Source organism: Agelaius phoeniceus, chromosome 10, assembly GCF_051311805.1.
Source record: "Agelaius phoeniceus isolate bAgePho1 chromosome 10, bAgePho1.hap1, whole genome shotgun sequence".
Taxonomy (NCBI): domain Eukaryota; kingdom Metazoa; phylum Chordata; class Aves; order Passeriformes; family Icteridae; genus Agelaius; species Agelaius phoeniceus.
Genome location: NC_135274.1, coordinates 7,146,117 through 7,216,804, shown reverse-complemented (window position 1 = coordinate 7,216,804; position 70,688 = coordinate 7,146,117). Strand labels below are relative to the sequence as shown.

The 70,688-nt window shown below is 49.9% G+C and overlaps 1 long non-coding RNA gene across 1 annotated transcript; it reads left to right on the top strand.

The window, feature by feature from the left end:
* The first annotated feature begins 15,094 nt into the window (after positions 1-15,094).
* LOC143694867 (uncharacterized) lies at positions 15,095-47,586 on the top strand. Its single transcript, XR_013183598.1, has 4 exons — positions 15,095-15,914; positions 18,341-18,458; positions 36,455-36,611; positions 43,079-47,586. It is a non-coding gene; the product is annotated as an uncharacterized LOC143694867 (long non-coding RNA).
* The last annotated feature ends 23,102 nt before the right edge of the window (positions 47,587-70,688 follow it).

Genomic DNA, 70,688 nt, shown 5'->3' with positions numbered 1-70,688 from the left:
GCTGAGGCCCTGGCACAGGTTGCCCAGAGAAGCTGTGGCTGCCTCTGGATCCCTGGAAGTGTCCAAGGCCAGGTTGGATGGGGCTTGGAGCAACCTGGGACAGTGGAAGGGGTCTCTGCCCATGTCAGGGGCTGGATGGGATGAGTGTAAGGTTCCTTCAGCCCAAGCCATTCTGGGATTCTATGTGTATGTGAACCAAAACTCTGCTCCTTTTCACCCCAAAGCACATTAAAGCTCTCACAAGTGCAGCCATCTGTGGCTAAAACAAGCTGAAATAGAGAGCTTGTGGATGTGATTAGAAACATTTCATCATACACTGCACCATCCTAGTCCTGACCTCCAGAACTGGAGAGGAGAGCCTTGGTCTGGTGCTGCCCGTGATGGGCTGAGCAATGGGATTCAGCCAGCACCAGCATCCAGCATCTGGAATGGCCTGCTTAGTCCTCAGGGATGCCATTTGTTCCTCTGTGCTTCCCTCCATTGTTTGAAGGTGGATAATCTCCCTGGTACAGTGGGTATTTGTTGTTGGACTTAGCCAAAGCTGCAGCAAAGCTCGGGGTGAAGGCAGGAGCAGCTGCTGAGTTGTTCCTCTGATGGATTCACTCAGCCCCCCCTGCTTTGTGCCCACTCACCTCTTTATTTTCCTCCCTCTCCCTTCCCTGCCATTCCTTTGCTGTCTTTATTCCCTTTCCTTTCACCTTCCCTGGCACCTGCCACCCCAATTGAGGAGCCACAATGGGAAGTTCCCCTTGCCCAAACACTGGGGACATTTGGTACTAGGTAGGAGAGAAGCAGCCAACAAAATGCAAGTTAGTTTTTATTCCAGGCTTTGATAGCCAGCCTGGATGACTGTCAGCTGGGACTTTTTGCTCCTGCTTCCCTTCCTTTAGGTGAAGGGGACAAATGAGGCTCTGGAGAGTACTCTTGGCCTGTCTGGATGTTGTAAGGAGTTCCTTGGAGCAATCCTATAAAAGCACATGGCTTGTGTGAATCCTGAGCCCCTCTCTGTGCAGGGCCTGAGCAACACAGGCAGCGAGGGAAGAGCAGCAACAGGAGCCTTCTGGGATGGGGAGCTGCATATTCACACTGATATTCACACCCCCTGCTCTCAGCTCTGCTCAGGTGAGCACATTAAATACAAACACAGGGGCCTGTCTGAGAGGTTTGAGCTCCTCAGGCTTTTGCAGGTGAGTGAAAGCTCCCCTCCCTCCCTGGCTCTCCATGGGAGCAGCTCCCTGCCAGGGCTGCAGCCAGCCCCACACTAACTGGGGCTGTCATCAACAGGGGCTCAGGCAGGGCTGGGGCTGCAGCCCACAGCTGCCCCTTCCCTTTTGTCCCCCTTCCCCTCCTACCTTTCCTTTTGCTTCTTTCCCCTCTGCTTGTTTTCCTTTTGGAAAGAAATGCTTTGTTTTGAGGCTATGAATGCAATCCTGCTTCCCTGAGCAGGAGAGGTGTCTCCCAGACTCCAGTGACTCTGGAGAGGCCATGGGCAGGGCTCTGCTGCTGGAGGGGACAGTGTGACACTGGAGCTGGGTACAGGGTGTAAGGGGAATGATCCTCAGCCTGGAGCATCTCCCCTCCACAGCCAGCCCTCCAGGAAAGGCTGGAAACCTGGTGCAATTCCCAAATCCTCCAGTCTCTGTCTCAGCATCCCTTCATGTAATCTTTGATTCCTCATTTGAATCTTTGATTCCTCACTTGAAGATGGTCTCTGGTGCTGTGCCCAAAACAGGGTGGGCTGCTTTTGACTGGCCACTTCTGTTGGTCCCCAGAGGCACCAAACCTGTGCATTGATCATTTGTGTCATTTTGGGAAGTTTTTGGCACCAGGCTGGGCTTTGCTGGTGCCTTGGAGTGGCCAGGACTGGTTATTCCTCTTTCAGACTCCCTTATCAACAGTGACCAAATGGAAATAAGTCCTCAGAGCATCCCCAGTTTTAGTAGCACTCCTGACATTCCCTGCTTCTCCTTATTCCAGGGCTGTAGTGATTGTTGAGGTGATGGGATTGTGTGTCCTGCCACAGAGCAGCCCCTTTCCAGACACCTCTGTCTCCAGGGTTTGTCTGGGACACAGGAAATATCCACTCCCTGATGGCCCTGAGGGGTTCAACTGGATAAAAACTCACTACAGATTCCAGATTTTGGGCTCCAACTCTCGTATCTCTACTGAGATACCCTCCACACCTTTTAGCTACCAAAGTCATTGGATTTATCCAGATTTTTGGAATGTACCACCCAGCCACATCAGTCAGCACTAGCTCAGCTCTCCAGATCACACAGCTCCAGCCCTGCCCAGAGAGAAGTTGTTCCCTGTTCCTAATGTCACCTGCCAGTTTATTCCCAGAGCTCCTGGGGACCAAGTGTGGCTCCCTGTGCATCCAGCCCAGCACAAAAGGTGGAGGGAGGAAGAGGAAAGAGGGATGACAAATGGAGAGATGGCTCTGAGCTGTGAGGAAGCCAGCAATTCCTTATTGATCAGCTCCAAAGGTGTTTGGAAGCAGCTCTTGGCCGGGGGGCTCTGCTCCAGGGCAGGTGCTGAGTGAGCACTTATGCCAGGAAAATGGGATTTTCTTAGGAAGGAGGACAGGGGCAGATCCTGGCCCAGCTTTGCTGTCTCTCAGGAAAAGGGGAGGATTTCACTCAGCCTGCTGCTGACAGCAGTGTTCTGACAGTGAGAGGGGGTGAGGGAAGCCTGAGCAGCAGCTCAGAGCTGTAAGGCTGAGCTTATTCTGGGCACTTAACCCCTCACTGCATCAAATTTACCGAGGGCTGGGCTGGGGCAAACTGGGACAGTGCTGCCCACTATTGGAAACCACCTCCCAGTCCCACAGGAATGCACAGAAAGGCTTTTCCCAGCCCAGGGCTGTTCCTTCCAGCCAGCAAAATTCATGGCTGGGGGGGTCAGGGAGCCAAATGCCACCAATGGGCTGCATAAAGGGCTGGCTGATTTTATGGCCAATAATAACATTTGTAGTTATACAAGCCATGCTAAGATAGGGCTAATCAATTCTCATGCTGCAGGTCAGCAGCTGATTGCTGCAGGGGTCAGCAAGGAATTATTTCCTTGCCATTTACAGCTTTATTTAATTGGCCAGATGCATTAAGGACCTTTTAATTATCTTTTTTCTCTTCTATCCTCTGAAGCACATGGAATTAAACAGTTCCAGGGACAAGGCTCTGCAGTGGTAGGGCACCACTGCCTTGTCTGGGAGGGCAAATCCTGATCCCTTTTAAGGCTGGGATTTTGCTGGAAGTTACCAGGGTGGGTTTTGTTCCAGGAGGGGATATTTCAGCAGTGCTTCCTGGTAACTCAGAGGAAAATTCATTTGGCTCTTCAAAGCCAATCCTGTGAGCAGGATCTGCTCTGAGTTTGAGTCCAGAGCAGGATGGGAATTTTCCACTGCTGTACTCGTTACACAGGCAAAGCAATTTCTGTAATTGTTGATTTTAGCTTCACTTTCAAAACCACAACAAAACCACTGGGAAAAATCCAAATTGAAGAGCTTTGTTTTGAGTTGAGTGGAATTCTTTGCTTTAAATGAAACCTGCAGTTAGGAGCCAATGCAGCACTGGAGGGTTTCTGCCAGGGCTGGTTTTGGGGAAAAGCCTGGAGATGCTCTGTGCCCTGGCACAGACTGTCCTCTTTGCAGGGATTTGTCCAGAGGCATCATTCCCTTTCATCAGCAAAGAGAACAGATTCCCTCCAGTGAAAAATGCCTTTTCCTCTTCACAGAGGACCTGCAAAAGAATTTTTCATTTTAGCTGCTTTCCACTGAAAAACTGTTTTTTTCCAGGGAGGATTTTTAAAAATTAATTTTCTCATTTGATTAAAAAAAAAAAAAGGCAGCAAATCTGGGCTGTTTAAAATATTCTCTTTAAATTAGAAGCCCCAGTTGCTGTGTGGGACTTTCAGTTGCCCTGGTTTGGATTGGAGCATCATAATTTTTGGATCAAATTTATTCCCCTTTTTTCTTGTTTGTTTGGGATATTTTTTACTGTGTTTTACAAATTGTAGGAATTGCTAACCTTTTGTCTTACTTTTGAGAGGGAAAGATATAAAAGCTCTCCCCAACTCCTGCAGGACAGCAATTCTATTTTAATTGTAGTCCCTGATTTAACTGGACACATTTATTAGGAAGGAAAGCTCTGATAGGGAAGAGGCTGGCACTGCCATGTGTGTCCAATCCTGCATTATTTACTGCAGCATCCCTGATTTTTAGCCACTTCTCTCTTTCTGCCTTCTGCAGGCTCTCTGCATATCCAGAAGAATTGTCCCTCTCAAGATGACTTGATGGTGGGAAAGGCAACCTCAAGCCAGCTGATGTGGAGTAGCCATGAGGTGCCTAATGAGGTGATTAGAATGATTAGGATAATGAGGCACTGATGTGAGATCCTGTGTTATCCCACTGGGACTTCCACCAAGGCACAGGAGACTGGAGGATGCAGCCAGGTAGGAAAGAGGAGCCCAGGCCGTGGTGCTGGGGAAGGAAGGTCCAGGGTTTGGGATCCTCTCAAGGCAGTGCTACCGTGTGCAGGCCATTGCTTTTGTTCTGGCTGCAGTGAGGGCAACTCAGTTTATTCCTGCTCCTTCCAATCCTGCCCTGAGAGCGAGGACCGGGGTCTTGTGGGGAGTCAGACCCTTCCTGCAAGCTGGATTAGGTGAGGAGTCTCCATCTCAAATCTGCAAGGTGGAAAAATCCATACCTAGGGCTGCAGAGTCCACACTGAGGGCAAACCCCACGTTTATTGCACTGTGTGTATGTCTGCCCAGGGTTTGACTTTGGCCAGGAAGGAGAGGGCTGCAGGCAGCTCGAGGGAGATGAGCTTGGCAGGCAGGAGAGCATTCCAAGGGCACCGTCCTGGCTGAAGGCAAGGCCCCGCTGCGCTGCTCCGCTCCGGCGCTTGCAGGGACACGTGTCCTTCTGTCCTGGCTGCTGTCCCCACCTGACGTCCCAGCACATCAGCACTCTCAGGCCCTTGTCACCTCTTATCTCCGAGGGTGGGGGCTGTTCCTTCCCCCCGTGCTCACAGCAGGGGTTGGATGTGGACGCAGAATTCCCAGGGAGTGGTGACACTCGCAAGGTCGAGCTGTCACCCTGAGGCTGGCAGAGCTGCTGGGCTGTGTCTCCATCCACAGCAGTCACACCTCTCCTTTTTACCTCTTCAGAGACAGCAATACATTAATTGAAGATTATTAATTAGATTAATTGTAAAACTTCCATGAATCGCTGCCTTCTAGTCTATAATCATTTGCCTTCCATGGCCAATTAGATGGGGCCAGTTAAGGTTTTATCCTTTTTCAATATCAAGAAATCATTATTTTCATTGCTCAAAAACACAGACTGGGCAGAGTTGGGTTCACCTGCTGCAACCTGGACTTACAAAAATGCCCCAGAAAAATGGTTAATGAATTCCTCCAGTTGTTCTCTGCTGAGCACAAGGGGCTTTAGGGCTGCATTCATTTGCTCTCAGGCCAAAATCTCCTGCAAAAAGCTTTGCTGAACCTGTGGGTGGAGGGACCTTGGCTGGGTTTCATCAGTACCCTCAACTCTGCCCTGATTTTGAATTGAATATTCAAGTCATAGCTGAGTTCAGTAGTGCTGGTTGAATAGAGGAAGGGAGAGAGAGAGGGAGATTCAAACTGTTCTCCCAAGTGGGGAAAAAAATATGAAACTTAAAAATGCAAGTCAGTTCTTCATTTTGATGCTGCATAACTGTCTGTGTGGCTGGGAGAAGCAAGAGGATTGTTATTGCAGACAAAATCTCTATTTCCTCTAATTGTTCCTGTAACTTGATTTACTTTGGAAATACTTGGTGGATGCTTTCCTTATTTACTGTCTCTCCTCACTGCTATCACTTTCCCTGCCTTGACTGATGAAGCACATTCATAATTTCTCTCCATTTGGTGTGGACTCAGGAGCAGTTTGTGCAGATAAGGAGCTTCTGGCAAAATGGTTAATATCAATCTAGAACTGAATGAGTGATTTATGGGGGAGAGGCCGTGTGAAAGCAAAGACACACCAGATGGATCTGGGATTTCAAGAGCATGGAGGAAAATCTGAGCATGGTGAAGTTCTTCTGTAGATAGGAAAAGGAAGATGTTGGGAGGTGGGAGAAGCCAGTGGGAACATTTCTTTTCTTGGTCTTTAGACCCTCAAGGCTCTGGTGAAATACGTCCAGGAGAATTTCCAAGTGGCTTAAGGGCCTCACTTGGCCATCCAGGCTTAACTAAGGTGGCATGTGGGGTACAGCATTACCCCCAGCACCCCAACAGACTCACATGCACGTGTTTGATCCATATCTGTTGGGATGGCAGGGAATGCAGACTGATTTCCATGGCATCCTGAGAGGATGCTGCACCTGGCTCTCCTCAGCCTCCCTTTTCCTGCCTTCCACACTTCTGTGGGTTTTCTGCACACCTCAGGCTCTTTAAGACTGGATTTCTCCTCCCACCTCCTGCTTCTGGAGCCAGGCACAAAGCCTTGCTGTCTTTCCACTCAGGTGTGTTCCTTGCTCAGCTGGTTCTTCTCTTCTTTCCCATCTATTTTCTTAGGGCTTCCCGTGGAGCTTGGACACCTGGGCTCAGCTACAGCTCAGAGCTCCTGTCTTCCCTGGCCCATGTGTGCAGAGGAAGAAAGGAGGCTGTAGCAGCTGCTTTAATTTCCTCAGGTCTCCCCTCAGCTGCTGCCTCACAGCTCCAAGGGCTCCCACCTCAATCCAAACTAACCAATTTTTGGCCACGACGCCAAATCCATTCCGGATCTTATTTCCCATGTGTTCTGTGCAATGTTTTGTCTCTGGACAATTTTTCCTTTTAATTTTGCAGTGAAAATTACCTAAGCTGGCTGAAAGAAGTGTTTCAGAGCTGACTTGTTGATTGCAAGCCAGAGCTGAGGCCTGCCTTATAGAGATGTTTTCTTTGGGAATAATCAGCCCGAAGCCGGTCTCGGAGGAGGGTCGCAGATGAGAGCTATCAGCAGAGGGGTTTATGGAACACAAGGCTTGCACTTCAATTTCAATGCAGATAAAATCTTCCATGTGAAGAGGATCCTTCCCTTGTCACTTCTGCAGAGAGAGATTTTATTAACACCAATTGCGTGGAAACAGGGGGCGGCCGCGGTGCCCCCACGGAGATAAAAAGACATTAATGCACTTAGGCTGTGACAGCAGAGAGCAGCTGGGTTTGGTTTATGTTCCTCTGGACCCCAGGGGCACTTCTGCATGAGCAGGGCGGGACTTTGGGGCCGAGTTCAATGGCTGATCCCTCCAGCAGAAATATCAGGTGGAAAGGCTGGGAAGGAGCAGGAGCAGTCCGGGATGCAGAGGGTGAGTGGCAAGGTCTCGAGTGGCCCCAGCTCTGTGGCAGTGTGGGTAAGGTGTAAGACCTCAGGATTGCTGGAAATGGGATGTTGAGTCTCAGGAGGGGCAGGTGATTGTGGGAAAATCCTGCCTGGATGCTGTGGTGGCTGGATGCTGGCATCCCAAACCCTTGTGGGGTTATTCCTCCCGCTCCAGTCACAGTCATGGGTTGTGTATCCTGATTTTCTCTTTCCAACAGAGTCATTTTCACCGTCTCATGTTACTCTTGGACCTGGAGCTGATCTTTAGCCTGACCCACACAATGGATATGGGAAGCTTTGGGAAAGGATTGTCCTTGATGTGGGACACACATCAGAGTCCTGCACCCATCGTAGTTTCTCTTACAGGATCCCTGAGCAGGAGAAGGGCTGTGGCCCCATTTCCAAGCCCCATGCCCTGGTCCTCCACAGGGTGTTGTTTTGCTGAGGCTTCCCTTTGCCAGCTCAATCCCAAACTCCCCTCATTCCATGGGGCTGGGTTTTAAAGTCCCACTGCATATACTGCTCCTGCCTGGCACAGCCAACTCTGGGGATGGATGGATGGATCTCCCACTCCTGGGCAGGAAATGGACAACACCCACTGACTGGCTGCCTGATGGATCAGCACATCTCCTTCAATCAAACAGACTATTCTGATGAGCCTGCAGCCAGTTCCCTGCGTTTTGGAGCTCCTGGATCCTGCCGATGGGGGTGGGAGTTGCTGCTGGAAAAGCTTTCTCCTTCTTGGTCATCTAATTTGGAGCTTTCCAATAAATAGGCTGCTCGACATTTTTTGATATAAAGGTCAACATCGTCTGGTAGACTCGAGGACTTTAAGATAAGTGGAGGAAATGGCATAGGGAGGCTGATTTGATAATGATCCTAATCCTGTGTCTGATCTCTGATAATGATGGTAACCCCATCAATGTATGCTCATGTCACTGCAAATGGGGCTCAGATCATTTTTGGCAGAACTGATTCCTCTTAGCACAGAGTGGCTTTGCTGGAGGCTTTAACTTGTGCAAGAGCTGCCACACAGAATGCAGAAAAGGAAGCTTAAATTGTTTTTAGGAAAAAAATCAATCAGAGCAAGTGTTTTTGGCTAAATAAGGTCTCAGTCTCCTGAGTCAGCTTTCCCAAAGCTGTTGGTGTTTGCTGATGAATTATTGTGGTCATGAGCACACAGCTGGCACACCAGCCAAAGTACAGCTATGGGTGGAGACTCATTTCAGAAAACACCTTTAAATTCCACAAATCCTTTTATTCAGGGCAGACCAGGACAAGGACTGCCCCCTTTTTGGTGCTACTGAGGAAGCTCTGTGCTTTGGGAAAGGTGAGAAGTGGTTTAGCACAGGGATTCCCTCCATCCTCCCAGGCTGTGGGATATTGAAACATCTTTCATGCTGTGTGTGTTGGAGATGTTTTGTGGCCATTGTGTGGTTTTTAGGAGTGCTGAAGGCAGAGCAGAAGGAAGTTTAGGAGGAAGTTCTGCCCCTGTAGACCCTGGCAGTGCTATGTCAGTGAGCTGTTGCACAGCACACACAGGGAATGATGTCCAGAGAGAAATACAGATCCACAGTGCACTTGGAATTCCTTGGAGGACTCTCACAGCAGAGCTCTGCAGCATCCAGGGATGTCTGGGGAGATCAGAGCTGCCAGGGCCTGGTTTCCACTGTGCCCTTTTGCTTTGCTGTCTCTTGTGAATGCTACTTAAAGTTTTCCCAAGTTAGGGATAAGTTAATTCCATGGTCCTCTTTTCCTGAAGGACCCCAATGCCTGGATCATGTTTTGCTCCCAGATTTCTGGTTTCTAATCTGATATATGGCACCAATTCTCAGGGAACTTGCATTTCTCTTGTCCCCTTGAAATGCCTGGTTGTTTTTTGACTCCAGAGCTCTCTGTGTGACATTCTCCTAACAAGGCTCTCCTGGGGCTGCTTTCCCCTCAATACAATTTGTCTCTGGGGGTTGTGACATGCATCCCACGGTCCCACAGCCTTTTTCTCTTTGGCCTCTGATCTCTGGCAGGTCTGTGCTGAGAGCTGATTGCCATCTCTCCTCAGGTGGATCACTCACTGCTTTGTAACTGGCTCGAGCCAAGGGGCTAGAGATATTGGATTCCTTTGATAAGGCGCCAGAGTGACACACTGATATCTGAGCCAAAGCACTGAGTAAATGCTTTTCCCATCTCCCTCCATGGTAGACTCCCAAATCCCAGCAGAAGCAACTTCTTTCTATTACTCAGCTGTTTGCTAGCAGGAATTATCTGCCCTAGCAGGAGATAGTTTGTGCTCTCTGTGTTTGTTAGGCTCCTGCTATCGCTCACTCCTGGTAGAGAGAGGCATAAAATTCCTTCCAGGTGACTTTTGCAGAAAAAAATCAATTGTTTATCAACATCCTGGCAATCAATGGATGCAGTGATAGGTGCAGCTGTCTCTATTGGAGCTGAATCTTGATTGCTGAGAGGCCAGACCTGCTCCTAAATCCCCCCAGGCCTGGAGCTGGGCTGGAGCTGTGGGCCCAAAGCCTGGAGCCAGATCCTTGGAGAGTTTCCTGGTGCTGTGCTGAGCCCTTCCCCTGCTCAGGATGTTGGTGCTGATTGCTCTTGTGCTCATTCTCTGTGGGCTGTGCTGCTGGAGGGAGCTCTGGATGCTCTCTCAGAGCCAGGGGGGCTCTGCTCTCTGGGTGCTTCTGCACCAAAGTTTCACTGAAGAGGTGACCCACAGCACAAAGCGCTCACCCCAGAGGAATTCATCACTATTTTACCTGCCTGTCCATCTTCACTAAGCCTTTTGCTGAAGAATCCTGTCTTGTATTTTGTTCCCAGATTCTCTTGGCATCTGGCCTTAGTGGCCAGAAGGTGGGCCTGGGGGAAGATCTCTCACAGGGCTTAGGTGGTCCTGCTGTGACTGGTGATAAATTTGGTTTCAGCTGCTCTGGTGAAAACACCAGCTTGGAGCAACCTGGTCGAGTGGAAGGTGTTCCTGCCTTTGGGAATTGGATGTTTTTTAAGGAACTTTCCAACTCAAGCCTTTCCATGATTTTGTGATGAGCGTCTCCACACATCCATCTCCTTCCTTCTGAGCTACCCCTGCCCAGCTGGTCCCATTCCCTGGGACACCTGCAGCCTTTCCCTCTTGCTTGAAGCTGTTACTTGATGTCTCATTAAACAAGACAACTTAAAGATGTCCCTATCTGCAGAGCATTCCAGAGCCAGAGTCATTCCTGAGCCAGAGCTCCAGGAGTGTTTGGACAGCGCTCTCAGGGACAGGATGGGATTGTTGGGGTGTCACTGCAGGCCAGGGCTGAGGGCAGAGTTGAGGGCTGGATAATGCTTGTGGGTCCCTTACAACTCAGGAGATTGATTCTATCATCCAGTTTTGAGGTGTCCATGTGGCCAAGGTACCCCTTGACAAAGAAATATGGATAGGAGTGGAAGAGTTAACATCAGCAGCTCCCAGGCACGCTGGAGAGTTACATCATGTTGCTGTGGAAACTAACTTTGTGAAAGCATAGTGATGTATGGGAAAGCTTTGGGTCAGCGGGTAATAAATTCTGTTTAAAAAGTGATTTTTTCCCCATCTGCTGATGTAAACATCATTAAGAGAAATGACGGCTGAGAGATGGATTTCTTTTTATATCAATTTTCAGACAAAGAAAATAATTTTTTTTTATAATAAAAAAGTTGCTGGAAATCAGAGAGTGCTATAAATAATGAAATAAAGAAAAAGCACCGGTGATGGAACAGAAATTTTCCCTGGTGATTGGTTTACAGCTCTCTGTGATTTAATGGGAACTTGCAGTTGCCTGTGGGAAGCTGCAGCAAAGCCCTGGATGGGTTCTGTAAAATGATACTTGACAAATTGTACCATGAATCCCAAACTTTGAGGGCTTTGGGAGCACCCTTGTCCTGGAAGTCCCCTCTCATCTGAATTTCCCTGCTGCCATTGAAGGGTAAGTTTCCAACCTGCCATGTTGTCATTCAGATTCTCGTGAAGGTGTGGGGTTTTTGGGTTTGTTTTTCACCCTTTGGGATCCAGGAGGGTTTGAGGTGAGGCAGCAGAAGCGTCTCAGTTTACCCAAAGCAGTGTGACAGTCCCAGCAATGGCAAGGGTGCCACTGGGAATGCAGACAAGGGTGTCACTATGATGAATGGGGTAATTAATACGCAATTAATGTTCTTCAGAGCATGGCTCCAGCTTTTCTCCCAGCCAGGCACTCAGCGCTGATCTGCTTTCTCTGGTGATCCAGGCTCAGAGCAGCTTGGAATGATGGAGATGATGTTTCCAGATCTCCCCTTGATGCCACCAGGATGCAGCTCTGCACTGGCACTAAAGCAGGGAGTCTGCTTTAGAGGGAAGGAAATTCCAGGGTGAGTTTTTCACTAATTGCTGGGATTTGAAAGGATTCTGTGGATTGTCCTTGAAATGTGTGCTCTGAAATGGCCTCTTTTGGCAGCTTCTCCATTCCCATCCCAAACTCCCTGAAAGCTGGCCCAGGTGCAAATACTCTACCTGGCACCACAAATTGACGTTTCCCTGGCCTGCAGCATTGTTCCCAGCTCATCCTTCTGCCTCTTTCCTCTCCTGGCTCAGCCTGGAGTTTTCCATGCCCACCTGCACTCCCTCGTAGCCCCATTGTCCATCTCTCCTGGGTGGGCTCTCTCAGTTACATCAGAGTCCACCAAGATGCTGTACTGATGTCTAGACCTGAGTAAGAAGCGCATTTCCCATTTCAGGGAAAAATTATGGAGTTTAATTTAAATGTATTTTTTGTCCTGACATGTCCCTGTGAAACCATTAAAATTTGTTTACATATTTTGACTTGATTTTGGCATTTAAAGCAATTGGATTAGAAGAGAAACTTCTAAGTGAAAAGTGTTTTAGAATTAATATCAAAGTGTTCCATGCCCTCAAAATAATGAAACATGATGTTTTGATGTTGTCAAAACACTCGGGTAATTTTTTGTTTAGAAACAAGAACGTGTTGGCATTGACATGCCCAGGTGAGTTGTTCCTTTTGCAGAAAATCAACGTTCTGATGGAAAATCCCGAGGGAGCTCAGGTAAGAGCAGCCAAACCTTGCTCACTTGTGTAATAACATCCCTTTCACTCCTCAGCCTCAGGGCTTGTGCTCTAAGAGCAGTCCCAGGGGCTGGTAATTAATTGGCGTAGCTAATTCAGGGATGGAGAGGGAATATGACAGCAAAACAGGAATAATCTGCAATGTTTGTGAGGGAGGGAGTAGTCATGGGTTGCTGAAGAACCCAAGTACCTTAGAGGACATCATTGTTCTAATGAAGTGTAATAAAAATAAATGAATGTGGTAAAAATGCTGAACCGTTCAAGAGGAGGCAGAAGGTTCCACAGCTCGGACACGGTGGAGGTAATTTTGCATTTTGTCATAGACTGATGGAAACAGGAGAGAAATGAAACCTTTAAAGAGCAAAGGAGAGGAAAAGGGATGTGTGAGATTGCAAGGAACCTCACCCCTGACAGCACAGACACACGTGTGTCACCTGAGCTCGGAGATTTGGGATCAGGACTGGTTTGGTCTGTCTCTGTTTATGAAGGTGCATCTCTGGGGAGCTCCCATGGCTGATCTTTGGCATTCCTACCCCTCCATGGAGAGATTCTGCCTCAGGAAAATGCTCCTCTGGGTGCTGGGCTGAACTGGATGCAGGCTGGGCACAGCCATGAGTGGAGGTGACTCAGGACAGTGTTGGAGGTCCAGCCATGTCACCATGACACACTCCTCCAATATTTGTGCCAGCTGTGCTCTTTTCTGGCAGCAAACTTGTGGTTTCATTCCCAGATCATGGGGAAGAACCTCCAGCATCCCCTCAGTTGGGAGCAGAGCTTTCCTGAGGAGCCCTGGGCAGAAGGACTTGTGGGTGTGGGGGATGAGGAGCTCAGCGTGACCCAGCTCTGCTCACTGGGACAGAACCCCCTGTGCTGGGCTGATCCCAGGGTGGGCAGCAGGGAAGAGACTGGGACTGTGCCCCTCTGCCCTGCTCAGGTGAGACCCCACCTGCAGAGCTGCCCCAGCCCTGGAATCTGGAGCACCAGAAGGGTGTTGGAGTTGCTGGAGTGAGTCCATGGGAGGTCACAGAGCTGCTCCAAAGGCTGGAGTCCCTCTGCTCTGGAGCCAGGCTGGGAGAGCTGGGGATGTTCACCTGGAGAAGGGAAGGATCCAGGGAGAGCTCAGAGCCCCTTCCAGTGCCTGAAGGGGCTCCAGGAGAGCTGGAGAGGGACTTGGGACAAGGGATGGAGGGGCAGGACAAGGGGTAATGGCTTCAAACAGAAAGAGGGGAGATTTATCTTAGATATACAGAAGAAATTCTTCTCTGTGAGGGTGCTGAGGCCCTGGGCACAGGGTGCCCAGAGAAGCTGTGGCTGCTCCTGGACCTCTGGAAGTGTCCAAGGCCAGGCTGGAGGGGGCTTGGAGCAACCTGGGATAGTGGAAGGTGTCCCTGCCCATGGCAGGAATGGAATGAGATGGGCTTTGAGGTCCCTCCCAACCCAAACACTTTTGGGATCCTGTGATTCATTCTGTAATTCCGTGATCGATTTCATGAACCCCACCTGAGCTCCCTCTTCCAAAGTGAGAATTCTTCAGCTTTGGAGGGGTCAAGATTTCAAGTCAAGGCCCCCAATTCTTTTTCCTCTGTTTTGCCCACCCAGCAGAATTCCAGGCTGGGGAAATTGTTGGAGCTGTGGTTTTAACATGACAGCAGTGACGAGAGGGCGAATGATGTTTCTGTCAGTGCACTGAAGGCCATTGTGCACTATTGATTTTTGTATTTGTTTGGTTTTTGTGGGTGTTTTTTGTAGCAGAACACTCCATTCAAAGGAGTGTAAAACACTCCATTAAATATTAATGCTTTCCCCCACTTCTTTCCTCTGTGGACACATCTCCTTCTGTTTTCCCAGGTCCCCATCCTGCTGGACAGCTGGAGGATGTTCCCACCAAATGATCAGCAGGTCGAGGATGCTGCATAAAACACTCAGCAGTGCCCCTTTAACGTGGAAGCAACTTGACTTTTATTGCCAGTGCTGAAAGCATCTACAAATGTAGATTTAGCATCAGCCTCCAGGCTTAAGATACAGCTGTTATATTTTCCTTTCTTCCTTTAACTTTTTTTTTCTCCCTCTCCTTTGCACTAATGTAATGCTTATTTAGGAACTACAGCCATCTGTGGTTGCTAGGGATGGCACTGTTAAATTTGCTGTTGCTTTCTTTCCCCTGGTTTGATGAGGCTCTCAGTGCACAGAGAATTCCCCAGGACAGCAGAGACTTGCTTTGATTGCTTTTTTTTTTTTTGAAACATCCCAAAGACATTGTTCAGAGGGCTCTGTCTGTGCTGGGAAAAGGTGGTCAGCTGGAGAGCTGAGATCCTGCCTTGTTGTGGGTTAATGAGGTGAGATTATGAAGAACCAGGCAGCAGAAGAAGTTGATGAAATTAGAGGGGATGGCAAATAAAAAAGGGAGGGAAGGAGGAAGGGCTGGGACCAGAGCTCTTCCTGTTGCTCACAGCAGCCTGTGGTTAATGGTGAGAGGATTCACATGGGAATTGGGGCACTTGCAGCACTCAAGGGAATTTTTTAGTGTTTTTCCAGTGAAATGCTGTGCCTGACAGATGGACAGGGATCTGTCCTGAGTGCAGCTGGGCACAGCCCTGCACAGCAGGATGGATGTGAGGTGCTGCCAGCAGGGACTTGGCTCTTTGTGTCAGCAAAGACAAAGTTGGATTCTGCCTGTTGTGTCCCCAAGTTGCCTTCAAATGCCTCGTGCTCACCCTTGTGAGCAAAGGTAAATCTTAAAAATTGCTATAAAGAGGAAGGAAAATATCTCTCCTTTGGGCAAAGCCCTGTAGACCGAGCTGCTCTAGATGTCCTACGAGTGATTTACCTTTTAATCTCCATCTCTTTGATTTTGTTTTGTGTTCTTTCTGTCACCTGCTCCTTTAGATTGTCCTCTGTGGGAACCACAGCTCCTTTTTCCACTCTGGAGCCCCTTCCCTGTGGATTGCCCTTTCCATGGGAAGGTTAATAACCAGTTTATCAGAAAATACTCTTGCCTCTTATGGAAAATCAGAGGGGAGGTGCTGCTTTTTGGTCTATAGGAGCTGGGATGGGTTGTGTTTGATCAGAAATCCTTTGGCTGCATCTCCCTGGGTAGCCAGGCCCATTCCTTGCCCCTGTCCATACTTGTCCTGCAAGGCAGGTTGGCTCCAGGCTGTTTGAAATGGCTTTGCCATTTCAGGATGGGATGAGGTGTTCAAAGTGGTGATTTTTCCTTTTTTTTAATTTTTTTTTCCCAGTTCAAAGCCAGGGCAGGGACTGCTGCAGCCGTGAGGGGGGAGTTGGTGGAGTCCCAGGTGTCAGGAAAACCAGTTTATGTCTCCAGGCTGCCTGAAGGTCCCTGTGTGCCTGAGGTCCCAGACTCACAGGAAGCTCCTTAGCTGTCTCCAGGACTGTTGGTTCTCCACCCTTCAAACCCAGGCAGTCCAGAGCCTGGATCACATTCCAAACCAGCCCCTGGATGTCCCAGGGCCTGCTGGGCACCCTGAGATGCAGGTGAGGATGGGAACCTGCTCTGCTGAAGGCACAGTGATGAGCCTGGCACCATGGTCCTGCAGCTGTCAGCATGATGAATGAGTGTTGTGTTTTATTTCCTGCTTTATCAAATACTAATTATGTAGATGATAATTCTCAGCATCACGGTTCCTTTTGGCTCATTTGTTTTTCACCCTCCAGAGCAAGAATAGGGGGTTTTTCCATCTCCCCCCCCTTCTCATTCTTGAAATTCTGCTTTAATTGCTTCTCTTTGGCTTTTGCTTAAGGTTTGCTGCTCCGAACAGGTCAATGTATTGATCCTGCACTTTGATAAGGTCAGCAGAGATCAGCTGTGACATTTCCAGGAGATTTGCTCCTCCCCTAATGGGCTTAGTCATCAAAGAGTTTTCCAGGGGACAGGGCAGGGGAGAGATTGGATTTCAGCTCTTACATATGTTTATTTGGGCATGTTCTGAGTAGTGGGATCACTTGACAGACTAAAGGATGTGCTGTGCAGGTTATGAACTCTGCCTCTGGTACCCACCATCGTCACTAAATGTCACAGAAACTCTGTGTGACTGGGAGAGGTGGCACCACCAAAGGGCACAGAGCAAGGGGACCCCCACAAACCCTGGCTGTGGCAGCTCCAGCCAAGCCCTTCTATGACCATTCAGAGGAAGGTGAGGAGATAACAAAAGGAACAAGCAAGCAACATCTGCTGGGCCAGATGAGCCTGGGGGAGGAAAATAAATCAACAAATTCCTTCCTGAGCTCTTGGGGAGTGAGGCTGGACTGCAGCTTCATGGGGAGTGCAAGGCTGAGCAGCAGATTACCCAGAATTTCCTGTTCTTGTCATGGCTGAGGGGACAAGGAAGGGAGCAGGGGCATGGAGGGATTCCCTGGGCCTTCCAGCCCCACTCCCCCTGCTCCTGTCTCCCAGGAGCTGGATGACAGCCTGCTTGTAAGGGAGTTATCTACCCCAGCAGTGTCCAAGGAGGAGGATCCACACCCTCCAGTGTCCCTCCCTGCTGGGAAACTGCACTACATTTTGGAATTTATCTGACCTGAGCTTCCAGGCATTGAATCTCATCATCTTCTTGTCAAAACCCTGGGAAGTCCCCTGCCAGCCAGGATATTTCCATGTTGATGCCTAGACATTTTGGGGATTATTTTAAAGCAACACTTTGGCAAACTGAGGAAGCTGAACTGAGTTCAGACTTTTTGCAGCTCTCAGCTGTGTGTGTGGAATCCTTTTAAATGCTCTCCAAGGCCTCCCCTCCCTGTGTGGACACCCCACATCTCCTGGAAAAGCTCTAAAAGCCCAGAGCTGTGCTGTGCTCTGCACAAGGGCTCTCACAGCCTCTAAAATGCTGGAGGGGGTTGTTTTTTGATATAAAGTCATGCAAATGTGGGTGAAATGGGAGAAAATGGAGGGTAAGAGAAGAAGAAAATGCAAATGTCCAGTGAAAGCCTGGTTCCTGTCCCTGCTTGGATGAATATTCACTTACTCCAGGGACAGCATCTTTAGTCCTGCTGCAGTTGGTGCTTTCTGAGGTAATCTCTCACATTGGAAGAAGCTGTCATTTGCATTCCTGGTTTCCAGAGGTGTTATCTTGCACTGCCTTGCATCAGACTACATTTTTGCAGGGTGATGCACCTCAAAAGCAGACAAGAGGGGGTGAGCAGCTTGTGGCCGAGTGACTGTGTCTGGCTGAGCAAAACAAACACCCCCTGTGCTGTCACCCTCTCCAGCCACGTGGGGATGTTCATCCTCCTGAATCCCTGCCTGGCCACACGGATCAAGGGGCCCTCGATTGGGGTAGATCTTGTTGACACTTGATAGGAAAAGCTGAGAAAAGTGTATTTAGTGGGTCTGTAAGGGGCCATGAGTCCTGCCCTTGTAGGTGGGCTCATTTAACCCACACTGTGACCTGCCCTGTTCTCATGGTTACTTACTTGTGACCTCCCCTTCTGCTGTCTATAAACATTCCCAGAGAAGAGAATCACTCCAGCAAATGGTGGATAAAATGCTGAATGATGTGGACAGAGAGCAGAGGACTGGAATTGATCTAAACTGCCTGCATGTCCCTCCAGATTCTGGAGCAAAAGCCTTTTTCTGGGTATTTTCAGGTGGTGAAGTGAGGCCATAAAGATTTCAGGGTGTCCCAGGCAATGACAGGGTGATTCAATCAAGCTCTCTTATCAGATTCTCTCTGTCCTGCTTGTCTTCCCCTTTCCCTTGTCCATCTCTTCTCTGTGGAGAATGCTGGATTGGCATTGCTCAGATGGGCAGCTCAGCCTTTAGCAGAGTAAGCAGATTCAGAACTATGAGGTAACTAAAAATTTCAGCTGTTTAATGAAGCCTGTGGCCCCCAGATCCTTCCCTGTGCAGCCCTGCACAGCCCAGGACAGTTACCATATGTTTATTTCCTATCCTCTGCACTCAGGATTCTTCTTCCTGGAGGATTTCCAAGGTGTCAGCCTCTGAAATGCTCCTGGCTCTGCTCTTGGAAGCACAAGGGAGACAGACAAGTGCCAATCCAGGCCCACAGAGGGAGGCTGAGGGTAAGTCACTCATTACAGTCACTTCAACTGGGTTTTTCCCACCTGGGCCTGAATTACCTCAAGAAATAGAAGAGTTCTTTGCTGTTCTGGCTGTGGTCCCATCCCTCTCCCTGCAAATCCTGAGTAACCCAGCAGAGGTGGAGCAGAATGGAGCAGATTCCTTGCAATCAGGGATGTCACCACAGCCTGCAGATGGTTTGGGTCCTGTGCCACACTCAGGTTAATATTTTCAAACACTGTTTTCAGGAAAGAAGCAATGCCTTCAGTCATACTTAAGTAAGTTCAAAGACTGGGGATGAATTCCTTAAGCCTTGGAGTGGATGGAGAAGGACAGTGGGGTCCTCAGAAGTGGATTTGAGATGTAGGGTTATTCCTGTTTCTGTCCTGGGGTGTTGTGAGAGTTAGGGCAGTCACAGGGCTCCCAGCACTCAGATGTTCAGTCACCTTGGTGTCACCCTCTGTGTGGGCTGTGAGGTCCCCTTGAGGACCTTCCCTGTGCCCCTGGATGCTGTGGCATGGCATGAGCTGATTGGAGGTGGGCTTGCAGAGAGCAAAGTGCAGGATGGGCTTTGGAAAGCCTTGGAAAGCAGTTCAGGATGGGCTTTGGAAAGCCTTGGAAAGCAATTCAGAATGGGCTTTGGAAACCTTTGGGACACTGGTTTGGGGCTGGGTGTCAGCAGGGCTGCTCACATCCCCCTGCCAAAAAACATCTGCAGGCAGCTGGGATCTGCTTCTTTTCCCATTCTTTTCTCCCACCCTGCTGCTCCTGTTCAGCTCCTGCACTGCACAAACCCCCTCTGGGTTTGTGTCCTTCAAACCCTTCCCGTTAAACACTTAGTCATCACTTAGCTAAACTACTATATACAAATATAGCTCTTTTGATCTTCCTACGTAAATCAATACCTGCTGTCCTTTCATCTTCATAGGGCCTTTCTCTGAGCTCTCTCCAATTTACTCTCTTTAAAATGGAGTCATCTCTCCAGCCTGATTCTCCCCAATTTTCACGTTTCCTGAAGCCCCCACACCTGCAGGAAATCCTGGTGGCTCCCTGCCACCTCCACTGCCTGCAAGTGGTAAAAGTGCTTTGTACAGAGCATCTGTTGCCCCCTTGGATTGCTGTGGATCCTCCTCAGCTTGCTCTGGAAGTGAAGAAGCCCAAGGAACTGGGAAAAGCCCAGTCTCAACACTCTGTGCCATTCTGGGCTGAAGGAAAGTTGTCCCACTTGGGTTATGGACAGGAATTCCTGCAGTCATTGGTGGCTGCAGAGGTGAGCCCAGCGTTGTCTGTAACAATACAGAAAATGCCCAGGGAAGCTGTGGCTGCCCCACTTCCCCTTGGAAGTGTCCCAGGCCAGCTTGAACAGGACTTGGAGCCACCTGGGACAGTGGAAGGTGTCCCTGCCCATGGCAGGGGGTGGGACTGGATGAGCTTTAGGGTCCCTTCCAGCCCAAACCATCCTGGGATTCTGTGAACAATGGGATGTAGGCACAAAGAAGCCCAGGATGAAGGAAGGGAAATGAGCTGCAAGCAGCAGCTATTTATCCCTTCAGAGTAGGGGATGTGGGCATCCCTTCCCTGCCTGGAGCCAGCCCTGCCTGGCTGCCCCTGGGCTCTGGTGGAAGGCTTCAGCCAGGCTTCACAGGAATCCAGACCCGGGACACGGATCCAAGGCACACGTGGGGCACTGGCATTGTCATTCCTGTGGCAGGGATGGATTGGCTCCCCCAGCTGCCTGGCTGGAGCTGTGGGAGCAGCAGGAGTGTCCTGCTGAGGTGGGAAGGGAGGTGATCCTGGGCCGTGATTTAGTGCAGGTGTCACAGCCTGAGCCCGGCTCACACTTCATCCCAAGTGCTTGGGCTGTTGGTTATGTTACAGTTGGTAAATAAAACTGTCAGAGAAATGGGCTGGAGCATGTGATCGTGGCTTTAGGGCAAGAATTAAGTCTCTCTGTAGGATTTGAAGAGGTCATTGTGCAATTCCTTCCCCTCTCCTTACCTCCAGATAGGCTGGGACCATTCCACCTCTGGACTGGGAACGCTGGGAAAGTCATTAAAGTCATTACAGTAAAAAGCCTTCTCTCTCCCCCCTTCAAATGAAAGGTTTATAATAGCAATAAACCCTTGATTTTAGCATCTCGTTATGGGTCAAATAAAAGCTGGTCAGGAGCAGGAGACAGAATCTCATGCCTCTGCTCGTCCCCTCTGGATAAATGTAGTATTGCTGCCATGGGCCATATAACTTAATTAGCCACTTTTCTCTGCTGTTCCTCAGGAAAAATACTTTGCAAAGCCTAGGCAGGCTGTCCGTGTCATATTTCCCATGTTCCTAGAGGTGTTAATGAATTCATTAATCACTTAATGGCAAGGAGGGTCTTTAGGGACCAGCATTGCAATTTACTGCTCCCAGGAGGAAGAGGCTCTGTCACTGATCTAAAGTTTCAGCTCCACTAATTTGTGCCAGCAGAGCCACCGAGCTCCTTTCTGCAGTCCTTGGAGTCTATATGGATCTCCCAGTGGGGGATGGCAGTGACAGGGGTGGGAATTTGCTGGATGGGATCTTGTGCTGAATGATGTCCTGGCTCTGGAGCATCCAGAGAATGAGCAGGGCAAAGGAAACCTCTCCCCACCCTCGTGCTTGTGTTGTTTTCTTTTTTTTTTGCTTTCTTTTCCACTGGGACAGGCTTCCTGAAAAACCACAGGAAAGGCTCCTCTGTGCAATAGGCTTGGAAGTGCATCCTGAGCCTCAGAGGCTTCTGCTGACTTACAGGAAATCCAAACTCTGGCAGCATGGCTGTGTAATGTGGCCTGGGACTGCAGGCTCTGCTGTGAAACGAGTCTGTGAATCTTTTCTAAGTGAAGAGCGTCAGGGGGATGTATTTTGACTGAAGCTGTCAGTTGAGATGTGAATTTGAGTGTTTGCATTTCTGTGCCGCAGAAAATGTTGATTATTTCAGTCTCTCGCCCTTGTTGCAGGAGAGCGGCGGATGCCAAAGTTCCCAACAAAAAGGCTCTTTTGGCTTCCTTCTGATCACACAGCAGAGCAGGGAGGGGAGGAGGTGAACAGAGCCCTCCTCTCTGCTAATTCCCTTCCACCAGCCTGTCATCACTTTGCAATTGCACCTTTTGGAAGGATTTTTTTCTCCCCGCTTTTCTGTTCTCCCGTTTAACTTCTGCTCTGATTTCTCTTTCCATCTTTCCTCTCAGTCTGTTGCCTTCCCAGACTGGGGGCCAAGGGGAGCAGTGGAAGTGTGTAAGACAAGGGGTAGCAGGGCCATGCATGGGGCTGTCCATGTGCAGGCATTTTCTCCCCGTCCCTGATTCCTCCTGGGATTCATTCCCTGCAGTGGGGCTCTTTGTTCAATAGCTGTTGTGAGGATGTGGGAGATGAAAGGCGGGACAGAAGCCACGTGTTGGCCTGGGAGAGGAGAAAGGAGGGAGAGAAAGCAGGAATACAAACCCACTTCATCAGAGCAAACACAAAGGGAGGCAATTTCAATAAATGCCAGATGGTCCAAGTGAACCAGAGCCATGGAGAGCCCTCCATGTCCAACTGTTTGCTTTGGCAGGGAGCCTTCAGCTTTCAAATGAGAGCCTCCCAGGCACCCTCTTCTTTTCCTTGGCTTTCCTCAACCCCTTTGCTCATCCTCTGGACCCCTCCTCCTCCTGCCTTTGATGTCTTTCCTGGCCTCCCATCTCCTGCTGCTGCCCATGGCTCAGGTTGCCCCTCAGATGCTGATGTGTGGAAGAGTGAAGGTGTTCCCTGTGTGCCTGGGGATCCAGCCTCATTCCAGCACCACCAGCTGTCCCTGTCCAACAGCAGGCCTCTGGAATGTGGGAGCTGGACACACGGCCAGGCAGACAGCCTGCATCCTGCTGGGATAGTGGGAGGGCACCTGCACACGGTGGAGGGAAGACCTCTCCCAACACAATCCTTGGGGTGCCCGAGTTCTGGGGTTGAATGAAGGAACACTGGTGATCTTGGGGGTCTTTTCCAACCTTAATGATTCCACGAGCATGAACTTCTTCCTTCTCTCCTCAGCAGCCTGGGTTGGCCTGTGTTTTGTTTTGGCCAGAATTCCTGCAGGATCCTTGCAAACAGAGCGGGGAGGGACTCGGGGTGGTTCAACTTGAACATCACCACCTGAGATGTTGCTCCAGACACTGTAACATCCCAGGAGAGCCCTGGAACACCACAGGAGGAGAGATCCAGCCACCAAGGGGCTCTTTTGTTCTTGCTCTACATTCAAAACATTTGTTATTCCAAATTGCCTTCTGCACATTCTATGACAATTGTGAGTGGTGTTTGCCATGTCATCTCCACAGCTCCTAACAAGACTGCCATCATTATTCCAGTCATCAGCAGAATGTCCCAAAAGGGGCTGCTTTTGTGCTCTCCAAACTCTCATGCTCCATCTTTCCTACAGGGGATATTGTTGGCTTGAACCTGAGGAGAGAAGGGGGAGTGGAGATACCAGGGAGAGGAATTGGTTGGAGGGATGCTGGTGCCAGGATCAGAGCACTGTGCTCAGGGATGCTGCTCATGGAGTATCAGCAGAAATTAGAGGAAAAACACCATTTCCCCATGAGTTTGGGGTGTCTTAGCTCTGCTCCTGGCAGCACAGTCTGAGACCTCTCCCTTCAATCCATCTCCTTGGACCTGAGGAGCTGCTTTTGCCTGATGATGGGGATCCATGGATGAGGAGGAAAGGCTGGAATTCAGCTGGGAGTGCAGGGATGAGCAGCCCTAGTGGGAACCAGGTGTCAGAAATTCTGGATACACTGTGTTTCTCCCACTCCATGCATGATGGTGCCCACCTCAGCAGCAGCTGGAAGCCTCAGCAGAAATTCTGGAGCCACCAGGTCTCCCTTGATAAACAAAAGACAGATAGGTAAGTTATGTCTTTCTGTAAAAATATTTTTAATGTGCCTTCCCCCCCAACATCTGGAAACACTGAAAATTTGGAAATTTGTTCAGATTTCCCTTATTTCATGGGTGGGATGTAGGAGGGGAATTGTACTCCCTCAAAAATCCTGCTTTACCTCAATGCCCGATGTTCAGCTTTCCTAAGGAAAATGTTGAACTTTGTATTTCAAACCCCACATCCATTTCTCTGGAAATTTCACCAAAGTCTTGACAGACTTTATTAAGACAGAATTTTACTTAAGCTCAGTACTAGGTTTCATTCAAACCCAAATGATTGTTTTCCTCTTTTTAAGAAAGATGAAATAAGAGAAAAGTATTTCTGTATTTTCTTTTTTCCTCCTGTTTTTGGAAACCTTGGGGAATCAGAACTCTCTAGCTCCCTAGGAGATTCCAGAGGGAAGGACTTACTGTCTTGGAATATAAAAGAATGTACAGATACCAGAAAAAAAAAAAGTTTGAGTTTTTTCCCCAAAATATTGGGGTTTTGAAGCACAGTGCAAAAATTGTCCCATTCTCCCAAGGTCTGGCTTCTCAGTGTTTAAAACCAAGTTACAGCTTTGCAGAACAACCACGTTCTTGGTACTTTTAACTACAGATTCACATTGATCGTCCTTGTTTTTTATAGGAAGCTGGGGAAAATTTATTTATGGGCATATTTTCCTCCTTTCTAAATGCAAATTATTAATTCAAGTGAAGAAGTGTAATTGTTTCCTGATATTAGATATTTTTAGGTGTGCTCACATCTGAATGCTAGCAAGGAGGCCTTTTTCCATTACCCTTTGGAAAGAAAAACAAATTTCAATGGGATTGTATTTGTTGAATACTGATTAAAGGAACTGAACAGAATTTCAAGTTTCCATGGGAAATAAGGTATCAAATGTGACTTGGTGAGTGAAACTATTGCCTGAGTCTTAGAAGTTTATCATCAGATTAAATCATAGTCATGATAAAAGACAACTTGTAATGCAGATGATGGAATAATGTTCTTTATCAGGAAAAAGGAATTTCTTGTTTTCTCCCAAACTTGGAATACAGCAGGAGTAGTAACAGACACACAGAATGAATGGCCCAAATCAGCTACAAAAAAAAGTCATCTGTGTATATCCAATTACCCCAAAACGTGAGATTTAAATTATTAAGGGTTGTCCTTCAATTTTGAGCAGAAAAGTGATTTCTGTGGAAGTCCCATTGTCCCTGGAGCTGGTGCTACAGACACAAAATCAGGTTAATTTGGGTGATCCCACAGGCCAGATCCACAAATTCTTGGTCCAGCCCTTCAAGTTGTTCAGGTTTGTGATGTTGATTTTGGGATCTGTGGTTGCCACCCAGCAGACTTATCCTGCCCTGGGCCACCTTCCCTTGTGTGTGACCCAACCTGGGTTCTGGCACCTCCCAGCTGGATTTGGGCTCCCTGGGTGCCATTAACTCCCACAGCCCAATTCCACAGCCACCACAGCCATCAGTGATCTCCTGGTGGCTGAAACTCTCAGTCAGGGTGGTGACAATGATGGGAGTGGGGAAAAGAGGGAAGCTGTGAGTAATATCTGCAGTGGATCCATAGGAAGGGTTGGTTGGAGGGAATGCAGCAAACTGCAGTGCTCTGGTGATGCACTTCAGCCTCCAGAAAGCTCAAATTGATCATTGGTGCAAGGAGTCCAGCTCCTGAATTGAATAAATCCTACTATAGATGATCATATTTATCTTGGACTGGGGTGGGGTGAACTTGTGTCCCTGGCTGGACAACAGGCTGCTCCCAAGGCCACTAGCACTGCCCTCCTGAGAGAAAACACAGTGAAAGGCTTGTGGGTTGAGATAAGAACAAGGAGAGATCACTCACCAGCTGCCATCATGGGCAAACCAGACTCGAGCTGGGGACATTAATTGAATTTATTGCCCTTCAAATCAACCCCCAGTGCTCAAAAGGAGACAAGACCACTGGGGAATTTTGTCTGTGTGTAGAGACCCTCCACTGCTCTCCTGAATGGTCCCTGGCAGGAAAACCTGGGCAGACCCTCTGAAGGTGGTTGGACTTGGTGACTTCAGTGTCCTGTGCCCACCCAGGACAGAGACACTGCTAAGGAATGATGCTGAGCTCAACAAGACAGAGATGGGACAAGGAGAGGGATTGAGACTGGGCCTGGGAGCTGCTGCTGCTCTTGTTTATGCTGAGTCTCTCTGTGGGGGTTGTTCTCCAGTTTGTCTCAGCACGATGAGAGGCCTTTAAGTGAGAAGCTGTGGTTTACAGAGTCAACAGATTTAAGCAGGCTACGAATATTAATTATTAATTACTGTTGGAGAGTGCTATCCATTAGATTGGTGAAGTAGTTAACAGCTCTGCCTCGTGCTCCCTGCAGACACGCTCTCGCTGTCAGATTTCTCCCCCCGACCAAGACCCCAGAGCTAGAATTAGGCCAGAAACTATTTTCCAGTCGAGTGGCTTTTAATGGGCTCTCCAGACGTGTTCTCTGCATCCTGTGAGTGACTGGGATCCGTGGAGAGCACAGTCACTGGGATTGATTCATTCTTTAAGCTGTGTTAGGGGTTTAACTAAGTGGGGCTTGGTGCTGCTGGAGGTTGGGGCTGTTCTCCAGGAGCACCCACTAATTACCCACAGCCCAGGGCAAGGGTCTGCTCTGGAGAAGCCCATTTGCAGGACTCCTGAAGGGAGCTGTTTTTCTGATGAGAAGCATGGTGCTGGTCTTTTCTGGGTCATCTCTTGTAGAAAAAGTGTCTTCTCAGGGGCTCAGAATGTTCCTGGGACCCCTCAGCTGTGGCAGAATGAACCAAGTAGTGTGTGGTGATGACATTGAAGGTTTGGAGATGGTGCCACATCCCAGCTCTCTGCAGATGCTCAGAAGATGTTTGAATGTCTCCTACAGCTTTTAAAGTCATTGAGGTACTGGTTTATTGCTTCCTTCCTGGGATGTGACACAGCAGCACATCCTCCCTTGGGGACACCTTCTTGTCATCTGAAGCTTCCTTCATGTGAAGGGAACTTGCCATGGGAGAGGAGTGCCACGAGGGAAGGACTTTGGCATGACATTGGGAAGTCTTCTGGTGGCTTTAAGTGTATGGCTGAGGCTGGGCTGGTGCTGTCTTAGAGGAAGAGTGGAAAAGACACTCCAAAATTACAAATAGGCCCACAGAAAGCTTTGAGTCTTCTCTGGCAGCCTCACCACATTCTACAGAGCTGTGTGAGGAGCTTGGACCTGCTTCCCAATTCTCCCTCCCTTCCTTCCTTCCTTCCTTTCCCCATGATTCAGGCCACAGGGCTGGGGCTGAGCTCTGCATGTGGGAGCCAACCAAAGGATGAGCCATGAGCTTCCAGCTCTTGAACTGTTTGGCTTCCTCCACCTCCAGGGACAGAAATTTGGGATAAAACACAATTCTTATGGGAATCACCCAGGCAGCAACAAAAAGGGCAGTGCAGAGGAGGCTCCCCCTGCCAGAGGCAGGAATATTGTGATCCGTGAGGAGCTGACTTGTTTCCAAACACCTTGCACGCTTTGTTCGTGCTCTGTATTAAATAGCCGGCAGAATTTAATTCCTCTGGGAAAAAACCCCAAACAAAACAGGCTCCCCTCCCCCCGAGCGCAGCCGTGCTGTAATTGGGCTGTGACAAACGTCTCCCGAGCTGGCAAAGGGGGATGCTTGGAATTCTGACGTTCCCTCTGTCTCGGCAGACAGTTTGGCAGGGAGAGTCACAGCTGGGTGATTCCAGCTCCCCCAAGCCGGGGCTTTTTGAGGGAAAACGCTGACAGATCCGCAGGAACAGCGAGCAGGACTCTCATAATTTATTTTTAATGCCGCGCTGTCTTTAACCGTGCAATTTCCTCCAGGGTGTTTGCTTTGAGATTGCGGGATAATTACATCGCAGAAACCAGGCTAATTACAGTTAACAGCCTGAAAAAAGTGAGGGCCCCCATTTCCCACCCCCTCCCAGCTTTTCCCACCATCGTTCCCCGCCACTGCTGGGAATGATGCTCCGCTTTGAGCATCACCGGGAGGGATGCTCGCTTCCCGTGCCGGCCCCACGGATCGGGGCTGGGTGGAACCGTGCAGCCCCTGCCAGGACCGCGATGGAGAGCCCGAATAGCGGGGAGGTCAGCCGGGCTGCGGGAGGGACCAGGAGGAGGCGCTGGGGAAGGTTGGTCCGTGGTCAGTGTGTCAGTGCCCTCTGTTGGGACCAGCCCGCTCAGCAAAGTGCTCTGCTGGGAAGGATGCGAGTGGAAGAAATGCTGGATTTTCCAAGCCTCAGCAAACTGGACCTAAATGCAGCACTGTGCAGTGCAGGCAGTTGTCACCTGTGTGTTTTCTGCCTCCATCCATCCAGCAGTGTGCAATGGGTGCAGCGATCTCCTCGTGTGTTTTCTCCCTCTTATCCATCCCCATTATCACCTTCAATGACTCGATGACAGGCCAGGCATGAAGGGAGTGTTGGCATTCCCTTGGGCTGGGATTGAGGTGAGGATCCTCTGGCCAGGCCTTCCACTGCCTTCCCTTTGAAAGATCCTTCCCCCTGCTGCCTTTTATTCTGCATTTAACACAGGCATTTGAGGCGGGGGGGGGGGGGTGGACATGTAAGTGTGGTGAGCTGTGGCTTTTGCAGGGTAGTTAATGCCTTTATTTTAGCCCAAATGGTGGGTAAAAAAGTGCCTCCAAAAATCTAGCCCAAACCTGACAAATGTGTGGGCTTGGGTTCTGGTGAGACAAGAGCAGGGCCTGCTCTGAGAGGTGTACTTGTTTCTGTCTCTATCAGTGGGCTAATAAAAGCTCCTCATGTTTCCTCCAGGACTTTCTGCCATGATTTATGGGTTCAGGCTGGCCCCAGGAGCCTCCTGGGCTGTCAGAGACACAGAGGGGTGGGAGGGATGCTGATTTTAATGGAGGCAGCACAGTCAGAGCTCCCAAGGCAGTAGGGATGTGCTGTCCCCAGCAGCCCAAGGGTGCCTGGCTCTGCTCCAGGTCCTCAGGGTGGTCCTGCAGGGCCTGGCTCTCCTTGCTGAGCTAATCATCCCAGCCCGTGCACTGTCAGAAATCACTCTGAGAGTTTAAAAGGCTCATCCTGCCTTGACCATCAGCTTGCTGGATCACACCATGGTGACCAGTTCCATAGGGAATGACAGCAAAGAGCTCTGGAGCAATGCAGGCCCCCCTTGCCACCCTCAGCTGCTCCCACGTTTGCTCCCCGGGTTTTCACACGATCTGGCCCCTAACTCTGGCAGTCTTAAAAAAGAATTCATTTTCTCTTCTGGGATTCCCCATCAGGGATTAATTTAATGGTTTCTTTTTCTTTCCCATTGTTTGTTTTTAATGATTAAGGTGATAGCTATAAATTGTTAACAAGTTCTGGTAGAAATGCGATCCCTGGGAACTTCTTTTGCGCTGAATAAAATAACGGGGAGATTGATTTAGCAAAGCCGGTTGGGTTGCTGTGTCTTCAAAGATTATCTTGGTTCTGCATGAAAGGCCAGATTTCTGAGCAGTATTTCGGCCTAACTAAAGTCAGGTGCTTAAGCACCTTCAAAATAAGAGAAGCCTCTGTCTGTGGGGAGCGATAATATTGTGTGTTAAACCAGCCAGTGTATTAGAACTTCCTTTTTTTGGCTGGGCGATTTTTTCAGGTGAATCCTTTCCTCTGGCAAAGAGCTGAGCTGGCACAGAGGGATTGTTTGATGGAAAAAGCCCTTTCTCTGCTGGGAACAGCCCATTTCCCTGGAGGCCCCTGGGGCTGGCGAGGGTTGATGCTGGTGACATCTCCATGGGGTGCTTGGTCTGAGGGCCGTGGCTTTGCACAGATCAGAACCTGCAGGGTTACCTTGGCTCTTTTGTCTTTGCTTTCCTTGTGCTGAGTGTTTGCTGAGCTCCAAAGCATTTACTCCTGGCAATTATTCTGATGAGACAGGGGGTTATTTGAAAACTGCGAACGGAGGTTTCTGGGGAGATGTCTTCAAAGGCTGATCTCCTTTCAATGGAGGTTGTAATTGTTTAATGATTTTCTATATGGTTTTCTGTGTGGGCTGCTGCAGGACAGGCAGGGCTGGTTTGTCAGCAGAGAACATCTGCTCGTGCTTCACCCTCTCTTCCCCTGGAAGGCTGGTCAGCTGCCTCCTGAGCAATACTGGAGATTTCTGATTTCTATTTCCCTTGGCTTTCCTGCTCTGCCTCAGACCCAAACCTCAAACTTGTCATGTTATTTTTTCCAATTAAATCAGCTGTCTTTCCCACACACCTTGGCTCTGGCATCCTTGGGCTGCATGATGCTGCTTTAACAACCAGAGCTGGGCTGGAGCAGGACCAGCAGGTCCTGCCCTCTTCTACTGCAGCTGATGAAACATCTTGTCCCTCTCCAAAGCTGAAAAACCATTCCTATTGCATTGTCTATCCCCTAATTCCTCGGACAGCCAGAAGCCTTATTCTACTTTCGCACCTAAATTTATTAATGAGTGAGTGGTGACCTTTTGCTGATGTTCTTTCACCTTGAGCGGCACTTTCCCTTCCTTCATGTTAAACCTCCTGGTACATGGAAAGAGAACAATTTTATCACCTCTTCCCCTTCATTTTCTTACACTAACAAGTCAGGTTTTCCCAGCAGCTGCCTCTTGCAAAAGGCCACCTTTACTCTGATGAGCCTTGGAGGCAGCTCCAGGCTGAGCTCACCAGCCCAGACCCCAGTTTTGGGACAAATGCCATGCAGTGTCACCAGACAGGGTACAGCAGCTCTTTGCCCACCCAAGGCAGGTGTTTAATGGGGCTTCTTGCTGCACCACTGTGTTTGAGGAATGGGATTTTAAAAGGCTTGATCCCAGTTGAAATTCCCATTGATTGCTGAGGTGTGTGTCCTGGACTTAATAAATCTTGTGGCTCAGTGCCAGGAGTGGTGAACTCCTCTTGACAGGATAAATCCCGTGCCAAGGGCGTTGATGTGTGTGATGGAGAGCAGAGGGCAGCAGGAGTTCAGAGGAGGTGGTGCAAGTGTGCTACCAGGGATGGGGCCCCTTCTCCTGTTCCGTTTGCTTTTCTCAAGGAATAAAGAGCACACCAAAATTGCTATTTTTTTTTTTTTAAGAGATAACAAGGCAAAATTGTCCTCTTAGCGCCGTGGAACAATCCTGAGCAGGCAGAGGGATCTGGGACACAGCTGGCACTGTGGTTGGAGTCAGAGGGCTCTGAGTCCTTTCACAGAGGTGGGAAGGCAGGGAGTGAGTGATCCTGAGCAGCACAGGAGGATTCTGATTCAGGATCACTGCAAGGTGTCCCTGCTCATGCCAGGGGCCTTGGGCTAGATGGCCTTTAAAGGTCACTTCAACCCAAACCATTCCACAATTCTGTGCTCCTTCCTTCCAGCCACGACACATGGTGCTGGGAACTGTGCTCGAGTCCTGGGGCTGGCTGGAGATCAACCAGAGATCCTGTCTGCTGGAAACACAATCCTCCTGCTTCCTAATCCGAGCCCCATAACATAAAGCAGATGTAAAGGGCTAGCAGGGATCAGGAAATCTTTTGTGTGTGAGGTGGAGGCAACGCTGCGTGCCCGAGGAACCTGTGAGAAGGGAAATCGGGATATCCCTGGGGCAGGAGAGACCTGGCTCGGCGGGGGAAGGGCCACTACGCCTGCTGTAAAGCCTGACCTGGCTTTCTGGAGCAGTCCTGGGTTACACGGTGTCTGCAGCCCGTCCTAGAGCATGTGCACGGTCGGCGGGATGCTGTGCCTGGCGTTCCCATCCCCAGCTCGGCGCCGTGGAGGTCCCTTCTGCCTGCATCCCTCCCGCGGCGCCGAGCTGCGAGTCGCTAAACAAAGCCAGGGAAAATCAGGCACAAGCTGTGCAATTTGCAGATGATCTGTGTACCTGCTAGCTCCGAACAGATGTTTTCCTTCGCGTGACCATTTGTGAGCTGCTTCCCTGTCACAGGCTGCGGTAGCAGCGGTGCTCGGGAGTGAGTGATATCTTACACCTGCACGGAGCGGCGTTCCTGCCATAAACCTGCTTTGCAATTCCAGAAATCTCCCATTACAGAGTTTTATACCCAGCGCAAACAACGGCGAAATAAGGCTGTTTAGTATTTTTGACAGAGGCTTTAGAAAGAAGCGCTGGAAGATAAGAACTGCGGGAGCTGGATGGGATCTGTGTAACTCGGTCTCCTCTCCGAGGAGCGGGTGCTGCAAAGGGAAGAGCAGCAGAAGGCAAGAACCTGCCTCGTGTTAGAGCTGCTCATCATCTCCTCTAGCTGGAGGTGGCCTGCAATATTAATATCCCTTTCAGCAGAGATGTTGGTATTTAGCTGGCGTAACTCCGGCTATTCTTGTTATCCACGCACATTCCTGCTTCCTCTCTGAAATGTCACGGATTCTTGGCCACCATAACTTCCCGTGGAAGTCAGCTCCAGGCTTTAACTCTGCCTTGAGCAAAGCCCGGGTTTCCTGCTGCAGGGCTGTGCCAGGGGAGTGTCAGCAGCACAGAATCGCTGCCTCAGTCATTGTAGGGGGCACTCTGAGCAGCACAGCTTAACTAGAGCAGGCTTGGCTTGAGCTTGGCTTTTCCGAGAGGGCTCTAAGGATAAAAGGACAGCAATTCCTTATATCCCAGGCAGGTTGGCAGGTGTATGGGAATGTGATATCCCCCTCTGGGTTGCTCACAAGGGGAAGGAGAGTCTGTCTGGGAGAGGCTGTTGGTTTTTCCTGGCTCCTTCCGAGCTCAGCCAGTGGATCTTCAGACAGGTGTTTGGAATAAATGTGCAGCAAAAAGCAAAAGGAGCCAGGAAGAGCCTAGTGCTGAAGAGAGGAATTCTGCAGGGTGTTTTTTCCTGGGATGTGCACTCTCCAAAACAAGCAAAGTCTTTAGGAAGCTCTGGCATAGAGGGATGGGTGCCCCTCTGTGATGGGAGGAGGATTCTGTTCCCAGGACCAGCGCTTGCCTGGCTGCAGTGTGGCCACAAACCCTGGGACGCCCTGCTCAGCCCCTGTGGAGACAGACAGCACTAAACCCCGGGGCTGGCTCTGGGAAATCTGTTGCTCTGTGCTTTTTGCACTGAATTCCCAGGTGGGTTTACCTGCAGAGATCAGTGGGAGCCTGGATTCCCTGCGGGCGCCGCGGGAACGTCTGTCGGGAACGGCTGCTTGCCATCTGCTGCGGGCTGGGAGTGGGGAGCAGGGCACCCTGGCAGGCTTGGGAGCTGCCTTCAGGCACAGCATCCTCCACAAGCATCAGGACCAGGCCTCTTGCCTCACCAGAATAGGAAATTTTTTGCTCCAATTGAGAAAAACCTGTGTGCGTGGTCCAGGTTTGTTGTGCTGCCCAACAGTGGGAACTTGGTTTGGTGGGGCAGAGTGGATGCGGGGAGTGGGGGGCATCCTTATCCTCCCAACTCAAGGTTCCTCTTCCTTCCCAGTGGGAAGAGCTCTGCTCCCACAATAAGCTACTGGAGGTTTAGGGTGGCACCAGCTCTTTGGGGAGAGTGGAGGTGAGAGATGTGGGGTTTGAGGTGAGTATCAGTGCTGACTGGGGATGTGTGGGGTGGCAGGAGCTGCAGTTACAGGTGTCTTGCTTGAGGTATCCAGGGATAATAGACTTCCAAAAGACAGGAAAAAACAGCAGAGAGAATGGAAAGGCAAAGAGTGTCCCATGCCACACATTAAAGGCAAACAGGCATTTTCCCATGTGGACCTTCGAAAAGCTGGGATAAAAGAAAAGCCAAAAATGTCATCTGAGATGTAGCTCTAAACGAGGGGATTTTCCCAGTCAGCTCAAATCTCCTGTCCCTCTCACTGGAAGGGGCCCGAGGCACCAAGCACTATTTAACTTGGAAATCTGGGAAAAGTGGGGCCTTGGCCCCGGGGCACTGACTCTGCCAGGGTGACCCCCCTTTTGCTTGGTGTGCAGAGGGAAATATTTCTTTCTTTCCTTGCCTGGTTGTCAAATTCATGCCCAGCCCACCGACAAATCCATCTCTTCAGAGATCAATTACAGTGTCTGGCTGCCAAGCCTGGAAAACCAATTAACTCCCCAAAATTTTTTTTCCTGTTTTAAAGAAGAAAAAAAGGGAAGGGGGAGAGGGAGAGAGACAGAGAGAAACACATTGAAGCGGGGGCATAAATCACCTGGAAAACATTCCAAACATTAAAATAAACAAGGACGAATTCCAGCTTCATTTGTCTCTTTTGGAGATTCTGTCACTGATTTATTTTGCTGCTCTGTCTGAGCCTCAGTTTGTCTTTGCTCATGTTTGGAGTCAGATGCTGTGTCTGAAGCAGAGCCCTGGGGCTGGATGCTCCTGTGCTGATTCCTGCATGGAGCATCCTCCCTTCTGCAGGGCTGTGATCCCCAAACCTGTGGTTTTAGTGGGTTAAACTCTCTCCATCCTGCAGGACATTTGGGAATGGATTAAAATGGATGCACAGCTCTGCCCGAGCTGGTGGTTTGGGAGAGCAGTGTGACCCACCAGGCTTCCCAAGAGGAAATAACTCTGCTTCCCAATCCCAAACTTCTGGCTTTCCACAGCCTCCCAGAACTGGCTGTTCAGATTGAAGCTGTCTAAACTCACCTCCTTGATTTTTCAGGGGATTTATTTCTTTTGACCAACTCTTCTATGTCCTCAGGCCTCCAAGAGGCTCAGAGGAGAATCCTGTTCCCAAGGCAGTGGAATGGTGTCCATGTGGGAACACACTGGAGTGCCTGGAGCTGAGCAGGGCCCAGGTGTGTCTCAGGCTGGTGGTCTCACAGGGATATTTAAAGAAGGATCGGGAAAGGGAAAGAAGTAAAGATGATTTATTTATGATATTTCTGGTTTTGGGAATTGGCCAGCCAAGGGTCTGGCAAGCCTTCAGTGGTACAGCTGCCTTCCAAATCCAGGGGGTATGGATGGTAGAGGAGTGAGAAGAAGCACTTCTGCCTGAGTAAGAGGATTTTCTGCTTCTAAAATGCCCTTTATTTGGTATTTTTGGGTGGGGATGCAGGCCCCTGTCTGTGGTGGTTGGTACCAGTGATGGGTACTGAGCCCCTGTACAGGAGCTGCAGGGGTGATGCAGCATCCCTGAGGGTTCAGTGCCCACCTGGAGTGGCAGCCAGCTGGGGGAACAGCCTGGGACATCCCAGGTGTCATTCCTGGTCACCAGGGTTGGAGAACCTCTGTCCCCCTCAGGCAACAGGGATTTGAACCTGGAACATCTGTGCTGCTGCCTGTCCCCCTCCTGCCAGAAGCTTTAGCTTTCACTCCAGAGTGGAATGAACAATCCTGGGGGTTGGTGTGCAGAGGAATTGCTACCCTTCCTTCAGCTCTACTGGAAACTCTTCAAGAGGCTGTGAACAAACAACTTTCCCTTGGGGTAAATTATCTCCAGTTCCCAGGTGAATGGCTGCTCCTTTGAGGTGTCCTTGTCACCCTGTGTGGGTGTGCCTGATCTTCCCTGGGATCCCACAGCCTCCCCAGCCCCTGTGGCTGCTGCAGGCAGTCAGGAGGGCCACGTTAGTGCTCCTGATTGCTGAGCACTTTGTGAGAAGCTTGGGAAAGGTGGGAGCTCTGTGTTCTGCAAACAGCCCAGATCCCACTGCAGCCCATGTGCTGGGGACTGACTCTTCAGCTGAGGGCTGCTGTGGGATCTGTGCTTCCCAGCCTGGCTCTGGAAACAAAATCCTGTCTGCATTGTCAGGAAAACCTGGTGAGAGCACAGAGTTGTCCAACAGCCTCCAGGCAGCCTGGAGCAAAAGCTCTGACAAGTGCAAATCAGAATCCACATGGAGTTTTGTTTTTTCTCTCCAGCCCAACGCTGTTGCAGAATAGAAGGATGGCATCAGAAAAATCTCAAAAAAAAAAAAAAAAATCCCATAAAAACCTCCTGCTGTGTCATCCTGCCCAGACTTTCCAGTGACACAGCCTGGGAGTGGATTCATAGAATCCCAGAATGGTTTGGATTGAAAGGGACCTTAAAGTCCATCCCATCTCATTGCACCCCCTGCCATGGGCAGGGACACCTTCCACTGTCCCAGGTGGCTCCAAGCCCTGCCCAGCCTGGCCTTGGACACTGCCAGGGATCCAGGAGCAGCCACAGCTTCTCTGGGCACCCTGTGCCAGGGTCTGCCCACAGGGAAGGATTTCTTCCCAATATCCAATTTAAACCTAATTCTTCTGGAGATTGGCCTGTCAGACCAGTGTGTAAGACAAAATCTCCACTCCTTTCATTTCCAAAGCTGACAATGAGCTGCAGTGATGGGAATTGGGAGAAATCCATGTCCAACAGGACAGAGCATGCTCTGGCCACTTCTTTTGCCAGAGATATTTCCCCAATAAACCATTGTTTTAGACTTTAGACACAACCCATTATTCAATTTATCAATCCCTAGTTACCCCTCAAATTCCTATATCCCAAATCCATGGGATAGATTGAATAGCTTAACTTGAAATGTGAAAGCAGGTTGGAAATCATTGCTGTGCAAATTGGGTGGAGGGTGGGCTTGTTTTCTCTTCCATGGCTCAACTTGGCTTAAATGAATGAATAAAATCCATTCTGGTAGTTCCCAGTGAGGAATATATTTTATATATATATATATAATATAATATGTATAACAATATATATAATAATTATATATATATATATATATATATATATGTATATTCCTCCTTCCCAGTGAGGAATATATTTGGAAAAAGGGGAAAAATCCCTCCCAACATTTCATTCATCCCAGAGTGAAGCATTTTGATTGGGGGAACCCAGCTAATTTTTTTCCCTCCTCAAAACAGGTCAACTTTGAGATATAAAACATCACATTGGAACTGAAATTCAAACAGAAATGTTTAGAAAATGTGGGATTATATATCCATATATTTGGGAGTTTAACGAGATTGTGGATGGAAAGAAAGCACCCAGGCTATTTATAATTCAATTAGGCTTAGATTTAGGAGTAGTTCTGGCTCTGTGTAAACTGCATCTCTTTTTCATTTGGAACGATCTCCTTCCTCCATCACAGCCCCCTTTCCTGGGAATATATGGCTGCAGCTGGGAATATATGGCTCTAATAGAGCTGCAGTGACTGGAGCTCTACTGTGCCAGCTAACTGCTGTATTTTTCTTTCCCAAGGCTCTCCGGGCGTGTTCACAAGGGAATATTGACATTTGGGACCAAGGGATGGAAAACTGGGCTGTGAGCTGCTGGAGCTGTTATCAAGGATATTTATCCCAGCAACTTTCCCCTGCAGGACTTCTCAAGGTTGTGCCTCTTTTTCTCCATTCCCCCTGTAAGTGTCCCACACCACATTTCCCATTAATTACTAAAGTAAATCTAAACAAAATGCTCTCCTTCCTGGGATTTTTTGGTACCTTTCAGTGTTCCTTCACCTCCCTCTTTCCACTGCTGTAAAGTGAGTGAGTTCCTACTCTCACTCTGGGGTTTGGTTTCCAAACTGTTTATTGAGTAATAAAAAGAGACAATTACAAGTCTTTGCCCAGGGATAATGTGCTGATAATTTTATGACTGGACAAACGGTTGGAGCAGCCCACAAATGGTGGTGAGCAGGAAATCTGGGATCTGCTGCTGACAGAGCCACCCCCGAGGAGATGAAGCCTCACTGCTGGCAATCAAAGCTGCTGCAACAACTGTGAGCCAGTAAAACTGCTGTGGGGAAGGGTGGTGGGATGGGCATTGTTTCCTGCAGAGGAAAAGTGGCAAAGAACTTTTGGGAGGTGTTTGGGAGTTCATCCTGCTGGCAACGAGTGTGAGGGACCACCAGCACTGCTCATGTTCAGGTCCACAGGGCCAACAGCTGGGGCCTGGGGATTCCAGGGAAAGCAAAGATTAAAGGGTGTTAATGCTTTCAAGCAAACAGGGATCATCCCAGAGATAACAAAGGGATTGAGTTTCTCCAGGCACTTGAGCACTGACCCAGCTCTGAAGCTGCTGCTGCAGGCTTGCTCCCACCTGTAGGATGACATTCCTCATCCCTGTCACCCCAAACCCTGCGGAGTTATAATTTAATAATTTCATTATTTCTGGTTTTAAGCCTTTATCTGTAACTGGTTTAGTTCCTACCCAGTGGATTTTCCAGTTCCTCTGTGATTCCGTGGGTACAACAGGAAATAATTCCAGATTTAAACCATGCCCCTGACCACTGAACATGGCAAACTGCTGCCATGGAAATGCTTCCAATTGTCACAAATCCAGGAGTCAGCTGCTCACCTGTCAGACACCATTTCAGGGTGGTGTTCCCACTGGCCCTCTCCAGGAGGAATTCCTGCTCCTTCTGAGGAGCAGAGCATCATCTCAGCACTATCTTCTCTCCACTGGAGCTCAGGGGGCTGGCCCTGGAGAGGCCTCACTCTGCCCATCTCCCATGAGGAGGGATGAGCTGCTCCTCTCCCAAACCCACAGCAGATCCTCAGAGTGGGCAGGAAGCCATGGACCTGGGAGTAGCTGTTTGCAGCTGCCAGGACCTCCCATTTGTGTGGTAGTGATGCAGATAGAATCTCATAAACCGGTTTCCACCCTGCTTTACTGCAGATTTAATGATCAGAGGAAGAACTCGACTGTTTATTAAAACATTAGACAGTAAAGTTTAACAGTAGACAATAAAAGGTTTTGTTTTTCCATCCTTCTGATTGTTAAAGCAGCACCACGTTGGGCTGGAGGGGGAGCTGCTGCCAGTGCCTGCATCCAGAGTGGGCTGTGATGTGACTGGGCAGGAGGAAGAAGTTGGCACTGCCCCTTCCATGCGTGGCAAATCCAATGTCTGAGGAAGGGCAGGGCCTCTTCCCTGGGCAGGCAGTGTCCCCAGGCTGGCTGGAGTGTGACAGGGGCTGGGGCAGCACAGCTCTGCCATTATCCATCAGCAGGATTTACTCTGGGTCTTGCCAGAGGTGCTGCTTCCTCACCCCGTCCCTTCCTGGCAGAGGCAGCCCTGCTCAGAGACCCTGGTGGGAGCCAAGGTCTCCAGCCTGGAGATGGGGATGGAGAATGGACAGTCCCTGCCCCCTTTTCTGTCCCTGCAGCTGGGTGTGAAAACACCTTCAGGCATCCCTGGGTGTCACTGGCTCCTTGTTGTGAGCTGTGGAAATGGCTCCAGAGGCCTGAAGGGAGGGGTTTGCAATTTCTGTGGAGTTTTCTCCTGGTATCCCCTTTTCATGCTGGTTCCTGTGCTGAGCTGGCTGGTCTGGCTTCTCCTGGGGGCAGAGGAGAACACCAGGACTTGCTAGGATTGCTCATCCTGCCTAAGGAATGTGCAGTCAGCCTCCAGAGGGCCTGACACCTCTGCTCATTTTCCAGCGGGGCTCCAGGTGAATTCTCTTGGACATAGACAGGAAAATCTTACCTCAAACCCTAAAAAACTCAGTGTGTCCTTCATCTTCCAGCTCCTTTGGCTCCCTGCAAGAGAGCCCTGGGGGCTGAGCAGCCCTGCTGAGGGAATGTGAGATTCCTCATGGAGTTCCTGGAGTCCTGGGCAGCCCCAAAGCAAGGTGCCCTCCAGCTCAGCCTCAGTGCTGGCACAGGATCCCATCCAGGGAGAGTCTGTGGATCTCATTGGAGGGTCAGGGATGTAGGGCAGCTGTAGGAGAAGCTTCTCCCTCCTTCTTGTGCTGTGGTGGGGTGTGAAATCCAAGTCTTGCTTCCCTTGGGAGCTTTAGCCAATGGACCAGACCCCAAGGCAAGGCAGGACTCTGTGTGTTTGCTGGGCTTGGAGGGGAAAGAGGGATGGGAAACTGCTGAGAACACATCAAGGTGAGAAGGAGAGGGTTGATACCAGGATTTGTACCAGCTCAGAACACTTTGGGCACTGAACTCTTCTCTGAGCCTCCAAAAAGTCTTTCAGAGTTGCAAGAGTGGAGGTGAAGCTGTGAACCAACCAGACTCCAGTGGAGTCTGAGAAGCAGCAATCCCTCTGCACAGGAGGCAGGAATTACAGGCAAAGCCCTCCAGGGATGTGTACCAGGGCTTTTGCTGCCTTGTGCACAAAAAATGGGGGAAGGGGAGCAGGCAGGAAAGTGAAATTTGTTATGACATGGCACTGCTCAGGACAGGGCCTGCAAAAGGTGACTGCAAAGAGGCTTTGCAGCATAATGAGATGATGTAGAACCATGGAATATCCTGAGCTGGAAGGGACCCACAGGGACCATCGAGTCCAACTGATTAATTGTTGGCAACAGCACATGGGGAAAACCAACAGGAGCTGCAGCTGTGAGGTCCCAATGAGCTGTCAGCCCTCTGGGAGGAGACTGGAGAGGCATCCAGGACCCTCCTGAGGATGCCAGCAGGAATTTCCACAAAGGCATGGGCAGCATGAGGAGTTACAGGGGGGAATTGGAGCAGCAAGCAGAGCCTGTCACCATCCCCCTGGATCCATCATGGAGCATCCCTGGGTGCTGTGAGGAGTCCTGGTGATTCCTTATCCAGGCTGACCTAGAGCAGAGGCTGGACAGAGTTAAAGAATAAAGCAGGGATTTATTAGAAGGCATCAATGGATCCACCTTGGGCAGCACAAGAGCCCAGCCAGGGCTGCACCCAAGATGAACCAAAATGGTCACAAGATGCATGATCAGTCATGGGGTCTCTAACTTTTATTAAGTTCTGGCCCATTTGCATATTGGAGTTCATTGTCCAATTACAACTTATAGTTATGCAGTCCCATCCTTCTTCAGTCCATGTTGTTTATGCTCTTGGGTCTGAAATTTGGGTGGTTGTCTTTGGTTCCCAGGTAGAGAAGGAATTGTTTTGTCTCCCTACTGTGTGCAAGAGCTCCCCATCCCCTAATATGAAGCTCAGAACTACACACTAAAGAGGTACAGAATCTGAAAAAGTTAAAAGCTAAAACCTGAGGCATCACTGGTGTCCCTGTCTCAGGCCCCAGGAATGGTGTGAGAGGAAAGCACAGATACCTGTGGTAGCAGCAGGACCTCAGGGGACAGGAGACCTTGATCTGAGAGGCTGAAGGAACAAAAATCAGGAATAAAGTGCCCTGGAGAAGGCAGATGTGGAGCTGGATGGGTCCCTGCTAGGGCCAGGGCTGATGCTGGATAGAGACCCCAAACTTGGCTCCTACATTTGGCACTTTGGACTTGTGGCAGCACCCAAAATGAGGGGACATCAGGGCACTCCTGATCAGAGCCACTGTAGGACAGCAAGCCCCACGCTGCTCCCTGTCCTTGTCCTGGCCATTCCCAGCCAGCCCCTCCTGCTGGGGCATAGCAGCAATGTGCCACTGGACACCACACTGTCACCTGGGCTGCACCAGAGCACAAATTCAGCCCTAGGAGAGGGACTCAAATGGACTCAGCCTCCTCCCTCAGCCCTGGAAAACCTTCAGGATTAAATTCTGACCCCAGTGAAAACAGCTGAGCATTTTCTGGTTGAGTCCAGCTGGCTGGAATTTAATTCCCAGGTTTAAAGCCTCTTTAAAATCAGCTGTGATATATAACCAGTCTTCTCAGCCTCTAAATACCTCAACAAGATTGGCAGCACTCCAGCAGGGCCATGGGCAGGATAACCTGCAAATCCATAGGTCAGGAGAGAAACTGGGGAGCCAGGCTGGGGCAGGGCAGAGCCACAGAGCTGGAATTGCCTCTGCTGGTGGCTGTGGCATGCAGGAAAAGCTGGGAAGCAGGTGAAACCCTTCTCTTTTGAACCCTGGAATTGCTGTTGTGATATTCCTGTTTGTGCTCAGCCTTTTGGAGGATGTTTTGCACGTATATTTATGTACATACACACACACACACACACCTCCCCGTGGGTGCACACACCACAGTGCATCTCAGTCTGCAACCTTCCATAAACTGCAAAAAAAACCCACCAAAAAACAAAAAAACAAAAACAAAAAAGGTCAAAATTAAGTCCCTTATCATTGCTAAATCATCAGAAACTAATATTAGAGCTGCTGGACGATTTTCCCCCTGAACTATCCCCACTCCACGATCCTAATGCGATGATTCTTCCTGTAGCTCTTTACATTCTATTATTTATAAGAAACAATGTTCAGCCCTCCCCTGACAGCGTTTGCAGGGCTGCGGAAAGCAGTGCGGCAGAAAGGTGGGAGAACAATTTTGGTGATGTTTCCATAGCTACCTAGCTGCTAAATGTGGTTTATTCCATTTTAAAGTCACCCAACACACACACACACACACACACACACACAGAGAAAGGAAAGCACACAGCCCTCCCCTCACACACGCAGGCACTGGGAATGCAGCCCCTAATCCCTGCCCTGCCTATTCCAGCCTAATCTGCCTGGGATTTGTATATTTAAAGGGCTGCTTGCTGCCTAAATAAATGACTGGATACGGCAGGAGGATAAACATATTGTTTCTCGCTCGCTCTCCTCTCCGACGTGTGTGTTCCAGGCGCTCCCTGTAATATTATCACGGATATTTTTCCCCAGCCAGCCGCGGTGCGCCGGGGAAGTCGGAGGTAGGAGGGTGTCCTCTCGTGGTCTGTGCCATCTCTGCAGCCTCGGAGCTGGGGGAAAAAAAGAAAAGGGAAAGGGGTACCTTGGCAGAGGGTGGGTATTTTAGGGGAAAAGCTCTTTGGCCGGAGTTTGTGGTCAAAAACATCTTGGTACCTCCCTGATGCTGTGGGAGAAATCCCCCCTGGGCTTGCTGTGCACATCCCTAAGGGAGCAGCTGGGGGCCACTGGCCACACTCAGTTTTCCAAGCCCATCCCTGGAAATAGGAGGAGAATGAGGCAGGGGGAAGGGGAATGGTCCCAGCTTTCCCCGGCAGAGGAAGGCTGCAGGGAGCCGTGTCCCAGCCCTGCCACCAAAGGAAACCTGGATCTGGGATCTGCTCCCTCTGGAGGGACTCATCCTGCTGCTCCCTGGGGCTGAGCCATCCACACAGCATTTCCCAGTCCCTCCCAGGCCTGGGGTTCCCAGAGCTGCACTGGCATCCCCTAGGTCTCTGCAAAATGAGACAGGGGAGAGCTGGGAGCAGGACAAAGGAAGAGATGCAGGCAGGGACAACAGGCAGAGAGCCCGTCAGAAAATAGGAGAAGACATGCCCAGCAGGAATTCCTGACTCAAGGTTTACCTGAATGTAAATTAGATGTAAATGAGGGGTGTGTTCTTTACTCAGAGAGGGGTTCAGCACTGGCACAGGTTGCCCAGAGAAGCTGTGGCTGCCCCATCCCTAGAATTGTCCAAGGCCAGCTTGGATGGGGCTTGGAGCAGCCACGTGGAAGGTGTCCCTGCCCATGGCAGGGGGTGGAACTGGATGAGCTTCAAGATCCTTCCAGCCCAAACCATTCAATAATTCTGTGAATATGAATGAGGAGGATAAGTAACATGCAAGTATCTGAGGAGGGCAGCCTGCTGTCCATCCATCCTGCCTGGGATTCCAGCCCCTGTTCCCTGTGTTCCCTGTGACACAGCCACAGTGGTGGTCTTTGTCCACAGCACACACTGGGGGGGAGCAGCCACAGCTTGTCCTGGGAATGGCACAGGATTCATCCCTCTGCTGCATCCCCAGGACCCCTGCAAGCCCCTCCCAGGGACGTTCTGCTGTAAACCTGTCCCAGAGAAAAATCTCTCCTGAAGTGGAGGATTTTTGTCACAATTTTTTTTTCTTCTTCTTCTTCTGCCTGGCAGAAAAAGGAGAGTGAGAAGCACTGCTGAAATCGAGTTTTATTCGTGTTTGTCACCAGATACAAAGCAAATAAATCATCACTGGAAAGCAAAGGCACCTCTGACCATCCCTCACCTGCTCGTGTGTCCTTTTGTTTTGCAGGTTCCCTTTGCTCCACGAAGTTGCCTGGGGCCTGCCAAGGTGCCAGGCACAGATCCACCCCTCTGGAGTGCCCCAGCTGAACAGGAGGAGTGGTGTGGAGGCAGCAGATTCCTTTGGGATCGCTGGGATTTGGCTCAGCCCCACGTGGCTGTGCCAGCCCAGCTGCACAGAGGCTGCATCTGCAGGGACCTCACATCTGGGATAACCTGGCTCAGGAATCAGGCAGGTTTGATTGTCCTGGCTCTATTCCTTCCCAGGCACAGCCCTGACTCTTCCTGGCTTTGTGGGGAAGTTGCTTCACCTTTCTTTGGGAGCCCTTTCCACAGAGCCCAGCACAGATCCAGCCCATTCTGCCACAAATCCCTTTTTCTTCCCAAGCTTGCTCCAGCTGTGAACAGCTGCAGTGCTGGCTCTCATCCCTCCAGCTGCCCTCCCCAAAGTCACATCCCTTCACAGATCCCATTTCCCACCTGATTGCCACATTTATCACACCTTTTTCTGCCAGAACCACAGGGGCTGGCCCAGGCTGGGGATTGGACAGGTCCCAGCCCAGAAATCCTCTGTGCTCTCCTGGGTACCAGCAAAGGGGTTGGGATTGTGCCCCTCTGCCCTGCTCAGGTGAGACCCCACCTGCAGAGCTGCCCCAGCCCTGGGCCCAGCACAGGAAGGGCCTGGAGCTGCTGGAGAGAGTCCAGAGGAGGCACCAGGGTGAGCAGAGGGATGGAGCAGCTCTGCTGGGAGGAAAGGCTGGCACAGCTGGGGCTGTTCAGCCCAGAGAAGCTTTGGGGTGATCTAATGGTGGCCTTCCAGTCCTTGGCAAGAAGGATGGAGAGAGAATATTTCCAAAGGTCTGGAGTGCCTGGACAAGGGGGAATGGCTTCCCATTGACAGAGGGAGGGTTTAGATGGGATATTGGGAAGAAAGTCCTGGCTATGAGGGAGGTGAGGCCCTGGCACAGAGAAGCTGTGGCAGCCCCATCCCTAAAAGTGTCCAGGGCCAGGTTGGATGGTCTTGGAGCAGCCTGGGACAGTGGAAGGTGTCCCTGCCCATGGCAGGGGGTGGAATGGGATGAGTTTTAAGGTCCTCCCAACACAAACCATTCCATGATTCTCTGGAAATGAACTGAACTCTTGCCAAGGAAAGCCTCAGCAGCCCCTGGCTGGGTTATTTTCCAGCACAAGGTGAGATCCAGCAATGGGCCAAGAGATGCCATCACTGATGTCCAGTTTGTGGCCAAGGGGTGGACACACTCCTTGGGGGCTTGCCTTGGAATTCCAGGACATTTCTCTTCATTGCTTTCTGTCAGAGCAGGAGGGGCTGGCAATCAGTGGCTTCCCCGTGGCCACAGAGCTCTCCTGGGCCATCATTATGGGTGATTATCAGCAATCACCATGTCACTGTTCCCAAGACAGCCTTTGCTGGCTCTGCACCAGCCTCCTTTCCTCTCCAGCCCCCAACGAGCAGGTGCTGGAGGTCAGGGGGTTTTTGTGCCTCTGTGCTGACAGGGAATATCTGAAGTCTCCAGTATCAGCCAGGGGTTGCATTGCAGGCCCCTCTCTAGCCAAAACCAGCAGCACAGAAACATTTCCTGCTGCCTTTCCTGCCCCTGCCAGCACTGGCACCAGGCAGGACGTGTGGGACCTGGCAGGGCCCTGCTTGGGCTTTCCTGCAGTGGGAAAGGGACAGGTCTCCATCCCTGTGCCCTGGGAGATGTGAAAAGCTGTGCCTCCATTCAGCAAAGCCACAGCTGCCTGAAACATTCCTCCAGCCCTGCTCTCTGGACTAAGAAAGGCTGAAGCTTTTTTTTTTTTTTCCTTCCTCTTTTTCTTTTTTTTTTTTTTTTAATCAGTTCAATGTTTTACAGCTCAAATTCAAATAGGAGCTTAAGAGCTTAAACAATGAAACACAAGGATGTGCTGGCAGGGCTGGGCTGTCTCCTCTCCTGTTTGCAGCTCTGCTTGGCATCAGCCTGGGCAGAAAAACACCTGCATCTGCCCACCACCAGCTGAGCAGCCTTTCCAGGCATTTCACTGCCTTGGGGAAGGTAGGACAAGTGGGAAGAGCTTCAGGAAAGCTGGTGAGGGACTTCTTACAAGGGCCTGGAGTGGCAGGACAAGGGGGAACATCTCTGCACTGCCAGAGGGCAGGGTCAGGGGGGATGTTGGGAAGAAATCCTTCTCTGTGAGGGTGGTGAGGCCCTGGCACAGGGTGCCCAGGGCAGCCCTGGCAGTGTCCAAGGCCAGGTTGGATGGGGCTTGGAGCAACCTGGGATAGTGGAAGGTGTCCCTGCCCATGACAGGGGGTGGGACTGGATGAACTTTAAGGCCCATTACAATTTAGGACATTCTGTGATGATTCTGTGATTCCAGTGGGGTTGTGCAATCCTAAATCCACTGATCCAACTTCTCCAGCAGCCCTTCCCATGCCTTCTCCCTCTGCCCTGATACCATCTGTGCCTTTGTTGGGGTCACCAAGGCTCCATTTTGGGAAGTTGCTCTTGCAGGCCACGTTCAGATTTGGGGGGGGGATAATGGGCAGGGTGAAGTGCACGAGGAGCCACCCAGGCACTGCCATCCCCAGCCTGGCTCCAGCTGGATGCACCTGCCTGAAAATAACTTGGGCAAGAGAGTTTTGTTGCTATTCAGTGCTGCTGATCAGGGCTGTCTGCTCATTCACTTGGATGCTCCTGAATCCCAATGAACCCTTGGCATCCATCCCCTCCAGCTTGGTCCCTCTCAGCTGGTCTCCTCCTCTCAGATAGCTGCTGTTGATTGCTGCCCCAAGATGTGCAGGGTGTCTCTGTTTCAGCCCATGCGTCCAAAGAACGAGTCAGAGCTCTTCAATTTTCAGTCTTGAAGGTTGTTTATTAATTCTTATCTATAAAATTTTCTTTCTGCTCAGCCGAGGTCAGCTCAGCAGGGCAGCCACAGGCACTCTGACTGCCCTCAGGGCGGTGTTGTCTTTTTATACTACAAACTATGAGTAACGTATCTACAATTACTTTCCAATACCTATCACCTATGTTAGACAGTGCACTCCTATTCTAAACTAATCTCATCACAGCAGAAGACAGAGACCAAGAAGAAGAAGGAAGGCTGGACACGCCCAAGTTCCTCCATCTTGTCCACATGACCTCCATATCAAAAATCCTAAAATCTACATTTTCGCCCTGTGATAATTTTATTATTATACTATTTAAACTTCTGTGACTTTCAGGTCCTCATACAAAGCTGGTAATTGGCTCCAAGGGTCATAATCAAATCCCCAGGTGCTCTGGGCTACATGCCAGGGTCTCTGAGCCCCCTGGCAGGGTCCTCGGCAGCTCTGGACACCCGGAGGGATGCACTGAGTTCCAACATCCTCCACCCTTGGCCACCTCTCCCCCTCCCTCTCCTTCTCCCTCTCCATGCCCAGCTCCTACCACAGGGCAAGAGCTTCCCCTCCTTCTACTCCTCAGAGTTACTGAGGAAGCAGCAGTGGTGCAAGAAGCCAAAGGAAGGCCAAGGGACAGCTCAGGAGTCAAGAAAGGGGCTTTTCCTGCCTCTCACACCCTATGGAAACACAACTGCCCCCTTACCATGCTACCAGGGCAGAGAACTGACCATGTCTGAAGTCAGGATGGAAATACAAGCAGAAGAAGGGATGCTGCTCCACGGGAAAGGGGGAGACTCCTCCCAGGCTCCCAGAGCAGATCCCCAGCTGGTGTAAATAAAGAAGCACCAGACTGGTTTACACAAGCTGCAGCTGCTGAGAAATGCTTTTTCCAAACCTTTTTCCTGATGGGATTGGTTTTCTTTTCCTCTCTCCCTCCAGCTCTGAATGCCATCACATGTCCTGCCCCACCTTTCCCTTGCAGCCCATGTGGGGAGCAGCAGGGTGGCTGAGGAGAATCAGACCTGGGGTCAGAATCACCACACTGCCCTCCCCAGGATAAAGCTGCTCTCCTTGCCAGCACCCCCAGTCCCTCCTGCAGAGCACTCCCCAGGCATCCCTCAAAGGCTGCTGGATGTGCCAGTGGGGCTGGAAGGAGCCCATCCTCCCAAGGGTGGCCCTGCAGCTGCTCCCCTGCTGTCCCCACCGATGCCTTTGGTGTGACAGTGACGTGGGGACAGGGCACAGGCTGGGCTGGAGCTGCACCCCAAAACTCCCTCTGAGGTGAGCTGCTGTTCAAAGCTGTCTCCCTCAAAGTCAGCCATCTGTGCTGTTTTCTCTGGGAGTGATAAACACTTAAGGGTCACCTGCTTTCTTTAATCTCCTCTGGCTCGTATTCATCTGAGCTGCACATCATATTAATTATGTTCCTTTTATTCCTGCCCATGCCAGCACAGAGGGATCATTACTGCTGCTGCTTCCTCTTTTTATTGTCTGGATGCTCACAGTCACGAGCTCTGGAATCCTGGACCACGAGAGGACACTTTGCTGATCACCTTCCTTCATTAAGAAAACTTAATTTTAGTGCTGATGGGAAATTGGATTAAAGAAAATAAACCACCCAAAAACAGCCATAAGGTTTCTTGTTGGATTAAATATTAAAATTAATAATCCAGTGCTCCATTCAGCTCTGTATTTATGTTAATATTTAATTCAATAACAGCCCGTGGTTTAGAACATTTTCTCATTTGTTTAAAGCACCAGATGAAATTGCAATTTCTGCCTAAATTGGAGCAATATGGAGCTAACTGGGTTATGCTAATGAGGAGGAATGGCAGCTCCCAAAATCCTCTACCTGGTGGTGGAGGGGGGCTCAGCAGGGGGAAGGGGAGTGGATGGAGAGGCAGCAGGGGGGGAATGCAAATCCTGCTGGCTGCAGGGAAGCCTGGCAGCAGGAAAAGAGACTGCAGGGCCAGGGTGCACATCCCAGAGACTGGGAGGGCTCCACGTGCAGGAATCACTCAGGTTCCAAGTGGGTGCTGCCCCTGTTGTGGTGCCTCTGCAGCACCAGGGAGCTTGAGGATGTTTGCCCCTGGAAGAACCACTGGGAAGGGCAGTGAAGATCCAGATCCTGGGCTGGGGGATGCTCTGGATGGCAGGGACACATCTGGAGGCCTTGCAGGTGCATCTCTGCTCCTGTTTGGGATGTTTTCTCCCACAAATGCTGCTAGCAAAAACGTTGCCACATGAAGTCTGGGACTGGGATGTGATCCAGGATCAGGTGATGGTCAGAAATGGGCTTAGGTTGCACCAGGGTGGATATCAGCAAAATTTCTTCAGTGAAAGGGTTGCCCAGAGTGGGTGACACATCCTGGAGGGATTTAAAAGCCATGTGGATATGGCATTTGGGCACATGGGTCAGTGGTGGGGAGCAGCTGGACTCGATGGTCTGAGAGGGCTTTTTGATCCTAAATGATTGCATGATTCTGTGAGGATGTGGGGTCTGCTGTGAGCTGGTCCCAGGCTGAGCTTTCCACTGATGATATGGAGCACCAAGCAGGATGCACCAAAGAGCAGCCTTTCCTTTTCCCAGTGATTTCTCCTGGCTGGAGCAGAGCTCAGCTGCTGGTGCAGTGCTGGGGTTCAACCTCAGCATCCCATGAGGAGAACTGAGCCCACAGGGAGAATCCATCACTCAGGAGATTGAACAATTCCCTGCAGAAAAGAATCTGGGAAGGACTTTAAAAGCTCTGCCCTGTTTCTCTCCTTTTCCAAGGGATGGGAAATGGACATTTCCCAAGGGTGGGCAGAGCCCCTTGCCCAGGCTGGTGCTGGGGTTTCACCCACTGGGAGATGTTTGATATGACAAAAGCTCTTTTCTTCCCCAGGAGAGCTCTCATCTTGAAAAACAGAATAATTATGGAGGAAGAATGTGGAACATGGAGCAATGATCAGTAAAACTTGAAAGCTTTGGAGGTGGAGCTCCCAGTGAGTTTCTTGAAGTTTGGATGCATATCCAAACTTCCTTGAACCTTTTGAGGCCTAATTAAATTCGAGGGGACTTATAAAAAAAACATGCATGGAAGAGAAAACTTTTTGCTATGAAAAAAACTGCTTAATAAAACAGATTATGTGCAAAATAGAAACCTGGGCCTTGTGAAGGAAGAGTAAAACGACACTAATGAGCAGAGTCTGAGTGTTAATGAATGGGATTAGCATTCCATTACCTGCAACTCTTATAAATAGACCCACCAATTTCAGGTTCCCTGTTCTTCAAAGAACCTGATGTGATTTCTGGGGGTGTTTTCATGTAGTTAATTCCATTTTGTACAAGGAGAAACTGAGGCAGAAGCCAATCACTTGAGCCCCCCTCAGGGCTGTGGTTGGGGTGGAGATGGGAACATTGAGGTTTTATTTTTACAGGGTTTGATTTGGACTTTGGGCAGTCAGCACCCAGCAGGCACCATCCTGAGCTCTGTGTGTGGAGCTCTCCTCTTTCCTCCTGGAAACAGCACTGAGCAGGTGGCAGCTCCTGCAGGTTCTTCCCTGCTGGATCCTGAGTGTTTTATTTCTCTCTGGACCTTGTGTGGACTTTGGCACTTGGGAAATACCCCAGGATGGGGATGACCCTCATTCCCAGCTGGACTTTGTCCACATCTGAGCATGTCCCTTCTGTGCAGCTCTTGGATGTGGCAGCAAATGGTCCCACCAGCCTTGGCTGGGAACCAGAGTTCTGTTTCCCAATCTCTGTTTCAAAGGGCAGTGAACCATCCCCCTCTTCCATCCCCACATGGTCCTGTCCACTGAAAGCCAGGAGTGAATTTTCATTCTTGTTTCCCTGCCCTTTGGAGCTCTTCTGGTGTCGCCCTGTTCTTCTGAAGTCCTTCTAAGCCTTCTGAGGTTTATATTCTTGTAATGGAGTTTCTCACGCACTTTTCATGTAAATGATGATTGTTTTGCATTCCTTTCTGGAGGAGGAAAGATTGATGGACTGTTGGTTTGACCAGTGTGGTTGGAGAGGTGGCAATTTCATCCTCCAATCCACGGTCACTTTTGGAATTCTATAAATATTGAGGTCCAGAAATAAACACACCTTTTTTTGCCTTGGACACCTCAGCATGTGAGTGCCGTTCATTTTGTGTCCCATTGTGACATTCTGGGGGTGCTGCCATCCATGATGGAGAAGAATTGCAGTTAGAGCTGGCCAGGACTGGGAAGGATGGGCTGGTTTGATGGGAACATCAGGAAATAAGTGTGCATGGCTGTCCTTGTCACCTCCAGGGGCTGGAGAAGGAGATAACTGCCCTTAATTTCAGCTCTACAGAGTCTGATTTTGGGGAGAAAGGCGTAAAAGAGACCAAACCTGCTGTGGGAGGGCTCTGCTGGTTCACCCAGGATCTCTCCTTCCTTCCTTGTTTGCAGCCAAACTCCTGTGCAGTGATGGACACGCTCAATAACATCCTGGAGAAGGAAGCTGGGATGAGGCCCTCACCATGACTGGAAGGATGTCAGGAAGGAAGAACTGATGTGTTCAAACTTATGGGCTGGGATTCCTCCCACCTCACCAATCACAGCAAAACCAGGTGCATGCTCAGGTTTTAGCTCTCTCTCTGCTCCATGTCTGCATGGTTCCTTCCAGAAGGACATTTTTCCTGTCCCAAAAGGTGTCCATGATGGATGGGATCAGGAGCCCTTGGGAGATTTTGCCATCCTGGTGACAATAGAGAAAGCACAGACAACTTTGAGACTAAATACCTGAATTTTAGCTGGGGCTGTTAACAGAAACAAGCCCTCTTCCCTCCTGGAAAAAAACACAAATAACTGTAATTTCCTCAAATTTCTGACAGTGAGTCTTCATTTTTTCAACAGCCCTGGCTGGCAGGAGGAGCTGCTGCTCTGGGAGGAGGGGGTGGTGTTGGTAAAGTGGAGTGAGGCAACAGCAGGGCACTGCTGTGTCTGCCTGACAGCAGGATTGCATCTTGATGGCCCTCCCTGGCTCCAGGGGCACGGTCCAGACCTCTGGAATTGCTCTGTCCTGCACTGCAGAGCAGGCTGAGGAAGGAGCTTTCCTTACATTTTCCATGGAACAGCTTCAGTCTTACCAAAAACCACTGGGATTTTGCCTGCTACACCCTCAAATAATGTAGCCAAACAGATTCAGGAGCCAAGGATGGGTGGGCTGAGAACATGAAGGGCAGATTCCCCTGGAACAGAATATAGGGAAGCCTTTCCCTGACCATCTGCCTGATCCATGACTGCAGCTTTGCACCACTACCTGTCCTATTTTCGCCGTCTTTTTATTCAGAGGAGAGTGCAAACATGTTGTACATCAGCTCTTGAGGCCCCTGCATTACCAGCACAGCCTGGAGCTGGGCTGGGTGTGGAAGCAGCCACAGTTTTGGGCTGGCCCCAGGCTCTGCTCCCACCACAGTGGGATGAAAGCAGCCTTTACTGGGAGGTGCCTCTTCTCCAGGATGGGGATCTCAGCAAGCGCTTGCTGAGGCTCTCAGTTGGCTGTCTTGCTATTTTCCCCTTCTATTTGGGAACAGATGAGCAGGGAAAAGGCACAGATGACAATATTTTGCCATTTTTTTTCTGCTGGAAGCGAGGATGAGCAGCTTTGTTTGAGCAGCAGTGTCTCTGCAGGCTCCTGGCAGGTTGTCCATGGACCATGGTCTGTGATGGTGGTCCTGGGGACTGGGAGGGCTCTGGCTCTACAGGGGAGGGAAAGCTCATCCTCCCCTTGCTTCCAAACATGGATTTGGAAAGTCTCCTCTGTAAAGGAACAAGGGATCCCTTGGTAGGACAAGGGGGAGTGTCTTTAAGCTGAAAAAGGGCAGGATTAGGTGGGATTTTGGGAAAGAATTATTCCCTGTGAGGGTGGTGAGGCCCTGGCACAGGGTGCCCAGAGAAGCTGTGGCTGCCCCTGGATCCCTGGAAGTGTCCAAGGCCAGGCTGGAAGGGGCTTGGAGCAACCTGGGACAGTGGAAGTGTCCCTGCCCATGGCAGGGGGTGGAACTGGGTGGGCTTTAAGGTCCCATCTAACCCAAACCATTCTATGATTCCATGATTCTAATCCAAGCCCTCATCCTGCTCCCAGACATTGCCCTCAGGACACCCTGCTGAGCTGAGGTCCCTCTAGGGAGATGCAGGTCAGGAATTTGGGGCTCAGTAGCTCTCCCAGCTCATCTCATCTCATTTGTAAATGTGTCTGGATTCAGACTGCCAAGCTGCCAGTCAGATCTGTCACCTTTGGACGCCTCCTTTTGTGCCAGCAGGGAGAGGCCACCATCCTTGGGTGAGTACCAGCCTGGGCAGCTCTGCTGGCACAGCATGGGAACCTGATCCCTATCCCAAACCCCCACAGAGCCCTAAAAACCCCCACAGAGGCTCCAACCCCCCTTTTGACTCAGAGCAAGCAGCAAAGGGAGCTGCAGCACAACTGCAAATGCCCAACCCACCAGGATTTCACTGCCTGTTCAGCCCTTGCACAGGGCTTTTTTTTATTATTTTTTTTTCTACCCTAGGGGTTTGAGCAGCACAGCAAGTCCAGTAATGAACTGTTACTCAGGAAAATAAGACTTTCATTAGGTTAGGATTCTGCCGGGTGTCTGCGTTCCTCGATAATGAACCGTGAGATTGCGCCAAGCCCCGGCTGGAGCAGGGCTGAGCTTATCTCCTGCCATCATTTACCCACTTATCACCAGCACGGGGCACTGGGACCAGGGCTCCTTCTCCCTGAGAAGCTTCCTTGGGGTCAAACTGTGGTTTTAAGTGTTCAGCCCGACCCTGCCTTCTCTCTGCTGATGGCCCACACACACCATCAGATGCTGATGTTTCCTCTGGTTTTTTAGGTGTTCATTATTCATCACTCACAGGTCCTGCAATTGCAGTGCGTGTCTCCTCTGGTGTGAAAACATTCATAACAGCTTTGGCTAAGCACAGAGAGATCATTTATTTCACAAATCCACAGAAAATTCTGCCTGGCTGGGATTAAAACTCAGCCTTTCTTTGTAGGTGAGGCTTTCAGGGCATGTTTTACCAGGAGGAAGGATTGAAGGATTGGTTTTTCCATGGATCTGCTCTTTCCCAAGCTCACTGCTCACCCCCCAGCCACAGCCTGAGCCACTGGTGGCTGGTGGAGAGCAACAACCAGCAAAACTGAGCCTGAGCAAGGCACAAGCACAGGGATTTGGAGTTATTCCTGCCCTGTCTGAGGGTCTGGAGCAGCATTCTGATTTTTTTCTGGATCTCCCTTTCCCATGTGAGGTTGGAGCAGGCAGGATCTGTGCCCTCAGCCCCCTGGCTCTGCCTCCCCATCCCTGCAGCAGCCCCTGGCTGCTCCTGGCACTGCTCACCTCCACCAAGGACAAGGAGCAGTAAATCCCAGCAGCCTCTTAAAAAACATTTTAATTAAAAAAAAAACGACATAACAGGAGCTTTAAAGGACATGAAAGGCAACAGCTGTGGAGCTGCTCCCTGCTCCCCCTCCCCTGCCTCCCCCTCCTCTCTGCAGTGCTTTTCAGAGTGATTTTCATGTAAAGCTTCTTGGGTTTCCTGGTTTCTGGCCTCCATCTGTGGTTCTGAGCACAGGCCAGCCAGCAGGGAGGGCACAGGCAGCCCCTGGGCTGGCAGGAGCTGGGACACGAGGGGACATCCTGCCTCACCCAGCCCAGAGCAGGCTGGAGCTGCAAACCCACCTTGAGATGGGGATTGGGAGCATCAGGGAGGATCTAAAGGTCCATTGCTGTCAGGCCTGGCTTAGGCAAGCCTGGGGCTCCAGCCCAGAGCAAGACCAGAGCTGGTGGAGGAGATAGTCCAGCTGGAGATGTGACACATGGCCTGCAGGGCAGGGTGTCCTTTGGAGATGGCAGCCATCATCAAAACTGAGCCCAAAACGGTCCCAGCTCAGCTGGCCCACCCAACCTGGGGCCAGGTGCTGATGTGTCTGAGCCTGGATTTGCTGTTGGCTGGATGGGAGTCCCACCTGGCAGTGCTGGCACAGCACAGGGGCTGCCTGGATGTGCTGCCCTGGCACAGGAACGCCCTGGCACAGGGGACACCATGGCTGCCCCATCTAGGCCGAGCTGCTGAGGCCTGAAATCTGCTGCCACTGGCATTTTACCCTGTTTAGGTGGGATATTGGGAAGGAATTGCTCCCTGTGAGGGAGGTGAGGCCCTGGCACAGGGTGCCCAGAGCAGCTGGAGCTGCCCCTGGATCCCTGGCAGTGTCCAAGGCCAGGCTGGATGGGGCTTGGAGCAGCCTGGGATAGGGGAAGGTGTCCCTGCCATGGCAGGGGTGGGACTGGATGGGCTTTAAGGTCCCTCCCAACCAAAACCATTCCATGATTCCATGATTTTACTCAAAATCTATTTCCTGGGACCGACACTGAGAGTTTTAATCCAGAGTTGGGGATCTCCAGCCACCTCCTCTTCCCAGGGGATCAACACATCTGGAAGATACCCCCAAGACCATGGAGCTAAGCTGGACCAGCTGTTCAGAGGGGTTTCCCAACCCTGTAGCTAACACTAACACATGATTTAGGTAAAATACAATGTGGCTTTAGCGATTACAGGGAATATTTGGATTTTTTTAGGAAATCTGATGAGAAGGAGGAGCCCCTACACCATGTCGAGGAAGAAAAGATTTTGCCATGTCCTTTCTTTGATGTATTCACCCCCTCTCACCCATCATGTCCAACATCTCAGGCCTAAAATCATCAATCAAACCAACAGAGTGAAGGCAGGAGCAGGGCCAAAGCCTTCCCACTGGGATTCTCCATGCTTTGCATTTTGCAAATGTAAAGCCCTCGCCGGTTCAGGGCTTCCAATTAGAGCTGGGCAAATGAAAACCTTCTCAGCTCACTGCCCAATCCTCCACCAGAAATTCAAATGAGGAATGGTTTGGATCAGTGCAAAGTACAGACCCTTTCGTTTTTATTTTTTTTTCTCCTCCCAAAATAAACCCTTCTCCTTCCCACCCTGATTAATTTTAGATCCCATGAAATGTTTTATTCAATTGCAGAATGAAATGTCATTTCAGAACATTAGCTGGAATAATATTCCTTTTTTAAAAGTGCCAGAGCAAAGAAGTTCAACTTTTAAGACCTTTCTTTTCCTCCCTGCATGGGTGTAGGAACAAATTTCTTTTCTGATGACAAAAAAGACGAGATTTTTTAATTTTTTGGATTTTAAACCCCTGGAGAAGGGATATGACCAAACCCCAATGGAGCTGATTTTGCTGGAAGCACAGGTTGGCCAAAATCATCTTCATTCCCAAGAGCTCTCTCCTACTTTCTCTGACTCTGCTGGCTGCTCTTTAATCAAGCATTTAAAACCCAGCTCCGAGACTTCCCATCAATTTCCAAATCTCTCAGACTTTGTGAAAAAAATCAAACAGATCAGGAAAAGGAGCACAGGGGAGGCCACTGGCTGGGATGAGCCTGACTGGAGGGGTGGGGTGGGGTGGGGTGGGATGGGATGTTCCTGGTGTGGGGGGAAGAGGGAGGTTTGGGGAATGGGCAATAAATTGATTTTCATGTGTTCTGGGGCCACGCTGCCGTTTCCAGCATCACAGGCGGATCTGGAGGCAGAGTTCTGAGGGGATTAGAAAAGATTTATTTTCCTTTTTTCTGGAGTGAGATGAAAGGGGGGGAGGGAGAGGGAGAGGCAAGCAAGGAGTGCTAAGGAAAGGAACTCATTATTTTTTATCTTTTCCAATGACCTTGTTTATTTTTGTCCTGCTTGAAAGCAGCTTCTTTCCTTGAGAAAATTTGGAGGTATCTGGAGACTGGGGCTAGTGAGAAAGGGAAAAAAGGAAAAAGGGAGCTGGGTGAACTGAAGAAATATGGAAAATAAACAGAGTAAATGTAAACTGAGCTGGAAAAATACCCACATGGGCTTAATGGCTGTGATGAAATTCCATGTCTAGGGGAAATGTTCCCCCTATCCAACCCGGCCTCAGACACTTCCAGGGCTGGAGCAGCCACAGCTTCTCAGGGCAACCTATGCCAGGGCCTCCCCACCCTCACAGGGAAGGATTTCTTCCATATATTTAACTTAATTTTTCCCTGTTTCTATTTGAACCCATTGCTTCTTGTCCTATCCCTACAGATCCTGATACAGAGTCCCTCTCTGTCCTCCCTGCAGCCAGCTCAGGTCCTGCAAGGTGCTGGGAGGTCTCCACTTCTCCAGGCTGGCCAGAGCTTGTGGGGAACAGAGGCACCATCAGTGTGACTCCCCTGGTCCTTGCCCAAGCTGTATTTCCTGAAGGAATTCCCTCAGACCCATTGCAAGAGGGATTCCATTTGGTTTTTCCCTTTTATTTCAGTGGGCTTTGATTCTGGCTGGGAAGCAGCTCATGGACGTGTACCAATCCCTCCTCATCCTCCTGCACACTGGACATCCCCATTGCTCAGGGTTTGAAATGCAGCACCCCATCCATTTAACCCTGCTGGGTTGTTTTGGGGGTTTTTTTCCTATATTTTTCCTTAAGCACCCTGTTCTCCCATTATCCCCTGCACTGGGATCATCCCCTGGAAGGAGATGGCTGCACCCCAGAGGGAGCACCAGGAGAACTTGTGAGGTTCCAAACCCAAGGACCAGCTCTGCCCCAGCTGATGCTGCCTTTGAGGGGTGAGCAGAGCTCCCCAAACCCTCAGGAGATGCTCCCTGATGTCCCCTCATGGTCCCCATGGCCTCCAGAGCAGCAACGTGTCCACGTCCAGCTGATCCTGGAGCTGCACCCACAGCCTCTTCCTCTGCATTACACCAGGGCCATTCAACCTCCAGCTCCTGGTGCTGGAAAAATCCACCCTGAAAAACTCCCAAAGTGCAAGGTCAGCTTGGCAAAAGGCCCCTGGACCAATTTTAGGTAAAACCAAGCTCTGCTTTAAACCCTCATCTCGGGTTGGGCTCCACTGGTTACTCAGAAATACTCCTGAAAATTCTGCAAGTGCTCAATTTGCATAGCTGTAAAGGATCATAAATAATTCGAGGTGCTGGGATTTAATTAGTTGACCTATACCAGGGAGGAATTCTGGCCTCATTTATGGAAATCAGAGTAGTCTGGAGGGAGCCCAGGGCGTGAAGTGGCCGTGGAGCTGCTGTGGGAGCAGCCATGGTGAAGGAAGGGATGGGCCCACCCCAAACCCTTACCTGCAGCTCCTCATCCATCCCAGCACTAATGAAGGATAATTGAACTTCAATACAGATGTTGGGAGCTGCTTTTTCTCCATGAGAAGTCCCAGAGGAGCCCATTTAGCAGCAGGGTGGTGCTGCCCAGGAAAGCTGTGGCCTGTGGGATGTGCTGAAGGCTCTGCTCTGCGAGCTGCAGGACCCTGTTCCCTCCAAATACTGGGCTTGCAAAGAGGATCCTGGCTCTTGATCTAGTGCAAAAGGCAGCCAGGCATGCCTGGAAGCTCCAGCTGAACTCCAGAGGCTTTAGGATGGCTTTGATAAGTGCTGTGTTCAGTGGGAAGGCTCCTTCTCTAGATTTAACCCTCAGACTTCAAAAGCAATAAGAAAAAAAATCCCATTTTTTTTGTATTTTAACCCACTGCTCTGAGCTGCATCTGAAACTGACTGAAGAGAAAAGGAGTGAGTAAAGGTTGGGCTGTGGGGAGCAAAGGCAGGCAAGAGAAAAATGAGATGAAAAGGACTTTGTAGTAACTGTGCTTCCACTGGAGACTTCCCAGCTGCTGGCTGGGGTCTTGTGTGATCCCACAGGTCCTCCTGGGCTGCCTCTGCTGACGGGGGCGTGTGGATAATCCCAGCCCCTGCCCCAAACCACGGCAGCACAGAGAGGCTTTTAAACAAATTTAGCCCTCACACAGGAGAAAACACCTTTTTGTTTCCAGGGGGAAATGGTGCCAAAGGGTTCTGGTGGATCCAGCCATCACTGTGGGGATTTGACCCTTGCTGAGGCAGGCAGGGCTGTGCCCAGGGCAGTGCCTGGCACTCCAGAGGGATCCCAGCACAGTATCCCACATTCCAAGCCGTGTCTGAGGCAGCAGGGCTATTATAAATAATTTATTCTCTGGGCAGAGGAGGGAGGAAGAGAGAGCGAGCTTTTAATTAAAATGATATCTTACAGATCAAATAAATATGAATAAGATGCCAAAAACAACTGTATAAATCCCAAACATTCTCCTGTGTTTTAATTATTTGTGTTGATAAAACAAGAGCAGAGGCATTTGGCTCTGCTCGGAGGCTGCGGAGGCGAAAGGTTACACTGGCATTTTTTATGTTCTGTGCAAGGAACAAATGTTTCCTAAGCCCAGATCTGACAAACTATAATTCATATCAGGAATTAAATTGGAATTTAGAGAACAATTGTTAATATTTCAAAGTAATTGTTTAAGAAATTATCATTTTGGTATCTGCCGCAAAAATAATTACCCACCACTAATTTTTCTTTTTCAAAGGCTGCTATTTGCTGGGATAATGTTGGAAAGATGAGGAGTTTGTGCTGGGAGCTATTTATGTAGTTCAAATGAGAAGATAAATAGGAAGGGACTTTCATGTTCCCAGGCAAATGAGTCTGACTAATGTACAGCTTCGAGCTCAAAAGTGGGCCTTGGATTTATCTGGAAATTGGGGGGAATTTTCTGTGGATGGGATGTGCAAGAAACAGCAGGTGAGAAAATGATCAGAAGCTGTGCATATTAATTAGGAAATGGTCCTCAAATAAACCCTGAGGGCATGGAGAGGTTAGTGAGAGGTACCAGCATCTTACCTCTGCCTTTGCAGGGTTCTGGGGTGGAACAGGACCTGCATTCCTACTTCTGCCCTTCACAGGGCATCTGAACATTGGAAAGGGGCTAAAACTTGAATATTTAGAGGGTCACAGGGAAAGAAGTGGGGTAGAAGGGATCTCAAACAGCTGCATCCCACAGCTGCAGGATGGGGTTATTCACATCCTGTCACATCCTGCTCCTTCCCTCTGTTGTGCTGGTGGAAAATGCATCCTCCTTCCTCTAAAAAGGGCTTTCTTCATGGGATGGAGAGAAGGTGGAGCAGTGGCAGCACCAGGAAAGGTCCAGCAGCTCCAAGGAGTTGCTGTGGACTTCTCTGTTCAGACAGCATCTGGCAAAGGGAAGTGATTTCCATGAAAACAGTTTCAAGTGCAAAAGGAGAAATTATTTTCTGGGGTTTGTTAAATTTTTTTCGCAAAATTATTACTCCATCTTTGGTGGGAATAATTCCCAGCTGCATTTTGAAATATCTCCTTTCCTGCCACAGGATTTTTTTAATGGGTGACTTTTTCTCCAAGCGATGCCGATGTCGATGGTGACTTTTAAAGTGCACAAGGAGAAGCTGCATTTTTTACCAAGTCTCCTGGGAAAGGCTTTTTTTACCAAGTCTTCTTGGGAAAGGCTTTTTGTCACCTCAGCTCCCATTTTTTCTATTCTTAGTTTCATAGAATGGGTTGGGTTGGGTGGGACCTTAAAGCCCCACCTGCTGTCATGGGCAGGGACAACTTCCACTGTCCCAGGGTGCTCCAAGCCCCATCCAACCTGGCCTTGGACACTGCCAGGGATCCAGGGGCAGCCACAGCTGCTCTGGGCACCCTATGCCAGCCTAACCACCCTTTGAGTACAGACTTTCTTCCCAATACCCCACATAACTCAGGCCCACTCTGCTTCTTCTGCATCTGTGGAGAGGCATTAAAAAAAAAAATCTCCCTTTCCTGCTGTTTATCATCCCTAAATATCAGAACTAACAACCCAGGCTTCCTTTGCTCTTTCCAGCCTGCCTCATAAATCATCCCTACACCACTGGGAGCATTTCAGAGCTCTTCCCTGGCCATGGGAATGGGCTGCAAATTTCCATGTGGATCAGATCTGAATTAGTTGCCTTAACCCAGAGGCTAAAGAAGGAGTGATTCCTCTCTCCTGCAATGCATTGATTTCACAAAAGCTAAATGCTGTTGGTTTGGGTTTTTTTCCTCTGACACAACACAATAAATCCGATTTAATGTTTTCCCTCCCATAAGGTTTGTTATGGGAAAAACAAGGGATGGAAGTGGAGAGGGAGAATCCAATCTCTTCCCAGGTAAAGCTTGCCCCATCCCATATTGGGGTACAGGGAATGGGGTGGTTTCCTCTCAGAGTCCTCTGCCCATCCCACAGATGTTCCCAGCAGGGTTCTGAGGCAGGATTTGGCCCCTCACAGATTCCCAGCCTGTTTCCCCCTGGAGCACAGCCTGTGGTGGGAATCCTCTTCAGCACTTGAAGCACTCCTGCTCTCTAAGGACATTGCAAGGATGCCAGGACACATGGCAGGTGCCCAAGGAACTTTTCCCACTGGTTTTCCAGCATGAAACATGCCCAGCTCCACCTGAGAGCTCTCCTTGGCATAACCACCCAAAGCTCTCAACTTCTTGGGTTTTTTTGTCTTTATAGGCTTTATAATAATGCCAATAACTATATATAATAACTAAATTATTGCTAATAATGAACTGATTTGATTGGTGTCATGTTAGACACAGAAAATACCCCCAGGGAACAGGGGCAGGACAAGATGAAATGGCCTCAATTGTGCCAGGGGAGGTTCAGGTGGGATTTTGGGGAAATTTCTCCACTGAAAGGGTTGTCAGTCCTGGCACAGCTGCCCAGGGCAGTGGTGGCATCACCATTCCCAGAAATGTTTAAAAGCCATGTGGATGTGGCTCTAGGGGCCTCGGCAGTGCTGGGGTGATGGTTGCACTTGAAGGTTTTCCAAGCTCAATTCTTCCATCATTCGAAAACCAGGTAGAAAGTGAGGGATTGTGGTGTGATGGAGGAATAGACACAGGGACCAAGCTTTCCCTGCTGGAAAAGCTGTGTGTTTGCTCTGAGGATACCCCAAAGGAGAGCTGGGTGTTTGTCTGTGCTGCAGAGGGTCCCAGGAGGATCTCTGGGCAGCCAGGGGGGTGTGGAGATATTTTTGTATCCAGGGGAGCTGCTCTGAGGAAGGAGCTCTAATTAGAGGAAAATATTTGATCTCTGTAGGCCTTTGGTGAAATATCTCAGAAAAGCAGCAGATGTTGCTGAAATTATTTTGTTCAACTCTTTCCCTCCCCTTTTTCTCCTTCTTTTTCTTTTTTTTTTTTCTTTTTCTGAGGCACATTGAATTAAAATTCAGTAAACAGATCATGGCACTTTGTTGAGGGGTGCCAAAAACTTGCTCAAAATCAAAGCTGATGCCTCATGCAAAGCAAAGCACAACCCTTTTCCTTCCTTTTGGGAGTCAGAAGTTATCCTGGAGCTGCCAAAGACTCCCCAAAAGATGTGGTGTCACAGCAAGGACAGACTCCTGTTCCTGGTGTCATCCTGGCTGGCTCAGCATCCAGGTGATCTGCACTGCATGGTCCTGCCTGGAACCACTCCTTTCCCAGGAATTCCCCTTCTCTGATGAGACAGAAGGGACAAATCTGGCTCCTTAGCCCTAAAAGAAGCTGTGCATAAATATAGGGCTGCCTAAAGATCCCCCAGAAGGTCTCATGGGGACTTCTTCAGGGTGGGTTAAAGAAAGCAACTTTTAGAAGACGTCATCAGACCAGGTTTGATCTTTAGTTTAAGGAGGTTTGGGACACCAAAAGCCCCATTTTAGAGTATTTTCTAGTCCCCACACTGGCAGCATTAAACCAGTTCTGAAGTGGTGTCCAGTGACAGAGAGCACCTGCCATGAGCTCCACTGGACAGGTGCAAAAATGGGAAAAATTATTCTCCTGGTGAAGGGGAGGAAATGCAGTGGGTGTAGAACCATAAAATCCCAGAATTTCCTGAGCTGGAAGGGATCCACTAGGATTTAATCCAACTCCTGGCCCTGCACAGCGTGCCCAACAATCTCACACCCTAAATACCATCCTGTAAGCACAGGCAGGTCCATTGAAATCAGGAACCTTGAATTGTCATTGTCCAAGAATCCACAGAGAACCAGCTACACAGGAAACATCAGCCAGAAACCTTTTTTGGATTAGAGAGTCAAAACAAGGGCCTTGATGGGTTTACTTGTCTGGTGTTCTTGGGTTTCTGTGCTGAAATGGCTCCTGAGATATTAAAGTCTCTTTTTTCCCAGCCCCACGACTGAAGAAGTTGAGATTCCTCAGCTCTGCTTTTCAAGGTTGTTTATTTTCTCTTATCTATTCCATTCTTTCTCTGACCTGCTGAGAGCTGTCCAGCAGGTTGGGTTATGGCACAGTCCCTGCCCTTGGGGTGGTGTTAGATTTTTATACTAAAAACTACATGTACTTTATTTACAATAATTTCCCAATACCTATCACCTATGTTAGACAGTCTGTCTCTAAACCAATCCAGAGCTGCCACCATCACAGCAGAAGATGGAGGACAAGAAGAAGGAGAAGAAGGAGGAGAAGGAGAAGAAGGAGAAGAAGGAGGAGAAGGAGGAGAAGAAGAAGGAGAAGAAGAAGAAGAAGAAGAAGAAGAAGAAGAAGAAGAAGAAGAAGAAGAAGAAGAAGAAGAAGAAGAAGAAGAAGAAGGAGGAGGAGGAGGAGGAGGAGGAGGAGGAGGAGGAGGAGGAGAAGGACAGGACACACCCAGATTCCTCCATCTTGCCTCTTGAACCCCCATTCTAAATCCCCAAAATTCTACTTTTTCACCCTGTGACAAATTAACTGTCATTCTACTCAAACTCTCGTGGCTTGTATATCTTCACCCAAGGTTGATAATTGTTTCCATGGGCTAAAATCGAAGGCACAGGTGTTTTTGACTCCATGTCAAGGTCTCTGAGCCCCCTGCCAGGGTCTTGAGTCATCCAGGGCAGTCAGAGGAATGTCCTGGGTTCTGATATGGTGTCACCCCAAAAGCATCTGCAGCACACCCCACTGAGCCCCACAGGACAGGCCACTTCATGGCACTGAGGGAGCCAATGCATCGATCCGTTCAGCAAACGGTGAGCAGGGTTTTGCTTTCATCAGGGAGGTGAATATTAATTGATTTGACAGGCTGCAGCTTGGTAGAACACGAGCAGGGGCATCGGGGCATCGCTGTATTAATTAGCAATGGTGGAGCTGCTTTTAGCTGCTTCCGAAGTTTAATCAATATGCTCCATTGGAGTCCCCAAAGGCTTATGGAAACAGCCTTTGAAATCCTTTAAATTGTTGCCTCTGTGAGGTTTCAGGCTCTTGGTGTGTTCTTGTTCTGCAGTTTTTCCTCCCTCCTGAAACCCAGGGTGACCCGCGAGGACGGGTGTGGGTGGGGCTCCTGATTTGGATCTCCCATTTGCATTGGCCAGGAATAGAAACAAATGAAAGAGATGTTCTGTTTTAGTCCAATAATAATAATAATGGCAGACACTAATGAGCTGCCCTCTGCTCCCAGTTCCTATCTGCAGTAAATTACCTCCGTGGGCTCCGTCTGATGTGAATGGGCACGGCACCATTGAAACCGGGTTTGGCTGAGCCCTCTCACACTGCTCAGGCTTTGATTTAATACAAAGCAAGGCTTGAGCTTGTTAAGACATTTTACTGAGAGGGAGGGAGGAGGAGGCAGAGCTCCAAATAAAGCTCCAAATAAAGAGGGAGGGAAATTGTGGAGAGAAGGGGATGGAGGAAACGCAATATGGGAATGGGGGGGGGAGATAGGGAAGGCAGGGATGGTGCTGTGCTCTGAGAATGGTGTCTTCCAGGAGGAAAGACAACTGGAGGGGACAACTGGAGCTTGGGGAGCAGGAGGAGGCAGGCAGGAAAGCAGGGCTGGAGTGGAGAGAGCAGGAAGGCTGGCCCACCGCTGATAAGGCTGCTGGGGACACCAAAAAGGAAAGGCATCCAGGGAAGGGCATGAGGGCTCATCCTGGAGGGTTTGGGAAATTTCTCTGACCTTCAGGATCTAAGAAAGCCTGGGGAGGACATGGTGTCACTGTCACCAGTGGCTTTACAGGGAGGTTGGACAAGGTGTGAGGAAGGGAGGGCTGTGCTGCCTTGCAGAAATGCCCTGGTGTCCTGGTGTCCTGGTGTCCTGGTGTCCTGCCTTCCTGAGGCCTTTGCCATGGGTTGTGATGAGCCCAGTGCCCGTCCCAGAGCCCAGCTGAAGCTGGGACAATGCCTCTCCCAGGGGACACCTGAGGCCTGAAATCTTCCTTGTGTCACAGAACCACAGAATCACAGACTTGTGGAATCCCAGACTGGTTTGGGCTGGAAGAGACCTTAAAGCTCATCCCATTGCCCCCCCTGCCATGGGCAGGGACACCTTCCACTGTCCCAGGGTGCTCCAAGCCCCATCCAACCTGGCCTTGGACACTTCCAAGATGAAGAGGCCAAAACTTCTCTGGGCAATGATGTCTCTGCTCTTGGCCACCTCTCCAGCAGACCCCAGTGCCTGCTGAGACCTGAAATGCATTTTCCTCGAGTTTCTGACTTATAATTTGTTGCAGTTTTGGCTTCTCATCCCTTTTCCAGACAAAACCTGCCCATCTGTGCCCACAGCAGCTTCCCCAGCACGTTTCCCCCATTCCTTCAGCAATTCCAGCTGTGTGACATCCCGAGGTCACTGCTACAGATGTCACCCCAGCAAGGGGACACGGAGGGGACCAAACACTGCTCTCAGGGCCCCAGCATAATTATTCCAATTGCAGAGCCAGCCCTGAGCTGTGCCTGCTGCTGCTGCCACACAGATTCCTGGCATGGGCACATCCTGCTGTTAATAAAGGAAGATCCCCAATCTCTCTGTGGGCAACGCTCCTTGCTACGGGCAAGGCACTAAATCACAGCTGAAGTTTCTAGGCCAGATTATTTTCACTTCTATTTTTCTGAGGAATGAGCTTCCTAAAAAGTGTGAGGCGAATTTCCAGCCCTGCCTGCCTTTGTTTATGCTCAGGGGGTCATGGGCAGAGAAGGAGCCAGCAGGAGAAGGCTTAGACCATCCTAAAGTGATGCTGCACAGGTGATCAGATGAATTAGGGAAAGATAGGGCTGAAAGGGACCCTGGACTTGTGTGTCCCAGCCCTCCCCAAGGCAGAGTTAACCCTTTCCTTATCGCTACCAGTTCAGTGCCCCCCAGGAATGGGAAAACTTCCTGCAGCAACATCTGTGGACGCACCAGGCACTCCCCAGCTCTTTCACAGGAACCCAGACTGGTCTGGGCTGGAAGAGACCTTAAAACCCATCCAGTCTCACCCCCTGTCACAGGCAGGGACACCTTCCACCATCCCAGGTTGCTCCAAGCCCCATCCAACCTGGTCTTGAACACTTCCAGGGATGGTGACTCCACCACTGGCCTATGACAAACCTGTTCCAGTGTTTGACAACCATTTCAATGAAGAAACTTTCTGTAATTTCCAATCTAAACCTCTTGAGGCCATTTCCTCTCCTCCTGTCCCTGTTCCCTGGAGCAGAGCCTGACCACCCCCAGCTGTCCCCTCCTGTCAGGAGCTGTGCAGAGCCAGAAGGGCCCCCCTGAGCCTCCTTTGCTCCAGGCTGAGCCCCTGCCCAGCTCCCTCAGCCTCTCCTGGTGCTCCAGCCCTGTCCCCAGCTCTGTTGAAGACGAAGGGGGAGGACTCTGATGACATCCAGACCAGTGAGCCTGTCCCATTCAGATGCCATGTTCATCCCTTCCCTCTATGCCTTCAGCCAGAAAATCAAGGATCTTGGGCACATCTCAGCCCTCCCAGCCTTGGCCACCATCCAGCTCTGCCTGTGATGGGTGGCAGTGTCCCACCAGGTGCCCCTTTCCATGGATGTGCTGGCTTCAGACACCCTTGAGCTCAGCCCCATGGCAAAACTGCCCTTTTCCCTGTGGGATGGTGGTTTGGGATTCAGTTGTGCCTCCTGGCTGGGCTCATGAACATCTCTGTGGGTGCTGGCCAAGGTCAGGCCTCCCTCTGGGGAATGGACAGAGCAGGAACCAAGGTTAAAAGCTTCTGCTGAGGGGAGGGAGTGTGTGAGCTCTGCACACTCAGAGATCAATTGGTCTGGGACCCTCCACTGGGGCCCCCCGAGAGGACAATGCAAGGACAGAGGTGTCAGCATGGAGAAGGACACAGAGGAGGAGGGGGGCTGGAAATGCAGCTCCTGCAGCCAAGGGAGGCTCTGCTGGCTCACTGGGATTTCCCTTGAGGACTCTTGAAGGGTTGGATGGTTCCCTGGCTCCCAGCCCCCAAAGCAAGGGGTGGGATGAGTGGGACAGGGAATGGAGAGCCCCGGGCTGTGCTGCAGGAGAACGTGAAGAGCTGGCTTGGAAATGAGCCCTGTGCAGGCACATTTCTGTCTCCATCACTCCTGCCTCTTACAGGAGACCTGGGAGTGTGAATCTGATCAATACTTGGGATTTGTCCAGAAAAAAAGAGCAACAAAATACAGGTGCCTTGCCAGAGGAGCTGGGGTTTATCCCGGGGAAGCCACGAGTGGTGCCAGAGAGAAGCCTGGGGAATTTCTGTGCATATTTATGAACACTCACCTGCCTTTGGGGGCTGCCTGCCCCACACCCTGCTCATCCCAGCATACAGTGATGCTATTCCCATGGGATTGGTGCACACAGAGACCCGCCTTGACTGTGGAATGGGTGATTCCTCTGCAGGAGACAGCATTTGCTGAAGGGCAATCACCCACACCTCGTGTCATCGTTGGTCTGAAAACTCCAAAGGAAACCAAGCACTGCCACAATCACCTCCCCACCTCCCTGCTCCACTTCATTACAAGGAAAATGTGCTAATTAAGGGAGGAGGAGATGAAGTGCATTGATGAATTGGCACTTAGACAGGGGGTCAGAAATAATAAACTCTTCTCAAGAGCCACCCTGCAAGGGAGGCTTTCTTCTCTGGGGGTTTTCTCAGCTGGAACCCGTGGCTTTCCTTCCCTGGTGCTGAGGGTCCCTCACACAGCAGTGTTTGCCATAGGAACGGAGTTTTCTTGGTGGTGACACCCCCAGGATGGGGCTTTCTCTGGGGGGAAACTTTTCCTTTCACATGTAAGGAGGGGTTTTTAGTGTGCAAGGGGTATTTAAATGGAATTTCACATCTCCCACTTTTAATCCTGTTTTTCAGTCCCGTTTCTTTCCTTGTCAGAGTCGTGGCTTTTTTCTGAGCATTGCAAAAGCCCTGCAGGTTCTGGTTTCATTTTTCAGGTCAGGTCCCAGTGTGTGAAGGGAGCAGTGACTATTGAGGGGCAGGAGAAGGGATGTTCCCATTCCCTGACCCCAAATCCCTTTTCTTTTGGGATATCCCAGCGCCCTGGGCCACCCCAGGAGTTACCCTGGGCAGCAGGGAGCAGCTTCAGTGAACTCCCTCTAAGCCAAAGCTGCTTCAAAACCAGCAGAACAATGCCTATAACCCACACCTCCCCATTTTAAATGTATTTCCTTCCCACTTTCAAGCCTTTTTTTGCTTCCTGCATGGCCTTGAGCCAAGACTCGGGGCCTGCCATGCCCACAATTGCTACAGAGTCAGTAAATCCCAGCCCTCCTGTAATGAAAATGTCACTAATGATAAATATTTAAAGGGATGTGATGCTTATTTTTATATTTACTACCCTGACCTTTATGTATTCAGATTTTATTTTATGTTTTATGGGGATTCCCTGGGCCTTTTCCCAGCCACACACACACAAAAACCCCACAAGGGCTCCTGGAGTGTTGTTGCATTATAAACACACATGGTCCCTACAATTACTGAACTTTAATGCTCGCTGTAATTACTGCCTGCACTTTGCATTAATGGGTGATGGAGTGAAGAAGGGCTCAGACACCAAGAGACCCACATCCTGAGGGAATTCCCAGGGGGAATCATGGCCTCCCATCCTGTGATTAATTGTTGTGCCCAGTGTGGGGAGGCTGAGGCTTCCCCCGAGCTCTTGGCACCCAGGGTTGATGGAAAAGCCACCAAGGGAACACTCAGCTGTGCATAGCCTGCTGTGTCAGCAGGGAAGAGTCTTCAGTCTGATCCTTGCAATTCCACAAGGGGAAAATCAAGGAGAGCAGCAGGCACAAGGAGGAGAATGTGAGCATTTACCCACGGGTCTTCTCCTCGTGCTGCCTCTCCCAGGAGGGTGCTGGGAGTACTGGGAGCTGCTCCTGCTGCAGAGGGACCTGGGCTCCTCCTCAGCCCCAGGAGCAGGGACAGGATTTAGGGATGTCCAAACACCCGTGTGGACACGGCTGCCAAGGAGCTGGGCATCTCCTGCAGCAGCAAATCTGGCAAGCCTGTGCATCTGGCAGCCTTGGCTGAGCCCCACATCCCATTCTCCCTTCAAGGAGCGGGGAAAAATGAAAGAAGGAGTTAATTGGCCTGATTGGACTTTGCTGAAAAAGTTTCAAAGGAGAGGAAAAGAAAGTGCTGAGGCAGCTCCTTTCTGTGTCTTTGAACTTTAGGCTTTGAAAAGAGATGGGGAAAATCTTAAGGAATTAACGAGGACTACAGGGAAATTATTGAGGAGGAACTTTCAGTGCTCACAGCTTGGAAAGAAATAAAAAAAACCCCTTTATATAGAAATATATATACAGATTCAGAGATATTTGCATGCACGTGGATGTGAGAATGTGACCCCTTCACCCAGTTGTTCATCTTTGTCTCTCTGATTTGATTTTAATGATTTTTATGAATTATTTGATTTGCTTCCACGGTGCCTGGGAAGGGTGAGAGCTTCCCTTCTCCCACATCAGGAGCTGTGGAAAGGCAGAGGCAGCCCAGCAAAGGGCTTGGGTTTGCCACCACTCTGGAATCTCGGCCTGGACCAGAATTCTCTTTCCAGGAAATATAAACTTCTTTTTTTTTTTTTTTTTTTTTTTTTTTTTTTTTTGGTCAAAAAAAGCCTCAAGATAAATATTCTTGGATGAAAATCTATAAAAAACTCAGACTGACAAACTATTTTTTTAGGCACTTCTTTTTCTCCCAACAAGAATATATCTGTCAAGAGAAACAGATGTTCTCAATGAAAAACCCCCTTTAATTACAACTCTGTCAAAAAACCTGCAGACAGATTTCTCTTTTTCCCCCCAAGCCCATTAAAATGTGTGCAGATGACCAAGGTTTGAAAGCCACAGCTCCTCTTGTAATATAATATTTAAATAAAACATTTCCCCATTAAGTTAAGAACCAGAAAAGCCACAAGGCAAAACTCATGGACAAATCCAAGCTTAAGGTTTGCTTTTACAAAATGAGGTGTTGAGCTTAAACCTGAGCTTTGCACTGAAGTGCTGGGGTGGTTTTGGGGCCCTGAACAACCTGGGTTTCTTATGTGATCAGGTGAGCTGAATCCCCCTCTCCAGAGTTTAGGACTTCTGCCAATCAGGCCAAATATTTGCATTAAAAATTCAGAGTTGAAGGTCTGGCCATTATCCAGGAGTTTCTTCAAGCCTCTGGTTATTTCGTCACTAAATCTCACTGTGTGCCCAGTAAATATTTTCTTTAGCAAATACATGAAAGCCTGGCTGGAAGCTTTCCCTCTCCCCCCCTTGCAGAGGATGGCAATGTGACATAAATGTTAAAAGAGGTTTCTCCAGCACAGCATTCCCCGAGGCTGACATGCCACGACTTATCCAGGGGAATAAAGTTCTGCTGGAGAGACGGGCAGGAATGCAAGGTTGATATTTCTTTATTTATTGGTTACAGTAATTGGCTAGAACATGGCTGAGTAGTTGGAGGAAAATAATCAATAGTTCTTGTCCGCTAATGAATGATTTTTCAGCAGTCGCTGGTGTAAATAGGTTTCATTAAAACAGCAAATCCTCCCAAACAAGAAAATTAACGAGGGCTTATGAAACCTATGAAATTGCACCGGTCTGAATGGCTGACAGCCATGACAAATATCTGCTATTGTTGGGGTTGGGAAGCAGCTTTTCGCTTCAATTTTCACTCTTGTCGCTTAAATAATATCAATAATTAGCAAATCCATTATGTCTTTCCCAGAAATCTTCCAGAGCAAAACGTGTTGGCCCCAACTCAAGACAATGTCCTGTTCCTGAGCAACCTCCACGTGCCCGGGCTCAGCTCCTGCCAAATCCATGCCCTGTAACTGCACCAACAAACTGGGAATTTTAGGGGTTGAGCCCTCAGAATCACCCATTTCTAAAGAAGGGGACTGGGCATGATGAAGTTGTTGCTTTTCTTGACTTCTGGGAATAAAGGGATGAGCAACCAATCTTCCACTGAGGGGTTCCAGCCCAGCAAACTGTGGTGTAGGGCAGAGGGAAAAACCTGGAAATCTGCACCAGTGCTGCTGGGGGATCTTCTGGGGCCAAACGAAGGTGGGATATAAGAGCTTGGACTGGGGGGTGGTGCTAATTTTGGTATTTGTCTCAAACAGTTAACTCTGCTTCTTCCATCCCAAGAGGAAAGCTCCAAAAAGTGATTTGTTTTGGCCAGCCTGGAGCAGGACTCCCTGTGCCCCAGAGGAAAGGGAAACTCTTCAGCTGCAGCTCCAAAGACCAAAACCACAAAGCCACTTTGTGGAAAGTTTCCCAGCACCTTTCCTCAATTTCCCAGTCACTGCTGGAAGAGTCGGGGGCTCTCAGGAGCACAAGGGAGATTTTTGCGAGTGGCAAGACATCTTTCCTTTTCCTTTTCCTTTTCCTTTTCCTTTTCCTTTTCCTTTTCCTTTTCCTTTTCCTTTTCCTTTTCCTTTTCCTTCTCCTTCTCCTTCTCCTTCTCCTTTTCTCCTTCTCCTTCTCTTTCTCTTCTTCTCCTTCTCTCTCCTACCCCTTCACTTCTTCTTCCCAGTATCCTTGCCCTTGATCTTCTCTTCTCCTTTCCCCTTTCCCCTTTCCCTTCCTCCATTCCCCTTTTCCCTTTTCCCCCTTTCCCTTCT